At 54.7% G+C, this 60948-nt stretch overlaps 9 protein-coding genes across 15 annotated transcripts in view; 5 read left to right on the forward strand and 4 right to left on the reverse strand.

Moving 5' to 3' along the window:
• CPLX2 (complexin 2) overlaps positions 1-235 on the forward strand; it is a 16275-nt gene extending 16040 nt beyond the window's left edge. For both annotated transcript variants that reach the window (XM_076350255.1, XM_076350256.1), the window contains one exon: positions 1-235. This exon is cut by the window's left edge and continues 1230 nt beyond it. The gene's annotated coding sequence lies outside the window, so the exon portion shown is untranslated.
• A 1636-nt stretch (positions 236-1871) lies between these two features.
• Positions 1872-5074, reverse strand: THOC3 (THO complex subunit 3). Its single transcript, XM_076349927.1, has 6 exons — positions 4862-5074; positions 4322-4478; positions 3247-3451; positions 2746-2907; positions 2555-2655; positions 1872-2214 (listed from the first exon to the last, which is right to left on the reverse strand). The coding sequence occupies exons 1-6, from the start codon at positions 5042-5044 to the stop codon at positions 2051-2053; spliced, it is 972 nt and encodes a 323-aa protein (XP_076206042.1). The 5' UTR covers positions 5045-5074; the 3' UTR covers positions 1872-2050.
• A 1367-nt stretch (positions 5075-6441) lies between these two features.
• Positions 6442-13658, forward strand: SIMC1 (SUMO interacting motifs containing 1). 5 transcript variants are annotated; one of them, XM_076349928.1, is made up of 10 exons: positions 6442-6515; positions 7072-7845; positions 8049-8269; positions 9044-9113; positions 9554-9699; positions 10153-10332; positions 10797-10925; positions 11907-12063; positions 12145-12229; positions 13198-13658. In XM_076349928.1, the coding sequence occupies exons 1-10, from the start codon at positions 6504-6506 to the stop codon at positions 13416-13418; spliced, it is 1995 nt and encodes a 664-aa protein (XP_076206043.1). In that variant the 5' UTR covers positions 6442-6503; the 3' UTR covers positions 13419-13658. The 5 variants fall into 5 exon arrangements, with proteins under 5 accessions (XP_076206043.1, XP_076206044.1, XP_076206045.1 ...); XM_076349929.1 differs by having other exon boundaries at positions 8052-8269; XM_076349930.1 differs by having other exon boundaries at positions 7093-7845.
• A 1834-nt stretch (positions 13659-15492) lies between these two features.
• KIAA1191 (KIAA1191 ortholog) lies at positions 15493-23225 on the reverse strand. Its single transcript, XM_076349987.1, has 7 exons — positions 23161-23225; positions 22885-23075; positions 21406-21532; positions 19566-19690; positions 18243-18349; positions 17790-17926; positions 15493-17322 (listed from the first exon to the last, which is right to left on the reverse strand). The coding sequence occupies exons 1-7, from the start codon at positions 23186-23188 to the stop codon at positions 17114-17116; spliced, it is 924 nt and encodes a 307-aa protein (XP_076206102.1). The 5' UTR covers positions 23189-23225; the 3' UTR covers positions 15493-17113.
• Positions 23226-25372: 2147 nt separating this feature from the next.
• On the forward strand, positions 25373-28252 carry ARL10 (ARF like GTPase 10). Its single transcript, XM_076349868.1, has 4 exons — positions 25373-25569; positions 26153-26315; positions 26547-26722; positions 27165-28252. Exons 1-4 carry the CDS (start codon positions 25390-25392, stop codon positions 27339-27341), a joined length of 696 nt encoding a protein of 231 aa, XP_076205983.1. The 5' UTR covers positions 25373-25389; the 3' UTR covers positions 27342-28252.
• Positions 28253-28535: 283 nt separating this feature from the next.
• On the reverse strand, positions 28536-31985 carry NOP16 (NOP16 nucleolar protein). The gene is made up of 5 exons (XM_076349869.1): positions 31853-31985; positions 31527-31641; positions 30757-30826; positions 29892-29998; positions 28536-28977 (listed from the first exon to the last, which is right to left on the reverse strand). The coding sequence occupies exons 1-5, from the start codon at positions 31957-31959 to the stop codon at positions 28834-28836; spliced, it is 543 nt and encodes a 180-aa protein (XP_076205984.1). The 5' UTR covers positions 31960-31985; the 3' UTR covers positions 28536-28833.
• Positions 31986-32188: 203 nt separating this feature from the next.
• HIGD2A (HIG1 hypoxia inducible domain family member 2A) lies at positions 32189-33011 on the forward strand. The gene is made up of 2 exons (XM_076349643.1): positions 32189-32361; positions 32652-33011. The coding sequence occupies exons 1-2, from the start codon at positions 32247-32249 to the stop codon at positions 32816-32818; spliced, it is 282 nt and encodes a 93-aa protein (XP_076205758.1). The 5' UTR covers positions 32189-32246; the 3' UTR covers positions 32819-33011.
• A 1721-nt stretch (positions 33012-34732) lies between these two features.
• On the reverse strand, positions 34733-42411 carry CLTB (clathrin light chain B). 2 transcript variants are annotated; one of them, XM_076350481.1, is made up of 6 exons: positions 42157-42411; positions 40352-40398; positions 38318-38435; positions 37923-38034; positions 37430-37483; positions 34733-36935 (listed from the first exon to the last, which is right to left on the reverse strand). In XM_076350481.1, the coding sequence occupies exons 1-6, from the start codon at positions 42338-42340 to the stop codon at positions 36764-36766; spliced, it is 687 nt and encodes a 228-aa protein (XP_076206596.1). In that variant the 5' UTR covers positions 42341-42411; the 3' UTR covers positions 34733-36763. The 2 variants fall into 2 exon arrangements, with proteins under 2 accessions (XP_076206596.1, XP_076206597.1); XM_076350482.1 differs by lacking the exon at positions 37430-37483.
• A 164-nt stretch (positions 42412-42575) lies between these two features.
• On the forward strand, positions 42576-60439 carry FAF2 (Fas associated factor family member 2). Its single transcript, XM_076350480.1, has 11 exons — positions 42576-43344; positions 50612-50680; positions 51120-51254; positions 51966-52042; positions 53201-53339; positions 54678-54763; positions 54844-54935; positions 56397-56574; positions 57523-57694; positions 59021-59164; positions 59654-60439. The coding sequence occupies exons 1-11, from the start codon at positions 43282-43284 to the stop codon at positions 59834-59836; spliced, it is 1338 nt and encodes a 445-aa protein (XP_076206595.1). The 5' UTR covers positions 42576-43281; the 3' UTR covers positions 59837-60439.
• The last annotated feature ends 509 nt before the right edge of the window (positions 60440-60948 follow it).

Here is a 60948-nt window from a genome sequence, read left to right on the forward strand (position 1 = left end):
CGTCCCAGGAGCCGCTGCTTGCACCCCAATGGGGGGATGCGGGGGCACGCCCTGACCCCATCCCTTGCCGTACTGTGCTCCTCCCTCCCCGTGCCTCCTCCGCCACAGCCCCCAGCTGCTCACCAGGGCCCTCCCCGGGAGGTGGCGGGCAGCTTGGGGCCCTGCAGACATGCTGTGACCATCCTGCTCGAACTAGTCTTTGACAAACTAATAAAATAAAGGGATTTGTACATTGCTCCAGCCTCTTCTCAGCCATTGCTTCCCTGGGGCCCTGCGCCAGCTCCCTCACCCCTCCATCCCCCTCAGGGCTGAGAAATGGCAGCTCATCACACTAGGGGAAGGCACAGGGCCCACCCTGGGCAGCACCCAAGCCAGGCCACAGGCGAAGGGAGAGGCCACAGGCAGCTCCCTGAGCCCTGCTCAGCCCAGCTGCCTCCCCACACCCCTGTGTCCACCCTGCAGGCACCCTCTCCGGAGTTGGGGACAAGGTAAAAGGGATGGGTGCTGCTGGTCCCCCATCCCACAGACGTGGCAGGGGGGCTTCTGCCCCTTCCCCCTGACTCTGGGACTCCCCTCACAGAATGACTGGGGATACCCTTGGGGTACAAGGGTCATTTCTGGTGGGTCACAGCCTTCTGCCCCCCAAGAGCAGGGGCACGAGGCTACAGGCAGGCCCTGGGGCAATGGGGCACCTCGTGCCCCCCAGCAAAGCAGGGCCCCTGGCAGTGCCCCTGGCAGTGCCCAGGCTTGGCACAGCCCTGGAGGGCTCCATCTGGAGCCAGCCTCAGCTCCGACTGATTTGCCATCATTTACCAGAAAAGAGCTCAGCTGTTACCCAGGCAGCATCAGCAGAGCAGTCACCTGGAAAAGCTCCTGTCAGAAGAAAATATTAGGGTAGGAAATGATAGAGTTCTTGCAGGCAAGGTCTCCATCGCAGGCAGGCTTTGCCCACACCTCCTCTGTGGTGACCGTCTCCCCTGTGACCCAGCATGCCGGGGCCGGGGGGGGAAGAAAGCCCCACGGCTCTCCCTGGGGAGCAGGGATGCGGAAGCCTTGACAGGGGCACGGGGAAGGGCTCTGCTCGGGGCCAGTGGCCATGGCGTGGCAGAGACGGCGTCTTCTGCTGGAGCCATGGCCCTGTTCCATCCATGCGGGGTGCCGCCAGGCAGGAGCAGGGTTACGGGACTGGGACAGGTCCCTGCAGCCGTCCCCATCCTGTGCAGTCACTGGTGTCACTTGTCCCCAGCGTGGGGGCGCAGCACCCCCTGGTGGGGAGACAGCGCAGGACAGGAGACAGGGACAGTGGGGACAAGGGGGACAGCCCCTCGACACAGACCCCTCAGCCAGGACCTTGCCATGGCCGAGGGGAAGGAGGCAGGGGAAAGGAGAGGAGCTCGCAGAAGAGCAGCTCAGAATCCTCATTCTTCCCCCCTTCTGCCCCACAGCAGCCACAGGCACCTTTGTTATGGAAGAGGATTTATCAAAATTAGAAAAAACAACACCCATACAAAAAAAAAAAAAAAAAAGCCCCAGCTGGGGAAGCATCCCCCAGCTCACATCCCCCCACCCTCCCCTCGCTGCCCCAGTGCGGGGAAGGGACATAGGGTGTCTGGGAGGGGAAGGGGCAGGCTGTGCTCCCAGGGCTGCCCTCGCCACCAGGCCGTGGGGCAGAAGGGGATGGTCATGTAGCTTATCACCGCTGGGGAGCCTGGAACTCCTCTCCCGGGAGTTACCTCAGCAGTCACCTTCAGTGACTGACATTCTTTGGCCACTTGCCTTTGGAACAAGCCCCCCATGCCCCAGAGAGGAGGCGGTGGCAGCCCTGAGACGGCGAGGAGGGCTCTGCTAGCATCACCTCCCGTCCTCCCCAGTACACAAGCTGCTGCTTTTATAAATGCTCCTGAGAGCAGTACACACAGACCTGAGCCAAAGGTCACAGCACTGCCAAGCAGGCAAGGAGGGGAGCCATCTCCTTACCCCCTCCTACACTAACTAAGCAGTCTCCCATCCCCGAGAGCAGGGAAGCGTTGCCTCCCCCAGTGTGGTTTCATTAGGAGTCATTGGGGAGCCCGAAGAGCTTGACGGTGCCTGCCTCCCGGCTGCTGTCGTATTTGCCATCTTTGTCGTCACAGGCAAAGGCCAGCAGCGGCCTCTTCGGGTGCCAGGCCACTGTGAAGGTGGGGGACTCGCACTGCACCTCCCAGAGCTTCTCTCCTGCATGGAAAAGGGGCCACGTCAGCCTGGAGAGCCTCCGGCTCCCCGCTGCACACTGCCCTATAGCGCACACTGGAACCGAGCACTTGCTTCTTCTCTCCCGCGCAGGGAAGAAGAGGAACAACACTGCTTCAGTGCCTTTTAATCACCTGGTGACAAGGCACAGACATGACACGCATGTCTACCACAGAATAACGAGGCAGAGGCTCCCCCTCACAGCGCTCTGCTCTGCACAGCCAAGCTCTTCATTAGCAGACCGATTCTCCCAGTGCCCTCCCAGCTCCGCCAGCACTTCTCCATCCGATTCCCTCCTTGACGTTCCCCAAAAGGAAACCGTTACCTGTCTCCACCTCTGCAATGTCTATGAAGTGATCTTCTGATGCTGATGCCAGCATCTTCCCATCATGGCTAAAGCTCAGTGTTCGCACCGGCCAGTCAAGCCTGCAGCAACAGAGCGAAGCAGACAGTGAGCCATCTCCCACACAGTCACCGGAGAGGGGAGGCAAACGACTTTGGGACAGCACTACCTACCTTGAGAAGCACCTCACACACACAAGTTCATCCACATCCCAGAGGCTGACTAATGCGTCAGCACTGCCCGTGGCAAAGTACTTCCCCATGGGATCAAACTTGATGCAGATGCAGTTTGAAGGATGGGCGTTGATGGACTGAATGGGTTTCAGCTCCGGGTAGCTGCGGAGATGAAGGGAGAGGGCAGGAAGCAGTGAAAGGAGTCTAGGGCTCGTCTGCAAGCAGGGCAGGCTTGGGACTGGGACTGTGAGCAAACCAAGCTGGTGCAGGGCCACACTCTTGGAAACCTTGAGCGCTGAGTGAATGAGGCAAAGCACCAGGGTCACTCTCAGGGAGCCCAGCCCAGAACTGGGACCACCTCAGTTCCAGGCAAGTTCGTTCCCACCAGAGGGCTGGGAACTGTGGGACTCGGGCTCCCCAAAAGCAGCAAAGGGGCTTGCAGGCTGATGTCTGCCACAGCCAGCCCAGCTACCCTGCCCACCCACTGCCACGGGTGCCTACCTGAGGATGTTGATGCAGCCGTTCCCGTTAGTGAGGAAGAACATGTTGTTATCGTTGTTCCAGGAGATCTCATTCACCTCAAACTTGAACTGTTCCTCAGCTTTGGAGCGATGAGTCTTGGCATCAATGAAAGTGACTACGTCATCCTTGTTCCCCACTGCAATGGTCTGTCCGTCAGGGCTCCAACAGATGTTGATGTTCTCCCCTGGAGGGACAGAAAGGCAGCAGGTCCCATTTCCACCCGACAATCCACAGCAGCCACGAGTTAAGCAGACAGGCAGCTTTTATTCCTGATCCAAGACCACAATCTGCTCTGCTAACTCCAAACCACTCCCAAATGGGAAAGACTGCCAGGTCTGCTGTCTAACACAGAAACCCTATACAGTAGCTGTCCAGCAAATGGATACAGTTATTGAAAATTAAACTTAACAGAACCACAGCTTCAAGCCAACATGACTACATCACTGCCCTTCCCATTTCAGCCAAGATGGGACCACAGCGACCACAAAACAAGGTCAGCTCAAAGATCCTCTTAACCCAGTGATCTTTGAGATCCAGAAAAAGCAGAAGCCAACAATAAATACATATGAAGGACAGTAAGAACACGGCAGGTTTCTGTTTGCCATCCTACAACGCCATTTCTAGCCCCGACAATTCAAAATTGGAGATCTCCAAGGGCAGAGATGGTATCTGGGTTAACCAGCCCATGAATTCAAATAATTGCTTTCTGAATCCATGCAAACTTTTACTTCCACCATGGCTCTCTGCAAACATGCCTTTCCCCAGTCTCCAGCCTTGCAGCCCACAGACTCCAGACACGAGTACACAGGACATTTTAACAGCCAGCATCGTACTTCAGTAGTTTCTCCAGTCCTGACACCAGAGTAAATCAGCCCTCGTGTTCACTGCTGCTCCTTACAGATGAGTGCAACACAGAGATAAAAGCAGTCAGCAAAGATGCCCCAATCGCCAACACCTACAAGAGCGTCCAAAGCACTGTGCCACTGCAGATGGGTCCCACGCAGCAGAAGTTCTGCTGGGACCCAACAGCCCTCCCGGGAAGGCAGGGACCCACCTTTGGTATTGACAGTGGCGATGCACTTGGTGGTGCGGACGTCCCAGATGCGGATGGTTTTGTCCCCGGATGCCGTGACGAAGAGGTCAGGGTTGCTGGGGTGCCAGCAGAGCTGATCCACGCTGTCCCCATGGCCCCGGTAGTTGTTCTCCTTCACCTGGAGGGAGAGAACAGCCATTCACGGGAGGGATGAGCCCAGCTCTACCCGCCTCCTGCCCCGGATCCCAGCACGCTGCACCCTGCTCTGCTGCCAGTTACCGGATGGGGCGGGAGCCCAGCCCAGCACCCCACCGCCATTTCAGTCATGCTCCCCACCCACGGCCGGCCGGGATGGAGGAGCCCTCCCCACCCCCCCAGCCAGGAACCAGCTGCAGTCCCGGCTCCCCGGCCCCGGCCTGTTGGGGACCTTGGCAACGCTCCTCTTCCCAGCCCAAGGGCTCCCGGGGTGCCCCGGTACCGGCCCGAGCGGCCGCTCCAGGCGTCCCCCGGGGCCCGGTACCGAACGCCGCCCCCCGCCCGTCCGGTGCCGGAGCAGCTCACCAGCCGGTCCTTCTCGAGCAGGAAGACGCTGGCGGTCTTGTCGAAGGAGCCGGAGGCGAGGCGGCGGCCGCAGCAGCTCCAGGCCACCGAGTGCACCTTGGCGCCGTGCGCCGGGAACTCGCGGCTCCGCGTGTTGGCGCGGAACAGCTCCTGCATGGCCTGCACGTAGGGCGACAGCGCCATGGCGGCGGCGCCGCGCCGCGACCGGGGCCGCCGCCGCCACCACTGCCCCGCCCCGCCGCCGCGACTGACGCAGCTTCCGCCGCCCCCCTAGGCCCGGCCCGGCCCGCGGCCCGCGCGCTGCCGCCGCCGGCCCGTGGGGGGCGGAGCCGCCGCCCGCCGCGAAGATGGCCGACAGCGTCGTCCTCTTAAGCGACTCGGACTCTGAGGGCAGCCGCTCGTCGCCGCTCCGGCTCCGGCGTCGCTGCCGCCGCCCGCCGCCGCCGCGGCGCGCGCTGTCGCCCCCCGCGGTGAGTCGGCGGCCCTCGGGGCGGGGCGGCGGGGCCTCCCGCCGGGGGCGGTGCCGCCTGCCCCTCACAAAGATGGCGGCGCTTCCGCCGCGGCCGAAGGCGCGGGCGGGGACGGGAGCCGCGCGGGGACACGAAGCCTCGAGGGCCGTGGAGGGGCGTAGCGCGTGTCCCGCGCCGGGCGGGGGCGCCGGGCCCGGAGCCCCGGCCGTGTGTTCCCGGGGAGCCCGGTCCTCTCGGTCGCGTCCCTCACAGGACAGTCCTGGCCTCAGCCACATCCCCCAAGGGCCCCCTAACCTTCCCCAGGAGGCCTCGGGTCCCCTCGGCCACCTCCCGCCAGCAGAGGCCCGGTCCCCAAGCGTGTCCCCCCGGGGATCCCAGCCCCCTTGGCCGCATCCCCCCAGGAAGACCCTGGCCCCCAGCCGTGGAATGTCTTGGTCCCCTCGGCTGCACATCGAGGAGGGTCCCAGCCCGCCGGGGCTCAGCCCCCGGGCACCCTGCTGGGTACAGCCCCCCAGCAGGGTCCAGCCCCGGGCCATGGTGGGGCAGCTGCCGTCCCACTCACCTGGGCCACCCCGCGGACGGGGGGATGATGAGCTGGTGCAGCGGCGGTTCAGGGCACAAGGCCGTCGGCAAGGCACAGCCCTGGGCAGGGGGGAACAGTCTGTCCACCCCCGCACCGGGTGCAGTTGGCTTCGGTTCCGATGCACCTTTCAAATGCCGGCAGTTCCGCGGCGTCCGGTGCGGCAGGGCTGGCTGGAGTCGGGGCAGCCTCCGGCCCTCCTCGGCTCCACCAGCTTCCCGGAGCATGCGAGGCCTGCTGGGTTTTGCCACCTCCCCAGGCTACATGCGGCCCCTCCTTGGGAAAAGCAGCAGGTTCTGAGTCAGGGGAAAAAAATGGATTTAAATTGTCCGCAAAATGTGTTCCTGCTTTGAGTCGCTGAGGGGTTTTTTTTTCCAAGAGCAAACAGGCTCTGACCCCTCCCGGGCACGTCGAGATCCTGAGAAGTGCCGTGTCCTGCCTGCCGGTGGTGCAGACACAGCTGCCTTCCCCTGCCTGCTCCTGCTGCCCCTCGGACAGGCGCGTCCTTGGAGCTCTGGGTGCTGCATCACCCGGCGAGTCCTGGATGGGAGTCCCCAAAGTCTCGGGGCTGCTGTAGCTCTGGCTTGGTGCCATGGATGTGAAGGTAGCTCTGTTCCCCACCGCTCGTGTCCATGTAGCGGGTGAGGTCATGCTGCAGGGGGGGTGCTGAGGTTCGGATCCTGTGCTGCTCCTGCCAGCACCAGGCAGGAGCCCCTGGGGACGGGGGACAGGAGCGCTCACTGCACTCCCGTTGCCCTCCCCAGGCACCCCAGCAGGGCTGGCACTTGCCATCCTGGGAGGGAGCTGAGCAGGCAGCCAGGCCCGCTCTGGGCCAAGGCAAGAGGTGTTTGGAGCAGAGGACACAGCCGTTTGCCGTAAGGAGCCCCAGGAGGAGCCGGGGGGTTTGTCTCTGCCAGGAGCAGGGAAGAAGAGCCCGGCTCGGGCTTGGGCTCAGCCATGCTGCTGGGGCGGGACGACACTAGAGCTCGGGGCTGCTACCCCACAGGCTGCCCCATCCCCTTGGCCGGGGGTCTTGCCCCTCGTCCTGGGCTGGTGCCAATGAGCCCCTTTTTCCCCTTGGGCTGGGGCAACAGTGCCACCATAGCAGAGGTCCCTGGCAGGAGAGAACCAAGGCACCCAGGTGCCACCGTCACTGACAGCGCTGGCCCCTGTCCCCACAGATCATCGATCTGACCTGCGAGGACACGAGCACAGACCCGGCGCCGTGGAGCAGCCTCACCATCATCGACCTGACAGAGGACACATGCAGCCCTCTCTGCAGCCCTCCCCATGCCACCGGCTGGGCTGACCAGGACCCCAGGCAGGCGTCTGCTGCCCCGGCAGCACACACATCCCATCCCCAGCTCTGCTCCACCACAACGCAAGAAACAGAGGCGACGGCGGGGCCGAGCCCTGCAGTACCCTGGCATGGCACTCCCGCAGAGCCCAGTGCCACCACGGACACAGCAGAAAGTGCGGAGAACTGGAGTTGCTTCTCTCCCACCTCCAGCCGCCACGGCTCCTCCTGCAGCCCAGAGCAGAACTGCAGCACCACCACTGTTAATAGTGACTTGGGCTCCCTGGCCAGCATGCAGCTGGACTCGGACCTGCTGTCCCTGTCCCCCTCCAGCCTGGACAGCAGCAGCAGCTGGAGAGCCGGTGGCCCAGAGGAAGAGACTCCCCACCTCTGCCAGCAAAGGGAGCTGCCACTGAGGCTGAGCCCTGCCCCAGCCATCCCCACAACCCCAGGGAAGGCCCAAGGGCCTTTGCTGGAAGCAGGTGACTTACCACCACATGAAGCAATCCAGCAAGTGGCCCCAGCCAGGACCAAGGCTGACAGCAAGGCCTGGCTGAACAAACTGCACTATTTCAGAAGGAGCGGAGTCCAGCACCTCTTCCTCCAAGGCATAGCACCCAACAGGGAAACACAGCAGGTAAACAGGGTTCAGAGCAGCCCCTGCAGTAGAGGATGGAGCAGGGGCAGCCCCTGCTTCGCTTCCCCTTTCGGGGGAGGCTTTGCCAGGCAGTTGGGATCTCTGGTTACTGCAGTTCCCTTCACGGTGGGCCCCACATCACAGCTGGGTTCCTTTGTGTTGGGGGGAGCCAGTTTTCACTCATTGCCTTGCCTTGCACGCAGCAGAAACCTGAGCTCATCCCCAGCGGGAAGCTGAGCATGGTGCGCACCACCATGGAGGAGAACTTTCTGGAGGGCACGTTGCATTTCCTGAGCGAGTTCGTCTCCCACCAGCACTGTCCCCCCAAAGAAATCATCTCCCACCTGATCAGACAGATCCTGTTGAACCCCCACCAAGGGGAGATCCTGAAGGACACCTACATGCTGCTGATGAAGATCCAAATGTAGGTGTTCCCTTTGCCATGGTGCCCTGGGGCTGGCTAGGTGCTCCCGGGGGCCTGGCCAGCATAAAGGTTATTCTCTGTAGTCCTCACCCACAGAACAGGGAGCAATTTCCCCCGTAATCCAGGATGATCCTCCTGTCCCTACCGCCTGTTATCAGCACAGGCACACCCTGGGCTGTCTGTGGGTCGGTCAGGACCATTGCTGGGCCAGACAGCAGCCACTAAACCCCCAAGTGAATGGAGGATGGGGGCGTGAGAGAGGCAGGGGATGCTGAGACAAGAGGGAAAGCAGTTCCAACTATATCATGGGCGTCCTTTAATCATTTAGTAGCAAGCCCACACAGTGCAGGGACAGCCTGTGACACCAGGGAGCCCTCTAGGACAGAGGAGTGTTTGCCTTGCTCCTGAAGAGCAGATCTCATTCTTCACTGCTGTGACATGGCAGAAACGCCTTCCCTGGGCTGCAGTGGGGGCCATGGGCTGGAGATGACTGGAGCAGTTCCCCCGCTGCCGTCAGGATTCTCACAGAGAGTCACAATGTTTTGTGAGGCCACGGGCCCAGGAGTGCCGATGCTTTCCACGGAGTACAGCCCCAGTTAGGTGCTTCCAAAAAATTAATGTGGTCAGGGGAGGAGAAAGGGAGAGGGTGAAGCTGGAGAGGAGAAAGCAGAGCAGGGCCCCGAGCAAGTGAGGCCGGGGGAGGGCCAGGGGCTGCTGTGCCTCCAGGCAGACGGTTGGGCAGTTCAGCACAAATGGACAGTGCTGTCCTTGCAGGCTCCATCCAGCCAACGCCGCCACAGTGGGATGGGACTGGATGCTGCTGAAATACGTCATGGAGGACCAGGTACTTGGCACTGCGTGTGTCACACTGGGCAGGGATAATCCAGCACGCGGTGCCTGAGGGTAAGCATTGCCCCAGGGCCTCATGGCCATGCTCTCCTGCAGAATGGGCCAGTCCAACATGCAGTTTTATTGCAGCAACTAAGGGCAGCAAATGCCAGTTGGGTCTCCCACTTTTATCCGCAGTGCTCCCTAAGCTGCTGCACAGCTGTAGGCAGGTTGTCTCATCTGAAGAAGACACAGCAACAGACAAAGCCTCTGTGGGCCACAGCCCTAATGCAATGGTAGTGCAGGTCCAGCGAAGCCCCCGGGGCATTGCCTGAGCCAGGCAGCCCCTCCTGGAGCTATGTCATGTACATCAGCCCATTCCTGAGACAGCCAAATTCCCTGGTGCTCCTCACCCTGTGGCTCCGCTAGGCTCATACCATCTCCATCTGCCCTCAGGAGAAGCCCCCTGGCCGTCTCCTCTTCCTGCAGTACGTGGTGCAGACCCTGGAGGACGACTTCCAGCAGAACCTGAGGTTGCGCCTGCTGCAGAAGTCGATCGCCAAGAAAGTGCTTTCGTGTGACATGTGCTTCAACAATGTCAAGTAAGGGACACCTCCTCCTCCCTTATTCTCTAACCAGATGCTGAGAGGCAGGGGCTCAGGGAACGCTTGTCAAGACTCCAGGTCAGTCTTTCAGACTTTCCAGGAAACAAGCTTAGGAGTCGGAGGGAAGTGTAGGACCCAAGTGTAAAGAACAGGAGCAGGTTTACAAAAGCAAACCACCAGAGATGATGTAAGGCATTTCCCACTGCAACCTAGCGGGCTTTTCCTAGGAATGAGGTCAGATTTGCATTGCTCCAGACAGGACTGAGAAGGAGGCAGTCCTGTTGACAAGCGTATAAATCTGCTGCTCAACAGAGCTACTCCCTAGCCTGTCCAAGTGGGTGGGATGTACTCTTCACCCTCGGGATCTTTCCTTGAGCTCCAAGTGGATCTAGAGGTCAGAATGCAGCAAAACCAGGCCTGTCCCCACTAACGTTCCTGTTTCTGTCCCAGGGAGGTGGTCGAATGGTTGGTCGCAGCAGTTACAGGACTGGGGTTCTCCCAGCCTCAGGAGCAGCCGCAAGAGATTACACCCTCTTCAGCAGAAGCAAGGGCCAAACACAGCTCATCTGCACCATGGCTGGTCAGCACTGACCAGGCAGAGGTGGCTCCACCAGCTTTCTTCGCCCAGAAGTAAGCCCCAGAAGTCCTGACTCCCTGCTGGCAGTATCATGGGGCCCAAGTCAGGGAGAAGCCAGAGTCTCTCCCTGTCAGGTCAGGGAAGCCAGGCTGTACCTGAAGTTCTCCTTTGGGGTAGACATATACTTGGTGAGCAAGAGACTTCCTCACCTGGTAGGAAACTGGCTCAGTGAGCGTCCTCCTCTTACATGTAGCATAAGGCTGGAGCTCTTGGCGCACAGCCCAGGCTGCCCCGTCCTGTTCCACCAAGTACAGCCACTGAGACCTCCCATCTGGGGATTAGCTCTGCTTCCGAGAGCATCAGATTCAAAAGCCATGAAGAGACATCAAATCTAGCCTGCTACGTTCCCTTATGTCCCTCCCTGCAAGGCATGAGGCTGAACTAGGTGCCATCCCCACTGCTTTACTTTGCAAGCCGAGGGGTAGCGTCTCTAGTGTTGACTGCCTCTCTAACCTAGGGTGATGCTCCTGCTCCAGCGGATGTTGTCCATCGCAGTGGAAGTGGACAAATCTCCCAACTGCAGCTCCTGTAAGATCGCAGATGTGATATTCCCATTTATACTGAATATTCCCCTGAGGAGCCAAAGGTGAGACAAATATGTGCAAGGCAGCATCTGCCTGTGTGAGCAATAGTCTTATTCCCAATTTACATCCAAGTCTGGATGCATAAAGTACCACAGGGTATAGAAAGACAGGCTCATTTATGACCCAGCCAGCAAACACATGGCTGTTGGACTGACAGATGCCACGGAGATAGAACATCACCACATGAATGCATCTCCCCAGCTCATGTGTTGCTGAGAAAAGTTGATTCTCCCACTTGTTAAAGTTGCAGGACCTTAAAACTGTAAAGAGGGTCTGAAAAGCAGCAGTCTGCATCAGCATGGTCAAGTACTGGCAAACACATCAGTGATTCCCAGGGACACCTGAGAAGCTCATCAGAAATATGATGCAGTTCTTGCAGCTTTGCCTTGACATGCCTTTGTTTGCTTCTCTAAGAAATGCAGTATTTGAAGCCAAAGCACAAGGGCCTGACTGGCTCTAGCGTAGACATGAGACAACTAGAGCCACAGACATTTGAAACGCACGTTTGCCAGCCCCAGCAGGCAGCCCTTTCGGACCCTTTTAGCAGAACTGTCTCTGAGCACACATCGGGTCTAATCAAGCCAAACTGACTCTAACCAAGCTATCGCTCCACCCAGGACAGATCTAGATCCAGCTGGCCACTGACCCCACTTCACACTTGCTTGGCTGTGCTCCCTGCACGTCAGCAGGAATGGGTAACTTCCGCACAGGCTGCTGGGCAGGGTGAAGTGAAGCAGATAAGCGTGCTTCACAGACCGTATCAACCTCGAGTTGCCACAGGTCAGACCTAAGGATGTAAACATGTCCATGGCTGAGCTGCATAACGAAGGTCTCTCTATCGCATCTGGTGGTTTTCCTTCCACTGCACTGCTGGGCAGCCCCTGCACCAGATCAGCACCAGCGGGACACCAGGAACATGCTACAGCAGTTGTCCCTGGCCAGGCTGTGCTGTCTCCCCCAGAGTAAATCCCTTTGTCTTCCAGGGAAGCTTTCTTAAACACTATGGAGAGCCAGCTCCTGCGCTGCAAACTGCTAGAGCTGTTGTTCCAGCATAGTTGTGACGTGCCCACGACCTTGCCCTTGTCTCTGGCCAAGATCCTGTATTTCCTGAGCCACTCCTCTGTGCTGCTGCAATACCAGGTATCCAGTCCAACCTCTGCTTTGCCTTGTTTTCTCCTAAGAAAACCTCTTCTAATAACCAAATACTGTCTCCTGTCATAGGATGAAACAGCAACATGGCAAAGATGGGATGAGATGCTGCAGTACTTGAGTTTGCTGCTGCTGAGTTACCAAAATGTAATACTGGGTAAGCAGCCTGTTCTGGCCTTAATAAACATGATCTCATCAAGAGGCTGCAGTAGAACAGCCAAAGTACCCTTCCTCCTCTCTTCTCATCACTCGAACTCATGGCCACTGAGTCTTAGAAAGATAATGTGCCTCCATCCATGCTAGTAACTATTCCCAGCAGTCAGAGCAAAGAAGTGATGTTGCATCAAGCAGAGCATTCAACCTGCTTTGCCAAGTTTAGCCCCTAAGAAATAGCCTACTTCCTAAAGGATCAATCCCAGCACTGAGAAGTACACAAGGGGGTGCTTTGTACCCACTGTTGTCTAATTTGTGCACAGAGTGGGTGGAAGAATAGGGTGGTTTAGGAGGAAAAGCAGAAGTCAAAGGGATGGTAAAGCCAGGACACACTCAGCACTTAGCATTGGGCAGGGAGCACCACCCACAGTAGCCATGGAAGGAGCAGTATTTCTGACCCCAGGAGAGCGGCAGTCACAAAACACTCCCTAAAACTCCCTAAAGTCATTTTACCAGAAAATTCCTAAAGACTCTTCCCAAATTCAGCTGCTTTAGCACAGGGTTAAGGCTCTCATAGAGGAATGCAGAGGAACCCACCATCACATATGCATAGAGTCTCATTCTCCCTGAAGCCCTAGACGATCACTGTTGTTAAACTCTTTGGAGACTCTCCTTTGCAGCTGGACAGCTGTCCAGTCTGCCGCTAGCACAGGAGTAAAGGATGCTACAAGCCCTGCCCCCTCCCCGTTTCTTGGGCTCTCTCTACATGCAGACTGAGCTCCAGGAGGGGACGGTACCTTCTTCCACCAGGCTAGTCTTGTGCAAAAGCATCAAGGATAACCATGAGAGGATCAGCACGGTTCCCAACCACTCCTCTCCGCAGCGTTGCCTGTGGCACGCTGCAATCTGTCCCTGAACAGGTCAGGCAGCCCACTGTGTGTTGCCTCTCCCCACCAGCATTTCCTCTTGCAGAGCACTTACGGAGCTCACTCAGTGACCGGATGGACTTGATCATTCAGAAAGCCAAGCCCAAGCCCCAGGACGGCGATGACATCAGCCATCTGGACATTCAACTGAAGATAGAGGACTTCATCAGCCGAATGCAGCAGGTCCTGGGGCAGCCTTTTCCCCTGCAGATCATGGAGAAATTGTGCATGCTTCGGGAGTTGTTCCTCATTGTCGCTGCTACCTGATGGAGACAACCACTGCGGCAGGGGGCACAAAGAGCTTCACGTTTCCTCTATAAAACCCCATCAAAACCCTCATCTCATGCTGCAGTCTCAAGTGCCGTACGTCATGTGGGTTTGTTTATACGTTTCTTTGGAAAAATGTCTGGTTTTACATGGTCTCAGAATTTCCTTTCAAACTTGCCTCATCCTACAGTTTTACAAGGCACTTTGTACACTTTAAAAAAATAAATTATTTTCATATTTGCTGAGACTCTTCCATCTTGGTGCCAGCCCTGCCCAAAGGAAGTGCAGAGCTGTCAGCTGTACCTTGGGGTAGCATTAAACTAATACAGCCATAAACTCTGACAATACTTTGCACAGCAAGCAAAATGCCAAAATACCTGTTTAATATTTAGGAAAAGGTGATAATATTTAAGAAAAAAAGCAGGTGTTGGCTGCAGTGACAGCATTCACAGTGCAGAGATCCCCAAGGCATGCTGGTCAGTCCTCAGGAGAGGAACATTTCTGTTCCAAATCAAATACATCGACATGACTTTGCCCAAGGTGATTAGCATGTCAAGAGGGAGGACTGGATAGCAGCATCAGCTGAAAATGCTGCGCCTCTTCCAGAGTGCACTGAAGTGTCTGCAGTGCAGGCAAGCATGCGTGTTACAACGAAGACAAATACTCAATTCAAATACACTCCCATCAACTCAAATCACAGCTGAGGTCAGAGAGCAATTAGGCATTTCTATAGAAGCTCTCCTCAGACAGTTCAGAAGCAACAGAGGTTGGGAGTGAAAGAAAGATTTCTGTAGCTGCCCACCACCCCTTTATCTGCCCCTGTGGTAGGTGACCCTTGGGGCAGGGTCCTAATGAGACCAGAGCCTAGGAGCATAGGGCAGCACAGTCACGGCCAGGAATGACTACTGTCCTGATGTCAGTGCCGCACACACTGAAGACCTGGTGCTTGCTGCACAGCAAGGCCTCATCCAGAAGCCTGGCTTCGGTTAGCCCAGAACCGTTTGGAAGGGTCTGACCTAGGGCTCACAGGTTTTCTTTAGGAAGCCTCTTCCCAACTGCCAGATGCAGAACAAACCACTCATCTGCGTGACATTGCCCCTCTAAGCCAGGGATAAGCCATCCAGGGAAAAGTGAAGAAGTCTGTTTTGGGAGTAGTAGCCAGAAGCATTCCCAGCAGCGCAAACTCCAAGTGCTCCCTGCCCTAGAAAGCTGCTCTTCCTGCACGGTGTGCTCATTCAGGTGTATTTTCCAGTTGGGTCCTTTTAACTGGATTAGACTTGTATCACCAGACTAGAAAAGAAGCCACATTCCAGCAAGAGGTCCATAGTTATGGATGTTAGTTTCTGATATGTTGGTCATATCCCCAAAAATTATGTTGGCATAAAATATGGAAAGTAGAATATCAGACCAAGAGGCCACACTTTAACCCCAGCCTTTCCAAACTAAACTGAGATTAGCCTGTGTAACCAAGACCTGCAGCAGCCGCCTGTACCAGAGTACCTGAGTGCTTCAGCACTTATTTCACCACTTCTAGTTCTGCTAACGCTCTAGGAGCACAGGAGACACCAGTGTTCAGCTCAGACATACCCAGCCCAGGAGAACTGTGTGCTCTATCAGCAGTACTTTGGCAGCTACAAATGCTACAACAGCACTCAAACCAGAACTTTTCAGAGGAAGGCAAAGCAGAGACCACCATACCACTGGGAGCTGGGCACCTCTAGGCAAATACCAGCCTGGCTCCCACCTGTGCCCACCTCCACACTACAGGTGCAAAAACAGCACACAAGCTGCAACAGAAGCAATCTCGGGAACATGAAGAATCACCATTTGAATAGCTTGGGAAAACACAAAGATTTCATGTTTAGTTTCATCTGCACAAGCCCTAACACAGGACTGAGCCTGGCTTTAAACCGAGTCTCCCTGTCAAAAGGGAGTTTTACAGAGCAAACATTTTACCCTGGTGCAAGGGCTGCCAGAGCCTTATTAGGCAGAACCTTGACCCCACACTCACTGGACAGCCCCACATTTCTTCCACAGATGCTTTGCCAGCGCTAACACACACCGAGGGTGGACCTCCATTCACAAGGTTTTTATTTTCTTATAACAAAAAAAATCATACACATTAGAGACATGAATACAGACAACAAATAAATTAATGTCAAATGAGAGACTGCTAAGGTGCAAATGAGTGGTGACAGTGAAAACTGCTTGGTTGGGTGGGAGACTTTCAACACAACACATCATTGGCAGTGCTGTTGAAGCTTGAAGAAGCAGAGCCACAAAACATGCTTCTTCAGAGGGGACAGCAGCTAGCCCAGTGAGCCAACCCTGCCTCGCCCTCTGGGAGAAATGTTTGATTTAAGAAGGCAGAAACCTCAGAGCTCGACGGTTACCAGCTGTTAAGTAACCTCTGTATAATGTCTTGGCAACAGACAAGCTTCCATATCAGATGCAAGGCTGCTGCTGCCACCTCGCCACTGCAGAAAGCCTGCTGCTGGCTGAGGGAGCTCTGCAACACAATCGTGAGATGGAGAGAGAGGAGACCTTTTTGCCACAGGACAGGTGAAGATTACAGAGCAATGCTGCCTATAATGCCTAAGGGATTAGATGGTAGCCAGGAGTTCCTTCCACTTTTCATGAAAGCAAGTGTTAGCTGTTCCAAATAATTGGTTCTGACTAGGCCAAAAATTACATTAGCTGTACTGTAGCAGGGAGGAATGTTTATCCTTGATCTGCCCTCAGTCCTCCCCCAGCCCTGCAAAATGCATTTAATGCTGATGAAAAAAACCTATTTGAGAAGTGCCCCTGGTGTCTAATACACTTCTACACAATTCATACAAGATGCTAGAAAAAAAAAATCAAACAGATCAAGCAGCACCCAGCATGCCAGAACATCTGTAAATCTGTTGTCTAGGAGAAGGCAGGACAGTGTTTTGCAGAGAGAGAGTAGGATTACTTGGTCCAAGCCACACCAGCTCTGGTCATTTCTACCTTTTTGGAGGAACATGAAGAGTTGGAAGAGAAGCAACTCTTCCTTGTTACTGCCAAGCCCCATTAGAGTCTGCTCCCTGCCTTTCTAAGAGCATCTCAGAATGGTCACTGCTCCACTTCTCCTTTAAAAATCCAAAACCAAAGAAGTACTAGGTGTTGAACTATAAGGTCACACTGGATAGTAAGGGAGTGCCACATTTAAAACTGACCCACCACATTCCCAGAGCAACTTCCTTCTGGCAGTTAATGGTCCAGTTTTTAGTCCTTGCTTGTTTTCATCATTTTCTGCTGGTGTTCTATATACGCCAGACAGAACCACGGTCCTCCTGAGGGTACTTCAGCACTGAGCAGTACAAGACAATCAGACTACGGGTAGACAAGCCAGCCTGCTTGCACACCACACGCAGTCCGGTCCCACAAAACATGGTTCAAGGTTTTACTGTGGTGTAGTGTACTGGGAAACACATCTAGTGCAGCCTAGCAGACCGAACTGGTGCAATACAGCAGACAGGATGGTTTACATTGGTTTAGTACTAGCACAGGAGTTTTTCCAAGACTGGCTTTAGGAGGACAGTCACAACTGTTTCCTTTTCTGAGATGAAGAGCTGGAAGGGAGACTTTCCTATTTCACTGCAGCACAATGGGACAGGGAAGCAGAGCCTAAGACACCCTGTAGCCTGCTAAAGACACCAGAAGCGTTCTTCCTAGAACCCGGTGGGAGTGAGCACATTCAGATCCCGAGGTTTGATATTATGGGAACGTGGAGATTGTTTCCTCCCTTCTGTGACTGGAATGTCCATTTTGGGTGGCTTGAAGGTGACTGGATCCTCTGGCATCCTAGTAGCCTGAGCACGCATCAGCTCCATTGGGGATGGCTTCTGGGCACCTTTATAGGACTGGATGGTAAATCCTCCTGATGAAAAAAAAAAAATCACAGCAAGTAAGAGCTAGGAAAACTAGCCAAGTCCTTTTTCCACTGCTGCCAGGAGTAAGCAGTGTCACTGATGCCTGACACTGCAGAAAGCCTATGCGAGACCCAGCAGCTTCATGTCATCTAAAGCCTATTCCACATCAGTGGCTGGCACTTCCAGTTCTGGTTCCACCAGACAGCAGAGAAAGCAGAGTAAAAAGCTGTCGCCTTCACACCCTGCCCTTCCACTGCAGCTCAGTACAAGTTATTTCTACTTTTAGATCTTTAACATAGGTTTTACCTAACTGCTTTTTATTTAGGCACAGAAATGATGTGAGTAGCACACATTCACAAGGTGGTCCTAGAAAGTAACAAGGCAAGCAGGATAAGGCTCCAGAAATAGCTAGCAAGTTTGTTGTGTGACAGGTCTCCCCTAGTTCTTGCAGGGCAGGGGATTTTAGAGGACATACCTGGATCATTGGTGGATTTCTGGATGGCTTTGGGTCCAAAAAAGCTCCATCTTTCAGATGGCAATTTGTCCCCAGCAGCTTCCATGGCAAAGTCTGGGCCAGTGATAGAAGTAGAGGATCCCTGACTAAACCAACCCCTAGGGAAAAATCATTGATATGTATAAAACATGAAAATAAATACTTCAAGCAGCCCCACTGTGCCAGGAACTTTACATGTAGTTACCAGGGGCAATTTAAACAATCTTAATAGGTTTGTTACCACCCAGGATAAAGATATGTATGCTCAAGTTCCACAAGCTTTCAACATTTGGATCTATCCAACAAAAATGCACAGCAGGCTCTGAATTTCACCCCTTAGACAGTCCCTCACTGGATAAGGTTATTTGTAGCAGCTCCCACCTCAGCAGCCTGTAGGAAACCAAAGGAGTTAGTGGTCTATCAGGAACAGAGTACCTGTTTTTATGCTTGGGAGAGGAGTGGGGAGTGCTGCTTGGAGTGGACTGAGCAGAAGAAGTCTGTTTGTCATCTTTTGTCATCTCTCCACTCTGCATTTTTAGCTTCTGTTAGGAGAGGCAAGAGAAACACAGAAGCAACAGAGCTTAAATACAAGACATTAGGAACCACCAGTTTTATTATAAACAATTGTCCAGTTTTGACATCACAGGTGATAAAGGATTTAAGTGTCACTTCACCTAAAGCTAAACGCAGTATTACAATACTTGCACACAGCTCGCTCTGCAATTCAGAGTCACTACCCAACAGTAATGCACTGCTTCAACACCAGCATTCATAGGGACATTGCAGATGTAGCAGAGCTAGCTTACACATCAGTTCAGCTACCCGGTAACAAGTCTAAATGCCACAGCAACCATTTGTCTGCAGCACTTGTCAGAGCAACAAAGTTTTCAGTCCCACAAGTTCTCTAATGAAGGTGAGACCAGACCTCATACAGAAAGTACAAGGTCTAGGAGTGCTAGACCCTGAGAAGTAATCCACATACAACAGGATGGAAACACTGCTCTAGAACACTGAGATGAACTGTATTTGAAGAGTACACCTGGTCATAAAGCAAACAGGAACTGGGTGTATGTGAACCAGGTTATTACAAGTCAGACAGTACAAACTGGACTTTGAAGAAGTCACTTGAAGGGCAGTTATAGTTCAACACCAGCTACACAGGCACCTTCTCAGAATGTTTCCTGTGGCTATCCAAGCCACACTAATGCAATTCACCAACACTGTTACTGAAACTTTGACCTTGTGGGAGTAATGCTTGGAGAGTTCACTATTAAACTCCAACTGCAAGATTACTGTGGGCAACTGAGCTCGTCAGAAACATGTTGATTCAAGACTTTTGTCTTTATTTCCAGTAAGAGGCAAGCCCAAGTTCATCTGCTAACTTCCACATCAGAAATGCACGGTTTACAAGTTCTCTTGGAACAAACAGTTACAACAGTCAACTGCAGGGCACCATCCAAAGGTACAGCAAGAAACTAGACTCTGTGTAGGGATGTCCCCACTTGGAAAGATGACTGTGATAGTCTGACATGACCGTGGAATGACAGATTTCAGGAAAAACTTTGTTTCAAAATTATAAAGGCTAACACTAATTTTAAAATATAAGTGGGTAACCTTTTTTACACAATGAGCTAAAAGCCTTCAGAGGAAGCAGTTTAAGGAGAGTCCTAGCAACGTGCTCCAAAAGTTATGTCACCAGATAGGTCTTAAGCTAGTGCACAACTTACACGGAGAAAGCCAATGCAAAACAAGCCTTACGTGGACTGCCTCAGCCACTCGGTGATACTTGGTCTCCTCAGTAGTGAGGCCTTTGTGGGGAGTGTAGCCAGCATCTCTCAGCCCTGCCTGCTGCTCAAAGCGCTGAATGCTCTCCTGAGTCTGCTCTGGAACGGACAAGAGCACATATTCACACAGAAATGCCACCACAAGCAGTTCTAGCAAACAAAGGCAACTTAAGCAACCGAATGCAAGACCCTTTTTTCATCATTCATACCTACATGTTGTGATGAGTTGACAGAGGCAGCAAGATGAAGCTAATGAGATATTCTGACTTTAAAACTATCCTGAGTCATAGGGCTAAGTCAAATGAGCAGTGATTTGTCCCAAATCACCAGATGTATTACAAATGCAAAACTGTAATTAAACCCATCTCACCCAAGAAGTTGCATCACTCCTAATTACAACTTCCTAAATCTAGGAGACCCCAATAAGCTGGACATTTTAAGTGGCCCTCTAGATTCAAGGGAGGTTTTTTTGCCAACAAAAAATGAAGTCTTCTGAAAGACTGCCCAGACTAGCTAATCTGACAATCACAGCCAGCGATTGTCTCATGTCAAAGAGCCAGTCTTTACCACTGGTGGTAAAGGCGGTAAGGCTCCCAGTGATTCTAGATTAGGTAAATAAGCTATTTCAGCCAAATACAGAGCCAGCATATAATACACTGATATCAGCTTCAGTTCTGAAAAATATAAGCACTTCCCCCCCACTACCAGCATAAAATGTTCACTCCCTAGTGGAACCAAGAAAAAAGTCAAAAGGAATTAGAGCACAAAAAGATTACTGGAAAACCCCAATGTCTTCTTAAACAGATAAGAATTCCCACATTAATGTTAAAGTTATTTGCAGGGACAGTGCAAATGATAGATGAGAAATCTAGAGGACCTTTGTTTATTTCCAACTTGTGACTGAATGTTCTTCCTGGGAGGTGTAGGTTGGGGCTCCTGACTTCTTACTGCACAAGAACGTTTTTAGGCCATCATTGTTTTTCCTAGATTAGCATTTTATCATTAGACTAGAACAGGAGCTGCTTTCCAGAAGAAAGTTCATATTCCTGGATTTTATTTTGTGATGTGTTGGTTATTTTTGAGCCAAGACTGAAATAAGTGCAGATGTATAGCTATTTCAAAATGCTGGTCTGAAAATCTAGAAGTCTTTGGAAGCACTGCTTGGAGGAAAAGGTGAAGCTCTGATCCCAGCTGCTAAAAGAAGAGGCAGCAGGGAGAGATTAACACATGATTAATTCCTCTTGTCACAAACAGGCATGTCTTCTCTGCAAGCATAACTGACCCAATTTGATTTTAAAGCATTATGATTTATGAGGTTCGTTTTTTTTAAAGTAAGCATTACTGTTAGTAAGACAGCTGCTGCTGCTATTAACTAACATAAATGCCAGCAAGTGCTCCATTAGCACAGTACATCAGCTCTCCACACCACTTTGGTTAATTTTAGAGCTTTACCTGCCATTCAGAAATAGCAAGTTAATAAGCAAACAGAGTAGCAGCAGCAGCCGCCTCTGCACTCCAGCAACAAGGTGGCATGGACTGCAGCGTCCTATCAGCAGATAACATACCCTGCACTCCTCCCTCATCACCCACCTCCAGCACCTGGAAACAGAGGCAGTAAGTGTGGCCTATTCCCTAGTTCCTTGCTTCCTTCTAGAAGCATCCTCCAAAAAAACTCATACAGCTCAAGAGCAGAGTCAGTCTGAACCCACAAGCTGTCCAGGAACTCTGGTAGTTACCTTGAGGCATTACCAAGCCGGAGCACACTCATGTGCCCGCACCCCATTAGCCACCACATTAGAGGTGAGAGTTCTTACTTGTAATGAGAGAGTTCATGATGATGTGAGTGGCCTTGGCCTTCACCACAGGTACCTTGTTCACACTTTCAGTGGATGATGAAGGAGTTATAACGGGTGCATTCATGTTAGCATCCCCTTCCTCAACCTGTGGGGAAGAAGCAGGGTACAGTTTGAGAAAGTATCTCAGCACCTTGCCAGGACATATCTCTAGCTACTCAATGAGACACAAAGTCAAGCTGCTCTAGCAGCTAGCCTTCATGCCACAGAAGAAACCCGTACACTGTTCTCACTACAGCCCAGGAATGTTTAGAGCTTGAACCTTATAATTCTTAGCAACAAGCAAGCAACTTGCATCCAACATCTGAAAACCTACCAAGCTCAGAGCCAACAAGTTGTTAGTCTAAGTACAAGAAGGTCAACAGGAAGGAAACCAGAACATATCTACTTCCATTCTCGTAACTGCAAATTGGACTTCAAGGTCAACTGGGCAAGAGCACCCCTCCACAGACAGCTCAGATACAGAATGGCAGTCACACAGATTAGAGGCTGGTATTTAGATCTTGTTTTCCTCCTCATTCCTTATATCAGTTTCTTGCTCAGTGTATCTAGCAGTCATAGTTCTACCACTGATCACGCGACGCTAGCAACAAAGAACCAGACAATGAATGCTAGAAAACAAGAAATCTTGTGAAACACAGACTTCCTCCTCCTAACACAGGAGTTACTGTTCCCTGACTGGACAGTTTGCTTTTTGTGCCAAACCACAACTTTAGGTTTTCTTCCACGAGAAAGATTTTAAAACAAAACAAGGTGAAAAGTAGAGGTTAAGCTCAAAGGGATGCAGTTATTTACTTCCATTCAACAACATTTAACTTCACTTCAAACTTAGAAAACAGCCTCTAAATTTAGAAGAGCTGGTCCTGCACTCAAAGCATCCCCACAGTCGTTTCACAGAACAGTTTGGGTTGAAAGGGACCTTCAGAGACCATCTAGTCCAGCCCCCCTGCTGCAGGCAGGGACACCTTTCACTAGATCAGGTTGCTCAAAGCCTCACCCCCCCCCCCGACTTTAAACGCTTCCAGGGATGGGGCATCCACAGCTTCTCTAGCAACCTGTTCCAGCGCCTCACCACCCTCATAGTAAAGAATTTACATCCAACCTAAATCTACCCTTTTGCTCTGGTTTAATTACACCTGGTTACAGCTTGCAGCTTTTTTACCCATAAACGCCTCCCACAAGCGAGGAGACTCCCCGAACACGCCTATCTCGACCACACTTCAGTGTTCCCACAACAGGGCCAGGCAGCAAAGCCGGTCTCTTGTCCCCAGCACCGCCCGAGGGCTCCCAGGGCCCGGCGGGTCTCTGCCGCGGAGGGCAGGGGGCAGCTCGCCCGGTGCGGTGCGTCGGCCAGGCAGGAGGGCCGCCGGGGCCGGGCTGCAGCGGCACACAGGAGGCACGCCCGGGCCGCGGCCACCGCGGCGACCGGCCGGCCCCTACCTTCGAGAGCTCCTGGTACTTGCGCTCGGGGATGACCGGCTGTTTCCAGAGGACGTTGGCGCACAGGTCGGCGGGCGGCGGCGTCATGGGCGCCGTGTCCTCCAGGGCGTCGTCGTAGCTGAAGGCCCGCCGCGGCACGCCGACGGGCAGCGACATCTTGCCCGGGCGGGCCCCGCCGCCCTGCTCCAGCGCTGCGAAGAGAGAGGGCAGCGCTCAGCGCCGCCGCCCGCCCCACCGCGGCCTAGCCGGGCCGGCGGGGAGCGCGGGGGGCCTTACCGGGAGCGTCCGGCTGCCGCGAGCTCATGGCGGCGGCGCCGCGGCTCGGTTGAGGCCAGCGAGGCCCGGCGGGGGGCGGGGGGGCGGCGGGCCGGGCGGCGCCATTGCGGAGCCCGCGGGGAGCAAGCCGCCGCCGCCCCCGCGGCAGCGCTCTTATAAGCGCGCAGATCTCGCGAGATCTGGCGGCGGCGCGCGGGGCACGCTGGGAGGTGTAGTTCTGGCCGCGCGGGGGCGGGGGCAAGCGGGGGGCGGGGCCGCGCGGAGGGGGCGGGGCCGGGCCCCGCGGGGGCGCGGGGGCCTGGGGCGGCGGGGCGTGGGGCGGGGGTGGGCATCGCTGCCCGCCACACCCCGTCCCTGCCCGACCCCACCGGCGTGGGGCGTTCCTGCCAGGGCAGCGCTGCCCGACCCTGCCCGCCCCGCCACACCCGCCGCCTGCTCCTGCCCGCTCCCGTCCCCTGCCCGACCGTGCACCAGCTCTGCCAGCAAAACGTGTCGGCCCGCTGGAGCCCACCGGCAGCGCGGCTGAGGGTCTCTTGCCGCCCTGCTGCAACCGCCCTGAGGGCCGCGGGGGCCGGGCACGGTGGCTCCAGGGAAGGCCCCGCAGGCACTGCGCGGGACCTGGCCCGGGGCAGGGATGCGTTGCGCCACCGGGGGAGGATTGAGGACAAACGAGTCCCATGGGCAGCGGGTGCAACCCCTGGGTCCGTGGGCGCCTGCTGTGCTGGGTGCCGGGCTGCCAGGCAGGTGTGGGGCCTGGGAGCGGCTCACATGTTGGCGCACTGGCTGAGGAGGCCCTGCTGCCTCCCTCCCTCCCTCCCTCCCTCCCTCTCCCCATTGTCCCTTCTTCTCCCCACCATAGAATCATAGAATCATTAAGGTTGGAAAAGACCTCTAAGATCATCGAGTCCAACCGTCAACCCAACACCACCATGCCCACTAAACCATGTCCCTAAGTGCCGCATCTACACGTCTTTTAAATACCTCCAGGGATGGGGACTCCACCACTTCCCTGGGCAGCCTGTTCCAATGTTGAACCACTCTTTCAGTAAAGACATTTTTCCTCATGTCCAATCTAAACCTCCCCTGGCGCAACTTGAGGCCATCTCCTCTCGTCCTATCGCTTGTTACTTGGGAGAAGAGACCGACCCCACCTCGCTACAACCTCCTTTCAGGGAGTTGTAGAGAGCGATGAGGTCTCCCCTCAGCCTCCTTTTCTCCAGGCTAAACAACCCCAGTTCCCTCAGACGCTCCTCATAAGACTTGTTCTCCAGACCCCTCACCAACCTCGTTGCCCTTCTCTGGACACGCTCCAGCACCTCGATGTCCTTCTTGTAGTGAGGGGCCCAAAACTGAACACAGTATTCGAGGTGCGGCCTCACCAGTGCCGAGTACAGGGGCACGATCACTTCCCTACTCCTGCTGGCCACACTATTTCTGATACAGGCCAGGATGCCATTGGCCTTCTTGGCCGCCTGGGCACACTGCCGGCTCATGTTCAGCTGGCTGTCGACCAGCACCCCCAGGTCCTTTTCCACCAGGCAGCTTTCCAGCCACTCTTCCCCAAGCCTGTAGCGCTGCATGGGGTTGTTGTGGCCAAAGTGCAGGACCCGGCACTTGGCCATGTTGAACCTCATACAATTGGCCTCGGCCCATCGATCCAGCCTGTCCAGGTCCCTCTGCAGAGCCTTCCTACCCTCGAGCAGATCAACACTCCCGCCCAACTTGGTGTCGTCTGCCAACTTACTGAGGGTGCACTCGATCCCCTCATCCAGATCATCGATAAAGATATTGAACAAGACCGGCCCCAGTACTGAGCCCTGGGGAACACCGTGACCGTGACCGGCCGCCAACTGGATGTAACTCCATTCACCACAACTCTCTGGGCCCGGCCGTCCAGCCAGTTTTTGACCCAGCGCAGAGTCCACCTGTCTAAGCCGTGAGCCGCCAGCTTCTCTAGGAGAATGCTGTGGGAGACAGTGTCAAAGGCCTTGCTGAAGCCCAGGTAGACCACATCCACAGCCTTTCCCTCATCCACCGTCCCTCCCTCCCTCCCCATCATCCCTCCATCTCCCCTTCCCTCCCCACCGCGGTCGGAGCGGCCCCTTTAAGCGCGGCGGTGACGTCACGGGCGGGCACAGCTGGCGGGGGTGGCACAGCTGCGCCGCGGCCGCGCGCTGCCGCTGCCGGTGCCGCTGCCGGTGCCGGTGCCGGTGCCGGTGCCGCTGCCGCATGGCTCCGCCCGGCGCCCTCCGGGACCTGACGCTGGCCCTGGGGGCCGCCGTGGCCGCCCTCGGCTCCCTCCTCTTCATCGCCTGGAAGATCTACTTCCGCGGCACCGGCACCGACTGGGGCGGCTGGTGGGAGCGGGAGCTGCGGGAGCTGCGGGACCGAGCCCCCGCCGGCGACGCGGTAAGGGGGGGACGGACCCCCGCCGGGACCCCCGGCCCACCGCGGGGCGGGAAGGGCGCAGGGTCGGCGTCTCCCCGGGATCCCCTGTACCAGGATCCCCTATACCGGGAGCCCCTTACCGGGATCTCTCCGATCCCAGCGGGCAGGGACGCGGCAGGGGGTCGGGATCCCTCCGCGTTCCTCACAGCCCCGAGACCGTCAAGCTGGGGAAGGGGCAGGGGGTCGGGATCGCCCCTGTGATCACCAGGCTGGGGAAGGCTCTGGATCTCCGGCGGGATCCCTCTGAGCACGCGGGGCTGGGGAAGGGGGCGCAGGGTCAGGATCCCCCGGAGCCGGTCAGAATGGATTCCCCAGGATATTCCGCAGGATGACGGCGCTCGGGGACCCTTCTGCGGCCCATCCTGCCGGGAAAGGGGTCCCCCGTCTGAAGCACCTCTGGAACCCACCGGGCTGGAGGCAGGGGCTGGGGGGGCTGGCAGGACCCCTTCCTCCGGGCTGGTCCCTCAACCAGCTGCCCGAGCACGGGGCTGCGGGTCCCGGGACCGGCCCCCACCCAGCCCCACACCCTCCTGCGTCCCCGCAGCTGGACTGGCGGCAGGTGCTGGTGCTGGGGCTGGACGGGGCGGGGAAGAGCAGCGTCCTGCACTACATCTGCAGCCAGACGGCCAGGGAGCGCATCGCACCCACCCGCGGCTTCAACTCTGCCCAGCTCTGCATTGAGGGGCTGGAGGTGGACCTGCTGGAGGGTAAGGCCGGCCTGGCCCCGCCGCGTCCCCCGGGGCTGAGCCTGCACGGTCCGGAGGGTCCCGCCACCTGCCGGCACTGGGCTGGGGGTGCAGAGCATCCCGGGCGGCGGGAGCATCCCGGGTGGTGGGAGCATCCTGAGCGGCGGGAGGTCTGGTTCCCCGGGGTGCTACAGGGAGGCGGCAGCCCCGCTCGCCCCCGCACGGGGGTCTGATCCTGCCCGTCTCCCGCAGTGGGGGGCAGCCAGAACCTGCGAGCGTACTGGCCCCACTACCTGAGCCAGGCCCATGTGCTGGTGTTCGTGGTGGACTCGGTGGACAGGTCGCGCCTGCTGACGGCGCGACAGGAGCTGCACGCGCTGCTGGCTGCGGAGCCCCGGCTGCCCCTGGTTGTGCTGGCCAACAAGCAGGTGGGTGTCCATCCGTCTGTCCCTGCAGCTGCCCCCGGGGCTGTTTGCAGCGAAACTGTCCCTCCCCAGCACCCTGAGGGGAAATCCTGATACCCAAAATCCAACAGCTCTTGCAAAATCCGATTTCTTGGGGCCTGTCTCCAGTCTTTGTCAGGAGGTGTGGCTGCCATTACCGGTGCCCTGGCTAACGAGTTTTAGAGCACCCAGGCAGCAGCCTGCAAAATCCCCCAGGGGAAATACACTCCCCAGGCAGGTGGTCAGACGCATGCCTGGTGCTGCTTCCCATTAGCTTGTGCCAAAGCAACTCCAAAGCAAGAGCGAGGCAGCCCTGCCTGTGCACGATCCAGGCCAGGACCGCACAGGCAGGACGGGGCTCCTGCCAGCCAGCAGCGCTGCTCCTGGCACTGCTCCCCTCCTGAGCGGCCGCCTCTCTCCCTCACAGGATAAGAGCAACGCCCTGAGTGCGGCAGAGCTGCGGGAGGAGCTGGCCCTGCACACGCTCAGCGGGCAGCGGGAGCTCTTCCTCCTGCCTACCAGTGCGACCTGGGCCAGCCTGAGCACTGCCACCAGCGTCCTCCACGTGAAGAGCCTGCTGGTCACCCTGCTCTCCCAGCCCTGAGCCAGCACGGGGGGCGGACAGGCTCCCACCCCCGGCACAGCTCCTCTTCACGGTCTGCGGTGCAAGGATGGAGGCGGCCAGGCAGGAGCCCTGGAGCTCAGACTCGCTGGTAGCAGGCTGCCAGTCCTGGTGTTTGCTGTGCCCCACGAGGTTTGGGGTTGAGCTGCAGCATGGCTGGCCTCAGGGAACATGAGCAGCGGGCTCTGCTCTCTGCCAGGGGGAGAGGGCAGCCGCCTCCCCCAGTTCAGGGATGAAGCCTCCCTTGGGATGGTGTCACGAGCATGGCTCTTACCTCCTGGTGAGTGGGAACGTGCAGCACAGGGCAGGGCCCCGCACCTTCACGGCAGCCCTGCAGGATATTAAATGAATGGGGCTGAACAAGCGAGGTAGCCCTCTCACCCACCGGCACGGACAGGTCATCCCAGGAGATGGGCTCTCCTTCCTGAAAAACACAAGGAGCTACTGGCACACACCAGTGGGAATAACCAGCTCAGGCTGTCCCTCACCAGGGCTAAGCACAGCTCTCAATTCCCCCAACTGTTACTTAAAGCTCTGTTTAGGAGAGATGAAGGCAGGTATCAGGAAGCCCTGCACTGCCCTTTCACCCTGAACAGGGTTAAAGACAGGCTGTTTGGTAGGAGCTGCACTCAGCAGGCATTTGCACCCCTGCCTGGTCTCCCTCCCTCTCAGCTGCCCCAGGAAGAAGTAGCCAGGCTCAGGGCCCGCAGGAAGCCCTGCCTGCAGGCAGAAGGGCTGCTGGGTCAGGCCATGGGGCGCTGGGTCCTGGAAAACCTATCGTGGAAGCTGGGGAGCACATCAGGGAAAGGGAGTACGCGCCGGCCAGTCTCTGCTGCGAAACCTTTTGTACAGTCGCTCCTTCCCTTTGTCAATAAAAGAGGCCGATCACTCTGCGCTGCACTCCAGCTCCTTGGCAGGGAAGGGGCCCCCAGCCCAGTCTTCTGAGCTGGAGGCAGGAAGGTCGCCTGGGGGGGGAAGAAAGCAGCACGTGGCCCCGCTCCAGCCTCTGCTTACAGGGAAATCAGCAAAGGCCCAAGTGCTGCCTGCACCCCGTGGGCCCCCAGCCCCGTTGCTGCAGGGGGTGACATACACCCGATGCCCATGTCCCGCGGGTTGGCACCAGGAGCTCTCTGAAGCGGGACTGCGCCAAGCGAAAGCCCATGAGCAAGACATTCACACCAACTTGAAAGAGTAATTTATTTTAACAAGGCAAAAGAAGTGCTGACTGCCACACAGAAAGGGAGCAGCACAGCACATTCAGTCCCAACGCCACAAGCCACAGCCAAGAGTTTTTCATGCCTGGTTATAACTGTCTCTGTCTAATGAAGGTCCTTCCTCCATCGCCAGAGGCTTTGCGTAGCTCAACGTGCTGGCGCTGAGGCTGTGACTGTCACCTGTCTGTCAGTCCCCGCTCCGCTCAGAAAATGGTCACGTCAAACCTGCACTTGCAGGCAAACCTGAGAAAAAAGGGCAGTCACTGCACGTCCATCTTTTCCTGCTTGAGAGATGCAATGAAATCCTTGTACTCCTCAGGATAGAAATTCTTGTACACATTGATCTTTCTCTTAATCTGCTTGGGAGTATCCTGGTAGTAGTTCTTCTCATCTCGAGCCATTTCCTGTGACAAAGGAGAGGGTAAGTCAGAGGAGTGGCCCCAAGGCCAAACACCAGACCAGCCCAGCCATGCTCCAAAGGCCCACCCAGGCCAGCTGGGATCACTGCCTGACTCGGACAGGGATCTGGCCAAGGTTCAATGCGCTGCTTCCCCTTAACAATCAGCTGACTGCAAAACAGGATCCAGGACAGAGAGGATTAGCAATTCCCATCCTGCAGAAGATGGGAGCCGGCAGTGTGCCCAGGCGGCCAAGAAGGCCAATGGCATCCTGGCCTGTATCAGAAATAGTGTGGCCAGCAGGACTAGGGAAGTGATCGTGCCCCTGTACTCGGCACTGGTGAGGCCGCACCTCGAATACGGTGTTCAGTTTTGGGTCCCTCACTACAAGAAGGACGTCGAGGTGCTGGAGCGTGTCCAGAGAAGGGCAACGAGGCTGGTGAGGGGTCTGGAGAACAAGTCTTACGAGGAGCGTCTGAGGGAACTGGGGTTGTTTAGCCTGGAGAAAAGGAGGCTGAGGGGAGACCTCATCACTCTCTACAACTCCCTGAAAGGAGGTTGTAGCGAGGTGGGTGTCGGTCTCTTCTCCCAAGTAACTAGTGACAGGACGAGAGGAAACGGCCTCAAGTTGCGCCAGGGGAGGTTTAGATTGGACATGGGGAAAAATTTCTTTACTGAAAGAGTGGTTAAACATTGGAAGAGGCTGCCCAGGGAAGTGGTTGAGTCCCCATCCCTGGAGGTATTTAAAAGACGTGTAGATGAGGCGCTTAGGGACATGGTTTAGTGGGCATGGTGGTGTTGGGTTGACGGTTGGACTCGATGATCTTAGAGGTCTTTTCCAACCTCAATGATTCTATGATTCTATGATCCAGGAGTAAATGGCTACGGGTGCTCCTCGCTCTGGGACAGCCAGTACTTGCCTTGTAGTTCTCCCCATGGTTCTGTATCATGTACCGCACGTAGTCAATGAGGTCTCGTGAGAGCGTGTTTGACTTCTTCTCGGGGAGACTGGCCTCATATTCCATCTCTAGGCAGAGGACAGAGACACCATGAAGCAGGGGAGGGAAGCAAGCAGCACCTCAGAGGTCCCCAGCCTCTTCCCAAGATTGAGCCCTGCCAGTACTGCAGAAAGGAGGTGGCTCCGGCAGCACAGCTCCGCTGCTCGCACACACGGGGCTGCTTCCCAGCACGATCATGCAGGAAAACGAACAAGACAACAGCCCTCCGCATAGACTGCAGGCATCCAGGCCTGCGCTGCAGCGCCTCTCCAGCTTATTCCACGAGGAGTGGAGCCCTTCTGCCCAGGCTGCAGAGCGTGACTGTTCAGAGCTGCCCAGCCCACCACGAACACACGCGGGGTACTGCAGCCACAGTTTCTTGTCACCCTGGTGCTACAGACCAGCACATTTCAGAGTGACAAGAGCCCTCTTCGGGCTGCAGGTAGAAATATTGCAAAAAAGGCAGCACAGGAGGGAAAAGGCAATTCATGAGGCAGAGGACACACGGGAACGGAAGATCTGCTGACCAGGCTCCCAGCTCAGCTGCAGCCTGGCTGGGAACCCCCAGCTGACTGCTGCCAGGGAGGTACTCCTCTACGAGCCCACAAGCCTGGGCAAGAAGTAACACCCTTTCCTGCCCCTGGCACAGCACAGAGATGAGAGACAAAATAACCCACAGGGCCTTGGGAGAACGCCAAATGCAATGGCAGCAGCGCGGTTCGGCAGGAAACCCGCCAAGGCTGGAGGTGGTGAAGCACTCCCTGGGGAGGACAGAAGCAGCACTGACCGTTCACCACGTAGGGCTTCCGCACTATTTTCTTTCCTTGCTTCCGTCCATCGCTTTCCACTTCCATCCCCTGTGTTAAATGAGAGAGAAGGCAACTCAGGAAAAGTCCATTTGGAAGAGAGCTGTGTCCCCATACGTTGCTCCCAAAACTCCAAACTGCTTATACAATGGCTGCAAGGACCAGGAAATCTCAGCTGGCTTAAGCAGAGCCTTATTTGCGCCATTAAGCTAGCTCGTGGGCAAGCCTGTTGCCCAAACAATACTGTGTGAACGGAGACAAGTGACAAACAAGGTCACTCCTGTTTTTTTCATGAGTGTGACATTTCGTGGGGCCACCTTTTGCCTGGAAGCATTGCCCACCGATGCAGGCAGGCCAGGCTGGCACTGCTGTACACAAAGAGGCTTTCTTTGTTATCAGGAGCAACTCGGCTGCAGTGTTTCCAACCCCACCTCTCTCTGGCAAGTCCCAGGAGATTGACTGATGTTATTTATACTTGTTCTAAAGTCCATTATTTCTCTGTGACACTGTAGCTCGTTCCCACGCCGGGATCTTGGCGAGAGAAGCGTATCGATAAAGATCAGAAACCTGTCCACCTACAGAGACTGATCCAGAGCCACCTGACCCACGCCCCAAGGCGGGCTGCTCTCCACGCTGCTTTTTCCCAGCCCGGCTGCGTGTCCTGGGGGAGGCCCGACCTTCCACCCCCCTCAAAGGAGCAGCCCCAGCCGAGCCCCCGCGCCCTCCCCCGGCGGCGCACGGCCGCACTCACCAGCAGCTTCTTCTTGGGGACGGGGACGGCCTTGTTGGGATCGTCGGCCAGGCCCATCTCGGCCAGGTTCTGCGCCACCGACTTGGTCGGGTCCCAGGCATGGCGGATATGCGAGCTGCGCGGAGACAGGCACCGGCATCGCGGGCTGCGCTCACCCTCCCCGCGTGGGTGCGTGTCCCCCTCCCCGCAGACAAGCGCCCATCGAGACGTGCAGCAGGTCCCCCCGGGGCACCCACTCCCACACGGCGGCGGGCTGACGGCCGCCCTGCCCACAGCCCAGGCACGGGCCCGCGGCCCCCCGTGTGCCCGCCCCCCGCGGCCCTCACCAGGCGATGCGCGGGGCGGCGCGGCGGCGGGCGCTGCGGTAGAGCCGCTTGCGGTTGAGGTTGTAGGAGTACTTCTGCCGCCGGCTCTTCCCCTTCGCCTTCGGCATGGCGGCCCCACGCTGCTGCCGCCGACGAGCGCCGGGCCGGGCCGCGCGGGGCGGGGCCGGGCCGCGGGGCACCACGGGAAGTGTAGTCTCGCGCGCGTAGTACCGCCTGCGGGGTGTCCCCGCCGCGGACTACAACCCCCGGCATGCCCCGCGGCGGGGGGGCGGGGCGGGGCGCGCGGCCTGCCGGGAGCGGTTCCCCCCCATTGGCCGCCGGGAGCGCGCGCCGCTTCCTGGCTACGGCAGCCGGGGAGGGTCGCGGGTGGTCACCTTCCCTGTGGGCCGCAGCCATGGCGGCCGGGCCTCCCCCGCCGCTGGAGCCCAGCCCGCTGCCGGTGTTCAGCGAGGAGGGCTTCGGGGACAAGTTCCTGCGCAAGACCCGCGAGAACCCCCTGGTGCCCCTCGGTGAGGGGGAACGGCCGGGGGGTGGCGGTGGGGGGGCTGCGGTCAGGGAGAAGGGCCGGGGCGATGGGGGCTGGTGACGGGGAGGGCAGCGAGCGGTGGACCGGCCCTTCTTGTGCCCAAACCCAAGGGGCTGCCCGCCGGGGAGGCACCTCGTGTTTGAGGGCGTTGTCTGGCAAGCCAGCCACGCTCCGGTGCGGGGGGATGTGGGGGGGGAGGCGGGAGGAGGCGGGAGCTGGACCTCGCAGCCCCTGCCCGGCTCCGCTGACCCGTCCCTCCGTCCTTCTCTGCAGGCTGCCTCTGCACCGTCGGCGTCCTGACCTACGGACTGATCAGCTTCCAGAGAGGCAACACCCGTCGGTCTCAGCTGATGATGCGGGCGCGTATCCTGGCCCAGGGCTTCACCTTCGCGGCCCTCCTGGGAGGCATGGTGGTCACAGCCATGAAATCTAGAAAGTGAAATCAGGCAAGAGAGAAGCTGCGGCCGCGGGCCTGCGCCCGCCAGCCTGTGCCCCAGCTGGCAGGGTGGATTCTGGCTGCGGATGGAGTTTTCTGAGAGACAGTTGTGATGTCTCGGTGGAGCCAGTTGTCAGAGAGGCTCTGTGTTCCAGACCACTGGAAATGCGGCTAATACACCTCTGTGATTAACCTAACGTTTGGGCCGTGGCATTTTTTGATTCCCTTAGAGCTTATCCTCCTGCAACACTGGAGGCTGCGCCTCACTAAGGCTCTCCACCCCCGTCAGACCTCTTGTCCCTGCTCGGTGCTGTCACGGTCTGTTAAAATTGTGTCCTGTGGGTCGTGGTCTGCACTGAGGTGTGGCTTTAGTCAGGCGGTGCACCAACATTTGAGAAATGAGCTGCCCGGGTAGGAAGGAACAGCTCTGTTTATGGCTTGATCCTGGCAGGACAGAGTTCACGAGCAGCGGGTGAGTTGCCTGGGGACAGTATGTAATCTGTTTGGTTGCAACTGGTGAGTAATAAAGTGAATTGCAGTGAGATTCTGACTGATACTGGATTGCAGAGCATTGAGAAGCCAGAAGAGTAAACAGTGTAGGAAGGAAGGGGAGCAGGCACGGCTGCCTCGAAGCTGTGGTGATGCAAGCAGGACACAAGAGAGGTAACTCCCTGTGAAAACAACTTGGGAACTTGCATTTCCGAAACAGGGCCTGGCCGCGTTCTCTGGGACGTGCTGCTGCTTTGGCTGCTCTTGCCGGGGAGTCGGTTCCTGTGCAGCTCGCTGCTTCACGTGAGCTGGAACTGGCTGCTGAGCAAGTGCCCTGTTCCCAGAGGGAGCTGCACTGCCTGTGTCGTGACAACCATCGTCACGGGCGGCTCCAAGTCCTGCCATTGGTGTTGGAACACTTGGATCACACCAGGGGTGTTCAGTGAGCAGCGAGGCTAACAAGACTTTGCTCTCCCGTGTCAGGGCCGCAGAGCGGGGAGGAAATGGGGCCGTAGGCTCTGTTTGCTGTGTGGCTGCGGCGGCTTGTCCCTACCTGTAGGCAGAGCGTATCTCTGCAGGGGAAAGGGGCACAGACACTACTAACCGCACTGCAATGTTGAGCTGCCTGGGGCGTTTCCAGGCTTTGCTCTCTGGGTGTCTGCACATTGGTGCCTGCGCCCCAGCCCTCCCTGACCTGCAGTGGCTTTGCAGCCGGCTGCCTGGCAGCTTGCTGATCCTGCTTCGCCCTTACAAGCAGCTCTGGAGGAGAGGGTGGGGCGTAAACTCGCTCTGCCCATGAACGAGCGCTTGGTTTGTCCCATCTGGGGAACCATGCTGGTGGGCCTCGACAAGGACAGGGTGAAGGCTCTCGCCCACCAGAGCTGAATTCTGAAATGCGAGGGTGGGGGACAAGCCGTTGCCGGTGCCGAGCGGTGTGAGCTCCACCTCAGCACGAGGGAGCCCGGTGCTCTGCCTGCTGTGGCACCGTGGCGCTGCCTGCCTTCCCTGGTTGGCTGCCTGCTCAGCACGTCTTTCCCAGAAGAAGCTGCTTTTGGCTGCCTCGCTGGCACTTCCAGCCCAGCCAGCTTGGGGCAGGGGCGTGAGGCAGCTGGTGGGCAGATCTGCGAGTGCAATCCCTTGGCAGCCCTGGCAGCCTGGAGATGGGCACAGTGGGCTGGGGAGCAGCTCAGCCCATCTGGACAAGCAGGAGCTTGCAGCTCCCTGGGGGCAGAGCAGAGCCCCCCTGGTCCTGCTGCCAGCGCTTCTGCCCCGGCCTAGCGCAAACCCTCTGGCCCTTCCCCTCGTTCCTCTTTTTTCCTGTAGGACGTGGCTCCTCCAGCCCCGTCCTTTCCGCAGGAGGCTTCGTGGCTGTGGGTTCTCCTAAACACACGCGTGTGTGTTGCTGAAGCAGAAAGATGACAGCGCCCTGTAGGATTGGAGTTGTCGGTTTATTGAAACAGGTGATTTGAACAGTCACAGATACCAAAGCCGAGGGGATGTAGAACAGCTGTGGGCATGGCTCCCCGGGAGCTGGCTGCCCCTGCCTGACATGGGGTGCACAGCAGCCGGGGCACCCAGGGGCCTGGCTGCCTGCAGGGGCTGGAGGGACAGAGCGCAGGGGGGCTCTCCACCCCTGGGAAGCAGCCAGAGGCGCTTCCCGCTGCTCTGCAGTGAAAGGCGGAGGCAGGCAGCCAAGTCTCGAGGTATCATGCATCCGTGTCCATCCCGCACTGCAGCAGAGCTGCCTACGCATGCTGGAGCGCAGGGGGACAGAGTAAGAGCGATCAGCCCTATGGACAAGGTGGCACAATCCCAGCACACAACACCGAGTGACTCCCTGTGCACCCATTTCCCTTCCCTTCCCTTCCCAGCCCGCTGCTGAGCCTGTGCCCCAGAGCCAGGGGTGCCCGGTCACCCCACGAGGGCTGCAGCAGCAGGGCAGGTGACCTTCCTGACTTGAGTCATAGCTGCAGGGCGGGAGAGCTCTGCATACTTGCTTTTTGGCTGAGCAGGGCTCTGCAGTGAGGCTCAAGCAAATGTTTTGTGGGCTCTGCTACGTGTCCCCCCAGCCCACCGCTGTGAGCCCTTCCCAAGCCCCCGGCAGGCCAGATCTGGGGCACAAGCTCCAGACTGCCCCGCAGCAGGGTGCACGCAGGCCTGCCCCTCTCCTGCTACGCAGTTTTGCAGGTTTCCAGGGCTGGGCCTCCGAGCCGGAGGGGCTGGTGCCGGCCCCACCAAGCAGAGGAGAGAAAGCCGGTGTTCAGGCTGGAAAGTCTGCGGGGGCGGGGAGTGGGCCTGAGGAATCTCGCCACGCTGCTTTAGGTGTGCAAATCCAGCAGGGGGCTAGAGAGAAGCCACAAAGCAGCTGCAGACAGATGTGCAGCTTGTTCTCCAGGGACAGCACAAGCCCCAGCACCAGAACTCTGCCCAATCCTGCTCTGGGCCCCTGGGTTAGGGAGCTGGGGGCTCAACCTGCCCCACAGCAGCTGGACCTTCCTTTGTGCTTCCCTGCAACCACACAGCCTCCATCTCCCATCCTAGTAGCAGGGGAAGCAGCAGAGCAGAACTAAGGGCCCCCAAAGCCTGGCACCCCACATTCCCAACTGCTGGTGGTCTTGGGGAAGGGACAGGAAACATCCTCCACGCTCACCCCATGGCCCCTTCCCAGTGCCCTGCGCCACCATACTGCCTGGCACCAGTAGCCCCCAGGATGGACAGGACACTGCAACTGCTGCTCGGAGCCCCACCAGCTTTTTGGGGTGCACAGCCAGGCTGGGGAGAGGTCTGCTGGGCTTGGGGCAACTGCTGGCAGTCCCGGCCCAGCCTGGGTGCCTGCACTCACATTCCTCAGTCCCTGCTAGCCCAGGAGCATCACGCTGTGGCTGTGCTCCCTGCAGGACCTTGCAGTGCGGAGCTGAGTCAGGACTGTTTCTCCACCCTCCCAGCCAGCTCTGCTCTAAACCCTGCTGGAAAGGCAGAGGGGAGCCAGGGGTCCCACTAGGATTGCTGCCTTGGGGCTAGGACCCAGGCCCAGACACGGGGCTGCCATGCCTGCACTCGCCCAGCGCCAGGACAGCCGCAGGCAGGTTTATTCCCAGCACAGGGGTGAGGTGGGGAACACGGGGTGGGGTGTTCCCCCTCTCACTCAGCCAGGCCCCTGGGCACAACCTCCCGCAGAGCCCAGGCCGGGGGCTCCGCCGCTAACTCAACTCTGCCACCCAGTGTCGCTTCTCGGGGAAATGCCACAGTAATAAATAAGTGTAAAAAGAGACCGATGCACCTTTTAAGCAAAGGAAAACCATGGGGAGAGTTACAACCAGTGACTCGAGCACAGCCGAGGCGTACACCAGGGAGCAGGGGGCAGGCAGGGTGAGGCCCCTCGTGGGCTGGCCCCACAAAGCCGCCCTGCTCAGTGAGCCTGGCCTTGCTCTGCTGCACTCCTGGCTGTGCCAGGCAGCAGCTAGCGGGACAGGGGCGTCTGTTTGAGGGAGATGAGCACCGAGCGCATCCGCGAGACATCCTTGCTCTGCTTGCTGCTCTTGGGGTTGAAATCACAGAGCTGGGCCACCTTCTCCCACTCGGACCCCGGGGTTTCCTCCTTGGACTCCTTCAGGAATGCTTCCTCCGAGGCCCTGCGGAGATGTTGAGGGTTGTGACTGGCAGATCCCTTTCCAAGGAGACCCTCCCCTCTGTCTGGGAACCCCTCATGTCCTGGCTTCTTGTCCCCTTGCTCCAGCCGATGAGCTCAGGATCCTCCGGGATCCAGAGACACACAATGCTCAAGGCTGCTGTTGGCTGCACTCCCCCAAGATATCGTTCATCCAGGGGCACGGGGGTGTCTGCCTGCTCCCAAGACTTCTCCACCCCCCAGAGCTGTCCCCCAAAAAGCACAAGACCCCACAGCTTTGCCTCTTCAACCAGCCCCCACAAGGGCATTTCCAGGAGCTCCACTTGCCTCCTAAGACTCCACCATTTGGAGACACTCAGCTGCAGCATCCTCCCTCCAGGACCTCACCAGGGCCCAGTACCTCCCAGCTTCCCCCCCTTCCCTTGGCTGGGCAGCCAGTGCTGGGGCCAGGACCCCCAGACCCTGTGGGGCAGGATACAGTCTATAAGAGGCACATACACATAGCCAATCACATCGGCGTCCGGCTGCTGGTAAAAGGCTTTGTCAGCGATCCTAGCCCCCGAGGCACAGAGAGAGAGAGAACGCAGAGCAGACAGGCAGGCAGAGGGTTAGAAAGAGAGAAACAGAGAGGGGGTTAGCGTCCTCCTGCAAGAGTGTGACCATCACAGCATACACGGCACCAGGAAAACCTGCCGGTGACAGCAGGGCTGCGCAGACAGTGCCCCAAACCTGCCCCGATGCGAGGCCCACACGGGGGGCAGGAGGCACTGAGATCCCACTGTGATCCCAGTGTGGTCCCAGCCAGGGTGGCTCTGCACAGCCACCAGAGCCGCTCAAAGCCCCGGGGCCTCTCCCCTTGCCTGGCAAAGCTCCGTCCCCGCAGGGCTGGGCCCCGCTGTGGGGCAGAGGCCCCCAGACATCCCAGGAAGGCAGATCTGGCTGCACAGCAGCTCCCGTTGCAGCCCTTGCAGCCACGCTGAGCCTAACATACCTGTTGTTTGCCCGGTTCTTCTCCATCTGCTCATTCTGACGCAGGTTCCACTCCTCCAGGTCCTTCTTGGCCTTCTCACGCCATTCCTGCTCAGTCACCTTTGATGCCGCATCTAAGGCCAGGGCGAGACAGACCCCATCAGCCAGCTGGGCAGCCCCTTGGCAGGCAGGACAGCTGCAGCCCCCCAGGCCTGTCCCTGATCCCAACTAGTACTGTCTGAAAGGCGTCACTGCCCCAAGGACAGCAGATCCTTGGCAGGGGCACCCACAGGGCGTGGGGCACGAGACACCTCTCTGGGATGCAGCAGGGTCACCGCCAGGTGAGGGACCCCGAGGGCCCTGACTGCCATGTCACAAGGTGCCACGAGCGTGGCCACACACAGCCTTGGGTCTCACCCAGCTCCTCGAGGCGCTTCTTCTGCTCCTCCCTCCACTTGCGGATGCTCTCAGGTTCCTGGGTCAGCCGGTCAGCCTTGGCTATGGCTGCGTAGGCATCTGTGGGGCCGTTGGACTCCTGCAGGACACAAGCACCTCACCATCAGCACCAGCTCCTCCCACAGCCCAGCCCAGCCACCTTGAAGGGCTGGCAGCAGGGCAGGACTCCACGCTCCCAGCACTCGGACAAGCCAAGACAGGAGGTAGGGAAGGTGACAGCCTGGGACATCTGGGACAGTGTCCCCAAAGCGCTGCTCAAGCTGCTGTCCCAGCTCCCAGGCCCTGCCACCCAGAAAGACTTCCCAGCGTTCCCCTCCTTGACTTGCTGCTCACTGCCAACACAGCTCTCGCATCCCCTGGGCAGCCCCACAGCAGAGGACAGCCACCAGCTTTGTGACATGCTCCTGTCGTGGTTTAACCCCAGTTGGCAACTAAGCACCACACAGCCGCTCGCTCACTCCCCCCCGGTGGGATGGGGGAGAGAATCGGAAGGGTAAAAGTGAGAAAATTCATGGGTTGAGATAAGAGTAGTTTAGTAATTGAAATAATAGCATAATAATAATAATAATAATAATAATTGTAATGGAAAATAAAACAACGAGAGAGAAGAGAAAAAAAAAACCAGGGAAAGGAAAAAGATTGATGCAACCGCTCACTACCCGCTGACCGACAGCCAATCAGTCCCCAGGCAGCAATCGCTGCCCCCCGGCCAACTCCCCCCGGCTTATATACTGAGCATGACGTCACATGGCATGGAATATCCCTTTGGCCAGTTTGGGTCAGCTGTCCTGGCTGTGCCCCCTCCCAGCTTCTTGTGCACCTCCTCACTGGCAGAGTATGGGAAGCTGAAGTGTCCTTGACTTAGTATAAACACTGCTTAACAACAACTAAAACATCAGTGTGTTATCACATTATTCTCATGCTAAATCCAAAACACAGCACTGTGCCAGTTACTAGGAAGAAAATTAATTCCATCCCAGCCGAAACCAGGACAGCTCCCCACCAACACCTGGCTTCCCTGGCCCTGACTTGGGCCGAGGCAGCTCCAGGACTGAGTGTCATTACAGGCTTGGCCACAACAGACAGGGACAGCCCAGGTGAGAGGCAGAGCCCAAGGGAGGTACAGCTCTCTGCCTCCGAGCCGAGCTGCCTGTGTGGCTCCTGCCAGGCCCAGCACCATGCTGGCTCAGCACCTCTCCTAACACCTTCCGCTGGCCAGGATGCCCAGCCTGACACCGAGCTCAGCAATGGGATTACGGCTCTCCTCCAAGATTCCCAATCTAATTAAGTCTGTCCCATCTCTAATGTGATTATCATCCCATAAACTAGGCACGGGCAATGCACATGCCACACTGCTAGGCACCGAGTGGGGCGAAGGGCTTGTCAGATGCTGGCACAGCTTCTCCTGTAGCCAGCAGAGCTGGGCTTCGGGCTCCCAAAGAGAGCTGACACCCAGGCGGGTGGCCCCCATGAAACACCCTTGGCCATGGGGCAAGTGAGTTTAATGGGAGGTGCTGCCAGGACTTGGGGGCAAGTGAGTTTAATGGGAGGTGCTGCCAGGACTTGGCAGCAAGGCCACAGCAAAGCAAGTGTCCCATGGCAGCCCTGTCCTGCCTCTGGACTCTAAGAGATGCTCCTGACTGCCCCGGAGGCCTCCAGGAGCTACCCAGGCTGGAGAGAGGGGGCTTCTGTGGGGAATGGAGGATTTGTCATCTGCTCTTAGGGCCCAGGCACTCCTTCAGGACACAGGCCACCTGCAAACAGATTTGGGGCAGGTCATGGCAGGTGGGACCAATCTTCTCTTCAAAGAGGGGTGAGAATGGAGCAGCCAGGACTCCCCCACGAGACCCAGACCTTCCCAGGAGCACCATAGCTGTTCTGGGGCTGGATAGCAAAGTCCAGTCAATCCTGGGGGCAGAGCAGCAGAGTGCTGGCCCCATACCCACCCAATCCCCCTTAGCACCGCTGAGCCAGGGCAAGGGGCTGAGCTCTCACCTGAAAGACATCTCCATTGACAGTGGCTCCTCCATTCTGGAAACCAGCTAGAGAAAAAGGAAGAGAGAAAGACAAACACAACTATGGCAGCTGCAGGTGTTCCCAGAGGGGCTGGTGTTCATGAAACTGAAGCAAATCAGTTCCTGGGAGTTTGGCTGTGCCATTTCCAGCCCAGCACACCCATCCACAACAGCCCCACATATGTGGGCCAGGCCCCATGGTCTCCTGTCCTTGGTGGGATTCAGCCAGCACTTCTCTCTCTCCCAGACAAGCCTCTTGGGGCATTTATGTCTTTATGGCGTTTTCACTGGTGTTTTATCTTATCTGAAGATTACGGAAACTGTTCCAGGCACGGGGCTGGACACAGGCAGGTACTCTGACTGTAGAAAGACAACCTGACCAACCCCAACCCGCAAGCAGCTAGGCAGAGGCTGCCGATGGACACAGACAGCTGACCCAGAAATGTCAGCTGAGTGCCCAGCAGCACAGGGCTGCGATGGGAAGGCAACCCTGCCAGGGACAGAGCCCACAGAAACACTGCAGTGTGCTCCACCAGGAGAGGAGGGTAGGAGGGCATGCCAAGGTCCTCGAGAGCCCACCTGGGGGCACGTCCCTGGGACAAGCTGCAAGTTAGGGCTGGGAATGAGGCACCACTGAAACCCACAGCTGGGGTACAGCCCCATCTCCCCCCCAGCCCAAGCTGCACACCAGGGCCACAAGGCCAGCCCCGTGCAGGGCTCTCCGCTGCTAGGCAGAGAAGAGGCTTTGAAGGAGGCAGACTCTAGGCTCTGAGCTGCCACAGCTCTGATGACCACAGGGCTTCTACCGGTCAGCTAGCTGCAGGCACAGGCAGTTGCACAGCCACACTGCAGCTCAGGCAAGCGCCATCCCCACAGTGCTCGTCCCCACGGTGCGGCTCCGACTACACCCAGCTCCAGCCTGTCTGACTGCATTTATCACCACAGCTGTCAACACCTCGCTGGGCCCAGGTCTGCCTCCGCAGCCCTGTGTGCGGAGAGGTGAAACCACTGCTCCACAGCCAGCACAAGGAGGCCCTGTGGGCCTGGGTTAGGGGAAGGAGTCAGAGTACTGTGGCAGCAGCGTCCCTAAGTCCATGTGGAGAGCAGACCCCGGGCCCCTGCTACGTACCAAAGGCCCCACGGACTGGAGGCAAGAGATCAAGATTAGCACCTTCTACCTGCAGGGCCTGGGACCACAATGTCCCCAATGGAAATGCCTTCCATTTTGCACCCCAAAGGGCTCTCCTGCCTGTGGGGACAGTGACAGGGCTGTCATTGCTCCTCAGCTCTGCCTGGATGCCTCTCACTTTGCCCTAGCTGGGGGCACTGAGACACGGAGACAAGGGTCCATCCAACCCAAGGAGCCCAGCCTGAGCACACGGGGGAGGAATAGCCCCACAGCTGGCAAGTTCCAGCTCAGGGTTCCCCCCACATCCTGAGGCTTGAGAGGGAACCCCAACATCAAGCCCTTTGGGACCAAGCACAGGCCCTGGATAGTCCTTGTTGGGATGTAGGCCTGGTCCATTGGAGAACCCCATCACCTGCCCATTGGGGATGCAGCATGGACCCCATCACCCACTGGGGGTGCAGTGCATCCCACGGGGAACCCCAGTCCCACGGGGGGTGCAGCCTGGCGGGCACCCCTCCCTGTCCTCGGGGCAAGAGGGGGCACAGTCCTCCTTTACACCCACGGGGTGGCAGCCCCCCTCCGTGCCCACCGGGCGCGCAGCCAGGAGAACCCCGCGGGCCCCCGGCCGTGCCAGCCCGGCGCAGCGCGGCGCTCACCCGGTTCCGGCGGGGCCGCCTGCCCGGCCGGGGCGGCGGCCGATTCGCCGTCGGTCGGCCCGAAACCCTCGTCGTTCTCGATGCCCGCGATCTCGCTCTCCTGCTGGGCAAGGAAGGCGGCGGCCGGGTCCTCCTCGGCGCCGGCCCCCTCGGACGAGGAAAAGAAGCCGAAGTCGTCGGCCATGGCCGGCCCGCCCGCCCCGTTCCCGCTGTGCGGCTTGGCTGGGCTCGACTGGGCCCGGGCGGAGCTGTCACTGCGGCGGCGGCGGGCGGGGCGGCCGCGCTGACATCAGCGGCGGGGCGGCCCCGCCGGGCGCGTCCCGCTTCCCCGCCTCCCAGCACATCACCAGCCCGTCGGCCGGGGCCGAGCCGCAGCCTGCTCCCCGCATCGCCGCTGCCGGCCAGAGTCGGTACGGGCCGGGCGCGGCCCCACCGCGGGCATGGGGGGTCGGAGCCGCTCGCCTGCCTTCCCCGGGGCTCGCAGACCCGTGGTCCCGGGACACCGTCCCCACCCACGCGCGCACTCGTAGCTCTCCGGGGCGGGAGCGGGCGGCCCCTCACAGCCACCATCTTGGCTGGCGCCCGCCGCGGCCGCCATCTTGGGTGGAGCCGCCGCCGGTGGACGGGCGACCCGGCGGGACGGGAGGTGCCCGGGAAGGACCCACCCGGTGGCGGACAGGCCGCCCAGGTGACAGGCAGCCCAACCCGCTCCCAAGGGGCTCCGGCCCGCGTCCCCTCTCCCGCCGCGGCCCGCCCCGGGCTCCAGGCCCCCACTCGCGGGACCCGCTCCCACAGCCGGCAAAGGCAGGCATCCCCCCCCCCCGCCCGGCCAGCTCCGGAAACGTCCGAGCGGCTTTCGGCACACTTCGGAACTCTTCGTGCGCCCATCGGGAACACCCGAGAGCGACGAGCCCGGTTGACGAGATTCGGGCGTTTCCGGATAGGTCCGAGAGCACTTCGGCTTTCTCCGGAACGCGGTCGAGCATTTCCGGTTGCGGCCGATAAACGGCCATTGCCTTCGTAGCGGTGCCTCGTGCGCGCGCGCCCTGGAGCCGGGGCGGAAGTGCGGGTGGGAGACGTCAGTTCCGGAGAGTGACGGAGCGGCGGGTCAGAGGCGGCAGCAAAATGGCGGCGCCTGAGGAGCGGGAGCTGACGGCGGAGCAGACCGAGAAGCTGCTGCAGTTCCAGGTGCAGCGTCGGGGAGGCCCGTGCCAGCCGGCGGGAGTGGAGGCGGAGGCGGCGGGCGGGCACGGAACGGGCCGGGCGGGGTGTCCCCCCCCTCGCCGGCGCTGGGGTCCTGCCGGCCTGCGCCGGGCCGTGGGGTATGGGGCTCACTGGGAGCCGGGGCAGGCCTCGCCTGGAGCGGGCCCGGCAGTGCGGGGGTGTCAGGCCGGGCCTGAGTGGGGGGCGAGAGGAGAGAGTCCCGTGGTCTCGGTCCCGGCGGGGGCAAGGGCAAGGGTGCTCCCCGCGGGGGCGAGTGAAGCTCCTGTGTGGGGCTTGGGCTCCCCGGCCTTCGGACTCTCCCGGGCTGGGGCCTCGCTGAGGGGACGGCCGGTGCTATGCGTGCTCGGAGCGCTTCATTAAGAATGGTGTTCTGTCATCGCTAACTGGGGAGGCAGGAAGTGACTGCTGAATAAACCCCATTATCTCCGTACGGGAAAAACTCTATGGTAAGTCCCGGCCATTTTAATTAGGTAGTCTGAAAAATTCCCTTTCTTGTCGTTAGTGATGAATGGGAGAACCTTTCCTGGTGTCTTGGGAGGGTTAGCTAGTGGGTTTCTATGGAATGTGGTTTCTCAGAAAATTGTTTCTAACCCTCACTGTTTGGTAATGCCTACTAGGGGGAGGCCACTGGGGATTGTAATGATCTAATCTTGCTGTCTGCTGCATAACATGGGCTGGGTTGCTTAACCTTTGGTTTGCCAGGGCCTTGGGGCTGTGCAGCAGTTGAATAATAATAAAAAAACCCTAATCTGCAGGTGTGGCTTGTTGGGGAGAAAACAGTGCTGTGGAGCTGAAATACTTGGGGCTGCTCAGTGAGAAGTAATTAAACATGCTGGCCAATGAAAATTATCTTCAGGTGTCTTGGGCTTCTTTCTGAATTGTAGGGTATCATGTGGTGTTCCTTGGATTGCAGAGTTTTTTTACAAATATGTATTTTCTTTCAAGAGTAGTTTGTCTGATTTTGTTGCTTCATATTCACTTTTTAAGACTGTGCTTTGCATTTTTTGGTGTGATGTCACTGTAGAGTTATAGGGCTTAAAGGGACTTCAGAGGCATCCAGCCTGGTCTTTCACAGCTGAGATAGGTGCAGATGTTCCTCATTGTTCCAGACAGATATTTTGCCCCTCTGAGCCAGGGGGATTCAACAACCTGCTGAAGTAATTAATGTACTGCAGTGTTTCTCTGTGACTATAGTTATGAGGAAACTTATTTGCAGATATCCCCTCTAAATCTTTGCTGCAAATTAAGCTGGTTGGGCAACCTTAACTTACAGACAAAGGAGGCAAAGCAATGTTAACAATTGCTTTCCCAGTGCTACCGTTTCCCTGGTAAGTGTATGAGGTTTAAGCCATTGCCTTATGCTGCACATATATATGTGCAAAAACTGTCCTCCAGCTCCTATTCTGTTGCTGTAAGATATTGTAGTACTTATTAATCTACTGAATCTGGACAGATAGGACCAGCTGCACTCACCAGTGTCCCTGTTACTATTTTCAAAACCCTGTGGGCAGCTGTGAAACTAAAGAATCCTGTTTCCTAATGCTACCTGGTATTGCCATGGACAGCAGGCTGGGGGCTGGAGGGGAGGAGAAAGGAGTCAGAAGGAGGGATTCAGGTTTTAGTTCAGCTTCCTGTTGAGCCCTGGTGTGACCTGTTGAGCCCTGGTGTGAAGTGGAGGAAAATGCTCCTTAGACTATAAAGGGGAGAACTTTTTCAGTTAGAAGACAGCTACTGTCCAGAGCCTGGTGTGAAAGCTGTAGTCCAGAAAGCTTCAATATCAGGATCCTCTCATTCTCTTGTCCTGTGGGGATTAGCTTTTCACCAGGGCTGGGCTAGTGACAGACTTCACTGGTGAGTCCTTCTCCTTTGGTATTTCACACCTGGCTGAAAGGGGCTCAGGTGTGCAGTCCTGCTTCTTTCTTTGAAATGAGATAGAGTAAATCAGTCCACCTGGAAAAGATTTTTTTTTTCTTGTTTCCTTTAACTGGACTCTGTTAAATAGCATTTGCTGTTTGGAGAGGATAGCTAAGTCTCACTAAAATCATTTGTACATTGCTATTGCTGCAAAACACTGCTACAGTTAGCTTGTAAACCTTTCAGGGATTCCTGCTGTCTTTGCAGGGAACACTTAGGTGTTTTCAAACATAACTTTACACTTCTGTTGTGATGCACTATCATAAGCAATTTGTACAATATTCTGTGGTGGCAGAGCATTGTACTTCCGCAGAAGGCGGCATGCCACTGCAATGTGAATAGAGCAGAAGAGCGAACTAGGAAAGAAGGGAGTGGGGATAACAAAGATGAGGTAAGCAATAGCAGAAGGCCCTCAGTAGTGTTATAGTTAAATGGAGAGCAAGAGCCAGACTGCCATTCATCCAGCAAACAGCTGTTCTGGGTGAAGATGCTGTTGCCCTACACTGTTTATCCTACTTCTGCTGGAAACTGCTCCTTCCAAGGTAGAGAGGTGAATGCCTGCTGTCCTGTTTGTGGCCCAAGCCATCAGGGTTACAGTTTAAATACATACTTTGCCATTAATTCCACTAATGTTTGCTTGATGTGTTTTGGTAGTACTCATATAAAGAGCTCTGCTGGCAGAATGGTGAAAGTAGCAGCTCTCTTCCTACTGAAAGGGCTGGAATAGGATAGTTGTCTGCCACTCTGCTATGGCAGGTTAATGGAGTAAAAAAAAAAAAGTGCCAATATGGAGAGATAATTGGGATAAACTTGAAATAAAAGCAACAAAGCACTCTTGCATGCTTTCAGCCTCCCATTTACTGCTGAAGCATTGGCTAATGTAAAGGAATAAAAGCATCTAAATTTTTCATCTGTCAAGACTTGGCTGTCTTGACAGCTGTAGAGAGAAACTTGATGTGAACAGCTTAAGAAAGCTGTGGAGATACAGTTCCATTTGGGAGATGGAAAAAACAGCAAAGCAGCTTTTGTAGGATCTTGTTATTGATCTGTGCCCATTACACTTGGGCTGATGTCTAATGTTATAATATGCTAATGTAAAGTAATGGAGTGTTATTCACAAAGGAAAAAGTTAGCACTCACAATACCATCTCTAACTTCAACTGGGAAAAACAAAATGCTCAGGACTGACAACATCTCTAATTTAAAGAGGAAGGAGGAAACAAAAACTCCAGGCATCTTTCCTACTCAGTGTATTGTGTATCGATCAAAACCCACATAAAGGCATTTGCTGTAATATGCAAAGAGAAACTCTTGGTAAAGGCTTTTTTGCTGCTTGAAGTCAGATGTTCTTTACCCTTGGAAACATAATTCTCTGGAATTTGGCAGTGGGTTGGGAATTAAGAGCAGTGCCAGTTACAGTCCTGTGGATTTGCATCTCTTATGCTGTGTTTCAACATATGAGCATATCTGCAGAGGGAACAATTTCGTAAGTCCAGTTTACAACCTTTGTCCACTCAGGGGTATTCCTTCTGCCTTTGAAGTGTGGAATTGTGCTTTCCACTACTTCAGTACTGAGAAGATTTTAGCATTCTGAGCACTCTCAAAGGTGAGAGATGCAAATAACTATATCCAGCAGCAGCTTCAGTATGTTTTAGGATAGCACTCTGCTTTGAGTGGTGTTTGAGAAGGCAGTGTTGAACTTTACTGGCATTTGTGGTACTTAATATTTTGTTTTCTAAATATTATCCACTGTCTTGAGCTTGGATGTACATTTATTTGAAGGTTTGAGGGCGCTAGTTTAATGGGATTAATTTTAAGTACGGGGAACCTTATCTTTTTATTACTTACTATGTCTGTGTAAGGTACATGCTCTTTGAGGCATCTAATGAGAGACTACAGTGAGTAGGAAACTAGCAGTTAGTGACTGATTTGAAGATACTGTTTGTTCTCTTAGCCTTAATGATACTAAGAACGTGCTCCTCTGTCTGGCATGTGAATAATGCAGTTTGCAGCTAGCCATGAGATTCACCAGAAATGCTGTAACTGGTGCAGTGGAAATGATGTGTTGTTTCAAGCTTCTAACCTGTTTCTGTGACTAAGATGAAGCAGTGGCCATAGAAGGTACTGAGATAACAGTATAAATAGTTGTTGGGAGTGATAATGAACAGTATCGGTGTTTACCAGCAAGCGTTGTCTAAACTGGCAGTTGAACTGTCTTCCTGCAGTTCCTTACATCGCATGCAAGTCATTCTGAAACCATACATGTCTTCCAGAACATCCTGGAACTGTAGTGTGTCTGTCTTATGGAGCATGTCAAAGTAATGTTCAAAAAGGTGTTCGGTTTTAAAAGCTGCCTTTACACAGGCAATTTTTTTCCTGCAATGTTTAATTGTGCAGCTTCATTGATCAGGAGTAGTGGGAGCACTAGGCACGGTGCTGCTGGGGTGGTTTTGTCACTTCTGTTTTGTGTTCAGAGCAACTGTATTAAGATGCTAAGAAAAAAAATGTAGATTTGCCTCCACAGAGACGTGCTGTTGTAGAAGACTGAGATCTGACCAACAGCAGTGTGCCTGTCGGTGTAACGATGGTCAGGAAGGGGTGAAGTTAGCTGGCCTCTGTGGAGCTCAGTAGGTCTTGCAAATGCTGCAGTGATTCAGTGCTCACTAAATGTTTGTTCTGCATGGTTGTTACTTGCGTGCTGCTTTCTGACCTAAAACTTCTAAAGTGTTTTGCATAATTTACAAAGGAGGGAATGTTCAGTCATGAAGCCCTGTTATTAGTGCTGAGTGATAATCCAGACATTTAGAGACAAAGGCATGAATGAGTTTCTGAATCTTGTAAATTTTGCAAACACCGGCAGAATTTCCAGGGTGTTAAGGAATGGTGATCAGAAGACTTTCAAGGCTTTGAAATACACAGATTGTGACTCCATTGTAAAATCAAATAATTGAGTAAATTGCAGGTGTTTTTTAAGATGTCCTTCTAAAAGGACAATGAAGTGCCTTCTGTAGGAGTTTGGGGTAAAAAAAAAAATCAGAATACAAACCCAAAATTTTACTCAGTGAAACACATCTTTAAAGAAAGATAGTTAAACTAAAACACTAAATCGTGAATCTGAGTGATAAACAAAGGTATTCTGGCAGCAACAGCTGAATTCACTGAGCTTCGTTTCTTCTATAAAATTCACTTCTGTAGTGCTCCCTTGCAAGGCTTGCTGCAGACTGACTTTTTAATAAATATTTATACACCACTGGGCAGTGACTTGAAGTGCTTTTTTCTGAGCGACTGCAATCACATAGTTAATGTCAGCAATGCTTTGAACAGTTTGGTTCTGTACAGCAGAATGAAACAATGATTTTTGCGCAGTAGACTGGGGGGAAGGTGGAGATCTATGGAGACTTCATGAGAAAGAAGCCAACAAATGCTCAGAAGTTTGAACTGAGCCCAGAGATTGAATAGGGCATTTGTGCACAGTGTGACTCGGGTGGAAATAGCATGTGGAACGTATGGATGGGGGCAGGGAAGGGAATAGATGCACCATCCTTCTCCAGTAAAAAAACAGTTCAGTGCGTTCTTAAATGGTCAGCTTGTCAAGACTGCCTCAGGGGCTTTTAAATGAAGCAAGAAATGGGGGAGATGATGAGCAGAATTAAATAGGATTGCTAACAATGAATTGGATCACAAGGTATAATAGAAACTACGCACAAGGATTTATATCAAGTCACTGCTCTGTGTTTGCTGTCATCATAGGCTGCCTCCTGCAGAAAAGCTATGCTTTGCTGTGTGACAGACACAGGGAGCAAAAGTTCCCTGCTCTTTGCCAAACTCCTGCATGGCTGAGATCTTCTCAGGTAAGATCAGGCAGGCAGAGGACAGGCAAGGCTCTTGTGTAGTTCAGCTCATACAACCTCTGTAGGTCAGCACGCTCCACCTGTCACAGTGTGTAGCAGTCCAGTGGGAAAGCAGCCTGTTTTGCTTCTCATCTCAGTCCCTGAGCCACTGAGGGAGGTGCACCTGCTGTAGTGTTACACCAGCTGGCTGGGAGTGGGGGGGGGGGGGGGGGGGAGAAATCCACCAGGTGAGAACATGAAGCATTAAGAATCTGTGGAGTTCTCTTGTCAAGAATGACCTTGCTGGAGAAATTGTCATATTTCAACAATCTCTTTATATCACCAGCACATTTTTATGTTGAATTTGTTATGCTGCTTGTGACAATTATTGTCATTGCTTCTGCCATCTTGTATCCAAACTAAATAATTGTTTCTGAAGGTATAACTGTTTTCTTGGTTTTCTGTAGCCCAGTTACACAAAAAACCAACCAAACAACTTTTTACTCCTCTTAATTTTAAAATGACAGTAGTTTCCTTCAAAATTGCCAGTGTTAATGGTGTTACCTGTAATGATCTTTCACTGACCGATTCAAAGGATTGTTAAAAAGATAGTGGCAGCATGTTTGTGGCTTTATGCTTTCCTATGAAAGTGTGTGCTTCAGCTCTGTGGTGATGGGTGGGGTATACAACCCTGAAATGTCTGTTCAAACACCTTACAGTGAGTGGTGTGGGGAGCGATGTGTTTCTGTGGCACAGTGACAGGGATGTTCACTTCAGCAAAGATTTGCCTCCATTCAAGAGGTGCTGACGTGGCTTCCTGTAATAACAAATATTGTTGTTTGATCTCTTGTGCAGAAGTTCTGATTGGCACAGGGTTAAAATACGCCTTCCCAAACATTGATGTGAGAGCCCGGTGGCTTTGATGTCTGCTGATGTGTTTGGACTATGTTTTCTGTTTTGGGTCCTGTCTGTGTTGGACTGGATTTTTTTTTTTTACTATCGAATCCCCCGTGATGCTGGAAAACACTACCTTTGTTAGTGCCTGGCTCGTTTTAGTCTCTATGCTTGCAGTGAGTGAAGTAAGAGTCATCTTGGGTTTTCAGAAATGCTTTGTCTGTCTTTTAAGTTGATGCTTTGAGGTGATGTTCGAGGGCATCTGCCTGGCATATCCTTCCAGAGTAAAATTTGTGGGCAATATTATGTTAGACTCTTGACTGGGCTGAGCGCAGCTGTAGTAACAGACCTTGGGCACTGCTGAGAATTGGCTAATGCTGAAAGAGTGCAAAGGCCTGTTTGAGGCCTCCTGTGTGTTTATGGATTTGGGTTGGCTCAGGTTGCTCTGCTCTTAAACTGAGAGCAGAGCACTTTAAAAAAAGAGTATTGTGGTAATGTGTCGTGGTAACTCCTGTCTGTGCTCACGTGTTGCAAAGAACAGTAAAAATACAGCGCTTCCCTGGCACTTATCTGCTTTTATTTTCCTTCTTTAGGACTTGACGGGCATAGAGTCCATGGACCAATGTCGTCACACACTGGAGCAGCACAACTGGAACATAGAGGTACCACTGCAAATAAGATTTGTAGCGGTTTCCAGGTACCTGGATTAAACAGAGTTCTCTGTGGGGAGAGGAGGGGCCCCTACCTGTAAGATTTAGCTTGTCAACCCCTGAATTTACACTAGTAGCTCTTTATAACAGTATCTTGATACATCTGGAGAGCTGGTTTCAGAAGTACACTGCAGAGTTGTTATGGCTGTGAACAATCACTTGACTGGCACGTTGTGTAACTTCCCGTAGTGTGTGTGTGCAGGCTGCCATGGAGAAGCCTTTCCATACAGAGAAGAGTGTTGGCGGTTACTGTTTGTAATGAGTTGTGCTTATCCAGTGCTCTGGGGCTGTGGACAAATAATACCTACTGTTAGTGTCCAAAGTATAAAAAAGAGATTTTCTGCGATCCTTAAATGTCTGAAACCTCCCTTTGCTCTTTCTTGTGTCTAAGGCAGCTGTACAGGACCGACTGAATGAGCAAGAGGGTGTCCCAAGTGTCTTTAATCCTCCTCCGTCGCGGCCGTTGCAGGTCAATACAGCTGACCACAGGATCTACAGCTACGTTGTCTCAAGGCCACAGCCAAGGGCAAGTTATCTTACAGTGGATTTTGTCCTGTTTCTTGGGTGACTCTTTGAACAACAGAACTTGCAAGCAGGGAAAGGAATTGTTTTCTTTGTATGCTGTTATCTCCTTTCTAAATATTTTATCTTCTGAAAACAAAATGTAGAACTATTCCTTCAGCCTCTATTACTACTGTGGATATTTTCTCCACAGTGTGATTCACAGTATGAGACAACCTTCTTTGTGTCACAGAATGTCTTGCTGTGGCGTAGTAAAGCTTTTTGATCAGTTCAGTTGGAACAAAGGACTGTCCCCTCCTTATGGCAGAGTGATAATATTTTTTCTTTTTACAGCCCCCCTAAAGTGTACAGATAAACTTGAATACAGTATCAATTACTTGCATTAATGTTTCACAAACAAATTTGTATGAGCACCTGTAAGACTCAGTGCTGTTAATCCCTTTGTACTGTTAAGAAAATTAGCACAGAGCAAAAGCATTGCTGCTTGAATAGTCAGTGACACCGGTTTTCAGACATGTCACATTGAATTTTGAATGAACCATGTTAGTCACGTAAATTTAATTTGACATGTCCGAAGCCATGAAATATTGCTGAGCTTTTTTTCAGTGGTTAGAGCACTGAGACTCCCCTGTGTGCTTGATGCTGGTGGACACTTTGCTTTAGCAGGCCTGTTCCTGGGGTGGAGACTGTTCTAATTCTTTGTTTGTGATTGCAGGGCCTGTTAGGATGGGGTTACTACTTCATAATGCTTCCATTCCGATTTACCTATTACACATTACTTGATATCTTTAGGTAAGTACTTTTTTTGTGCTGACTCATGTATTGACTGCATCAAGGCACACTCTAGCTTAGATTTGGCTGTACCTCTGTCACTTGGATCTTAAATGGAAAATCTGCCATTAGACTTAATTTGCTCAACTGGTTTTATCTGTAGCCTTGTAAAGTTCCTACACTGTTTAGTAAGAAATAAATCTTACTGCAGAGAAAATTAGCATCTTGCAGCTCTGTAAATGAAATATTTAATTGGAGTTCTAACTCCATGTGGCTTTACAGTTTGAGTGCCACGCAAAGGGGATGCAAAACAGTGTCAAACTGTCCGGTCTTCTTGGACAAACAGCTTGATCAGAACCACGTCCCGCTGGGCTGCAGGTTAACCTGCCCTAATCCCTGTGTGTTACTTGGCAAAACCCAAACTGTAAACACCTTTGCTTTTTCCCCTTTGGTGTCTGTTGCCTCTTCTCCCTTTACTGCCCCGAAGGGCTAGTTCATCTTGCCTCCTTACAGCATCGGTAGAGAAAAGGGAATGTTAAAAGGTGGTAAACATCCAGCAGTCCTGCCATCTGTGTTTTGGTGGTTTCCCCTGTTGTATTACTCCCCCCCCCCCTTAAAGACTTTTCCAAAGTTCAGTGTAACTTCTACGCATCAATAGAACGAAACATTGATATCTGCTTTGCAGTTAAGCTTTTTCAGCCTCAGAGGAATGACTGTTTCTTCTGTCTTCATTGGACTCCTAGTGTAATGTTCTCTTTCTGCAGCTCTTTGCACTCTGAAATTGTTAGACTTGGAATAGCAGAAATGCAGTTTTCAAACAAAAAACAAAGTGGACAAAACTGTGTGGCTTTTAACAGCCTGTCTTTGACTAAATTCCTCAAACCTCATACTGTTGGTGTGGCTTATGCCTGACGCTTCAGAGGAAGTCGAAACTGTTAATCACACAGAATTCAGATACTTGCTGATGCCTGGCATGAGATAATATTTGACTTGGGGTTTCTGTAGCAATGGTATCAGTTTGGAGCAGGTGGCAGTTTAGGTTGTGATTATAAATGTTCAAGGGTCTCAGCTGTGACTTTTTTCCTCCTTATGAATACCAGTGACTGTCTGTGGAAAAGAAAATCTGTCCTTCAGAAAGTCAGTAAGCTGAATTTCCAGTGTCCTTTGCTTCCTTCCTAGGTTTGCTCTGCGTTTTATACGCGCTGATCCTCGTAGTCGGGTCACTGACCCAGTGGGTGACATTATTTCGTTTATTCATATGTTTGAGGAAAAATATGGGAGAATACATCCTGTCTTCTACCAGGGAACTTACAGCCAGGTCAGTGTCACATGTTGGTGCATAGATCCTGGGGAGATGGAGAGTGGTGATTTTGCCAGATGGTATCAGGGCCTACATGGCAAAATCACTTTTCATCTAAAAGCCCAGCATTTGTCCCAAAACTCTCTAACGGGGTAATGGAGAGCAGAGAACAAATGTATTGGAAAACCAGTGTCTGCCAGGCTTGATGGCGTGCCAAGCCTGCAGAGTTGGAAAGCAAAGCTGCTCTGACTGTTCCTCGACCGTCTGTATGGCTCTGTAGCCAACAGCTATTATTTGTAATCCTGCCTTTGTTTTTATAAACTGATGTGGTATGCCAGAGTCTGTCCTTCTGTTCACCAAATTGGGATTGGCTGGCTGGGCTTGTATTATAATGCAACTCCAGAACTTGGTGCAGGACCTCAAAATTGAGAGAGGGAGCCCCTGAAGAAATTATGGGAGGTGAGAGTTCCATACATTAGATCTGGGCTGATGGTGCCCTCTGTAAAAGAGGGATGTCCCAATGGGTACTGCCTCTTCTGCAGCTTCTTTTAGCCTAGCCGAGCGAAGGGCCTCCTGCAGTGCGTCCCGGCAGACAGTTGGATCAGCACTGCTTCCTGAGTGGCAGAGAAGAATTTGGAGTCTGCATCTGCTCTGCGCTGCACAGCGATGCAGCTCGCCACCTCTGCAGATCTTCTAGGCCCCTCTGTCTTGCCTGGAATCCAAACTTAAATAACCACGGAATGGTTAGGCTACCAAAACTCAGTGCCAGTAAAACAGGGAGCCTATTGTGCACTTATCCTGCAGTCTTGTTAAGAAATGCTCTTGGGTGGGTGGAATCCAGAGACTGTAGATGTAAAAAGTTTTTTTGTTGTTTTTTTGTTTGTTTTTTGTTTTGTTGGGGCTTGCGGCATTATTGAGTTATCTCTTTTTAGTAGTGTTTTCACTTGATGTGGTCTGAAGATTGTGTCCTGTACCAGGCTAGAGTGGAAAGCTCAGCCTTGGCTGCTGTGAGTCTGAGGGATGAAGGAGGGCTCTTCACTGCCAGCTGAGTCTGGTGGGCGGTGGGGGGTGTCAGTCTGCGCAGCTTCCTACCTGGCTTCGCCGAGTTCACTGTTCTCCAAAGCCACATCCTGAAAGGAGTGTGAAAGAACACACTAGTAAGTAGCCCCCTTAAATGAGGGTTTAGTCAGAAGGTCTGACAGGTTCATCCTCCACTGCTGCTTCATTAAAACCACGCTAGTGGCAGAGTAATGGCCTGGGTAAATGTTGCTGAGCTGTGTCACACAAGTCTTGTGGGTGCTGCTTTCCCCTTGCCTAGAGACCCTGTAACTTTACCTCCTCTGCTCTTATGCCAAGGCACTGAATGATGCCAAGCGGGAGCTGCGCTTCCTGTTGGTTTATCTTCATGGAGATGACCACCAAGACACAGATGAATTCTGCCGGTAGGTAGGAGAGTTTTCCGAATAGTTATCTTTGCACTTTAAATGCGGCTTCATTCACATGATCTCTTCTCATCCCCTAGCAATACACTGTGCGTACCTGAGGTGATCACCCTCATAAACACTAGAATGCTCTTCTGGGCTTGCTCAACCAATAAACCAGAGGGATACAGAGGTGAGTGTGTCCCTTCTGGGCTTTACCTATCCCCTCCTGTCTCTGGAACAAGCCAAATGCTCTTTGACAAATTTACATGTGTGAAACACGCTGTTGGCTTTTGTGCAAGCAGACAAGACATTTCAGGATTGCATGGGGAAATACGTGTTGGTTTCCGTGTGATACCTCAGAGGGCCTGTTTGGATGCCAAGGAAATACCTTCTGCTCTTTACCTCCACTGTTCCATATGTTTCTGGGCAGTCCTAGTTGTGTGTTCTTTGCTGCGGGCATTCAAGCTGCTTTCAGTGCCTTGTTAATGGGAGTTAGTGGGTGTGTGCTGAGGATTAAACTGAGTGCAGAAATTAGTATCTAACTAGCTGTGCCCTTAACACTGGCTGGTATTGTGCCTGAGGCCAGGAGTGACTTGTTAGGTGCATTCTTTCCCTTTCTGAGACAGTCATGTTTACTCCACACCCAGTCTCTCTGTCTCCTCAAAAGTCCACAGTGAGGTCCTTTTAAGTACTGTCTTTCCAGAGCTGTTGATACCTGGCCTGCCAGCATTTTGGTAGGGTTTTCTGCAAATGGAGGCTTTTCCCAAGGTTCTGTTCGTGCCTCCTGAGTCGCTTCTGACCCTTCCTGTTTTCACGGCAGGAGAGGCCAGGAGTTCTGGTATGAAATTTGGGTCATTCTTGGCTTCATAGTTCACTACCAGCTATCGACACCTTGAAAGAATGGATTTCTAAGGAGACATTCTTTTACTTATTGCTGTTTCATTGCTGCAATGCTTTGGAGTCACAGCCTAGAACGCAGAGCTGGAAGGGATCGTGGCCTTTCATTTAATCCATGGGGTGCTCTGATTTAGTTTCAAGGGCTCCACTGGTAATAACGGCTCCAAGTTGTGTGATGTGCCATGCATGTTTAAAGGAGGAGGTGGTCAGCAGCCATAGGTGAACAGTAACTTAAAAGCCCCTGATCCGCTCCATTCCCTGCCTCAAGACAGAGCCTGCCTCTGGCACAAACAACCTAATTTTGTTTGGAAATGTCCAGGATGGACACTGCCAAAACCAGGACAGTCCCCATGACAGTATTTTCCAGAGTCTGGCCATCCTTAATCACCTTAGCAAGTGTTTCCCTGTGCTTGACCTGTGTTTTTCTTCCTGCAGTTTAAACCCAGGGCTTTTTGTCCTATTCTGAATGGACATTCAGAGCAATTTACTTCCTTCCTGCTTGAATTAAAGAACCTTTTTGGTTACTTGAAAGCTTGTTTTTTCCCCTCAGTCTCTATGCTCCAAGCTACTTCCTCCCTTTGCTAATTTATAGGGTTTAGTTTGACAAAATGGAGCCTGAGGCCTTTTCTGCCTAGGAAGAGATAGTGGCTGTGGAAGCTGCTTTCCTAGGCCCTTGGTGATGGACAGTGTGCTGTACCCCTTGCTGACCCTTCTGGATGGGGCAGTTATGGTGATGTTTGTGCCTGTTTCCCAGTCTCCCAGGCTCTGCGAGAGAACACATACCCATTCCTGGCTGTGATTATGCTGAAGGATCGTAGAATGACCGTAGTGGGGCGCCTAGAAGGCCTCATCCAGGCTGATGACCTCATTAATCAACTGATGTTCATCATGGATGCCAACCAGACATACCTGGTGTCCGAACGCCTGGAAAGGTATGACGGGACCTGAGCCTCCAGTAATGCAGCCCTTGTGGAGGCAGACTCTGCTCTGCTCCCTTCCTCCCTCCAGACACCGTATGTAGGCAGGTAGCTCAGCATTTCCCGTTCTGTAACACAGCCCATGGGCTCTCCTCTTCCCAGTGGGATCATTGGTCCATAAATTCAGGCCACCCTATAGCCAGGGAGCTGGATGTGTTGTCCATGCAGGCCCGCTACTGAAGGGTGGGTGTGAGTGCTCTACTGTTTTCCGCAGCTGGAGCACATCCTTAGTGTGCTGGAGCTTTGTAGGTAAAGCTTGGACAATAGCCAGTAGGAGCCAAGGGGGAGCAAAGGTGTTGCAGGCAGGAGGAGAGCTGGGGTCCGCAGTCAGTCGGTGAGCGAGTGCTGCTGCCTGGGCTGGCTGTCCTGAATTCTGACTGCGTTTCTGGTAGTACCTCGCAAGCACAAGCTCCAGTCCCTGGTAACTCTGTAGGGATTTGCAGGCTGCGCCTGAAGCAGGATGCCACCTTCTGATCTTCTGTCTGCCCCTCCTCTGCCTCATGGTCTCTGGGGGGGACCCAGTAACATGTTTTGATACCTCTGGCTTCTGAAATGTGCAAGGAATTACCTGAAGGAGATAAAACTGTAAAGAGTCTGAAGTATGAGGCAGAAATCCTGGGCACTGCTTATGTGCTGTCTGTCCACTCTGTCAAGCTGTAGTGGGTGAGAAGTCTTTTGTGTTGAGTTCATTTCCATTCAACCTAGGGAAACAGTTTGTGTGCTAGGGACTGTAGAGACTCGGTTTGTCTTTTAGGAGCTCGTGGTACTCTAAATGAGGCATTACCTGATGTGTGTGCTCCTATGAGTTTGAGGCTGTACCTGCACCCTCGGGTCTGCCATCAGCCTGCTGTGCCTTCACTTTAGGGCCTGCTAGCCCTGACTGCTTCCTGCTCACATTTGCAGGGAAGAGAGGAACCAAACCCAAGTTCTGAGGCAGCAGCAGGACGAGGCATATCTGGCATCCTTACGTGCGGACCAGGAAAAGGAGCGCAAGAAGAAGGAGGAACGGGAGAGGAAGAAGAAGAAGGAGGAGGAAGTGCAGCAGCAAAAACTAGCAGAGGAGAGGCGGCGACAGGTGAGAGCAAACTGACTGCTGGAGAGGATGCTGTGTCCTGTCAGATGCTCATGTTGTGTAGGAGCAGTGCCTGCAGTAGGGCTTTCTTGTCCTGCTGCTTGCTGCTTCTCTCTAAACTGGAGAGGTATGGATTTGATGGGTGGACTGTCCGGTGGGTGAGAAATTGGTTAGATGGTCGCATCCAGAGGGTAGTGGTCAAAAGCTCAATGTCCAGATGGAGGTTGGTGACGAGTGGCGTCCCGCAGGGGTCCATATTGGGACCAGTACTGTTTAATGTCTTCATCAGTGACATAGACAGTGGGATCGAGTGCACCCTCAGCAAGTTTGCAGATCACACCAAGCTGAGTGGTGTGGTCGACATGCCAGAGGGACGGGATGCCATCCAGAGGGACCTGGACAAGCTTGACAAGTGGGTCTGTGTGAACCTCATGAGGTTTAACAAGGCCAAGTGCAAGGTCCTGCACTGGGGTTTGGGCAACCCCCAGTATCAATACAGGCTGGGGGATGAAGGGATTGAGAGCAGCCCTGCTGAGAAGGACTTGGGGGTACTGGGGGATGAAAAGCTGGACATGAGCCAGCAATGTGCGCTCGCAGCCCAGGCGGCCAATCGTATCCTGGGCTGCATCCAAAGCAGCGTGGCCAGCAGGTCAAGGGAGGGGATTCTGCCCCTCTGCTCTGGTGAGACCCCACCTGGAGTACTGTGTCCAGCTCTGGAGCCCTCAGCATAAGAAAGACACGGACCTGTTGGAGCAGGTCCAGAAGAGGGCCACGAAAATGATCAGGGGGATGGAACACCTCTCCTATGAAGAAAGGCTGAGAGAGTTGGGGTTGTTCAGCCTAGAGAAGAGAAGGCTTCAGGGAGACCTTATTGCAGCCTGTCAGTACTTAAAGGGGGCTTATAAGAAAGATGGCAGCAGACTTTTTAGCAGGGCCTGTTGCGACAGGGCAAGGGGGAATGGCTTTAACCTAAAGGGGGGTAGATTCAGACTGGATATAAGGAAGAGATTTTTTACGCTGAGGGTGGTGAAGCACTGGCCCAGGTTGCCCAGAGAGGTGGATGCCCCATCCCTGGAAACATTCCAGGTCAGGTTGGACGGGGCTCTGAGCAACCTGCTCTAGTTGAAGATGTCCCTGCTCATTGCAGGGGGGTTGGACTAGATGACCTTTAGAGGTCCCTTCCAACCCAAACCATTCTATGATTCTGTGATTGTCTTGCTCGGGGCTGGAGCATCCTCAGAGCCTCCTGGAGCAGCTGTGCTGCAAGGGACAAGGGTAAAGGTCGGTTCAGTGCATGCCCATTGCTCCTGCTCCCTCCTTACTTTACAGACGCTGCAGGAGGAGAAGGAGCGGAAGTCCGAATGCCTCCCACCCGAACCACATCCTGATGACCCAGAGAGTGTTAAGATCATTTTCAAGCTGCCTAACGATTCCAGAGTGGAGCGGCGATTCCACTTCACACAGTCATTGACGGTGAGCTTGGGGCAGAGCTGGTGGGCTTCCCAGAGTAAAAGAGGGTCAAGAGATTCTCCAGGTGGCTCAGCAAAGATTTGGTTCCATTGGACTTTGCCAAATGGTGACCTTTGGTGAGAGCCTTCAACAGGCAGAGTTGTTCCTGGGTAAGGAAAGTGTCTTGGGGCCTGGTCCCACCAGTGTAGAAGAGAGAGATTAGAGAGAAAAAAAAAATGGAAGAAACTTTTTCTTCTCCTGAAAAGCTGAGGCTCTTGTTGCTCCCTATTAAATAAGAGTGTAGGAAGAGCCAGAAACAGTGTCTGGACTCCCCAGGTGCTCTGTGACAAGTCCAGTTTCATGCATGCTAAGAAAATGGCTGTCTCATGCCTACAATGCAGTGATGGTGCAAATTTGGTAACTTCCCCCCCCTCTGCCCTGAGATGCCATGGATGCAGTCTGGCTGTGTCACTGCTCCCCCAGCTGGCTGTTATTTCTGTGCTTCTTTCCCAGGTGATCCATGACTTCTTGTTCTCCTTGAAAGAAAGTCCTGAAAAGTTCCAGATTGAGGCCAACTTCCCTCGCCGTGTCCTGCCCTGCCTCCCTACAGAGGAGTGGCCCAACCCACCCACGCTGCAGGAGGCTGGACTCAGCCACACGGAAGTCCTCTTTGTGCAGGACCTCACGGACGATTGACACTTTTCCAGAAGACACAAAATGGAAAGAGAAATTCATATTATTATTATAATATACAATATTTTTTTTAAGACTGCGTACAAACGAGGGATCAGAGACCACATCGCCTGTGCCAGCTGTGCTGTGTGTGTGCACTGGCGAGAGGAAGTGTGTGCACGTCCTCACACACCCGTGTACACAGCCATCCCCTACACTTGGAGGGCAGAGAGGGAGGGGAGCTGGTGTTGCCCCTCCACCCTCCCTGGGGAGGAACAGGAATGGCAGCTCTCGGTAATTATTGCTTTTATTGACGACAACAATAAAACCCCAACAACCTGACATCTTGTGAAGATTTGATACTCTGCTGCTCTTGACAGCCAGAAGACTGGGCACCTGAATGTGCTGGGAGTGGGGTGGGAGGGAAGGGCTGGACAGAATCTTTTCAGCTTCCCTCTGTGTATAAATATCTTTCTTTTAATATTTCTCTTGCTTTGTAATGACCAAAGGAGAATGGGGTTGACTATAGTATTAACTTTTTGATAAAGAGCTGGTTCAATTCTTACCTGTGTGGGGTCTTGCCCAGGGTTCTTAGCCTGCGTAGTGTAATAAACTCTGCCTCTAGCATGTCTCTGCCAATGCTTTCTGCCTGTGCCCCCTGCCACAACTGAGCACCGGGGAGGGGGTTCCAGCTGCTGTGGCTCTACAGTAAGTTACTCCTCACAGCATTGTGTGTACACTTAACTTCTGGCCTTGAATTGGTAGTTTTGTGCCAGCGGAGCTGTGAGCGTGCACACCATGGGGGAAGGCAGTGCTGGGGTTGCTGCTGTGCTGCCTGCCTGTGGTGTGAACTCGGGGGTGTGGTGGGGTAGGAGGGAGATGGCCCTTCCTTTGCTCAAAGGCCTGGGTCAGCCCTCCCAGATCAAGTTGGAGGTGGAAAAAAAGATGCGTAAGGTGCAGTGGGGAGAAGGGTGGGTGTAAGCCTCTGTTCCCCCCCAGAGGCTTGGTTGTGGCTGCAGAGTGGTGCTATAAGCTCCCGCCCAAAGGGAGAGCGGTAGGAGCCTCTTCCTTCCCTACCTGCTAGTCACCTGTTTTGGACCGGTAACCATGCTCACTTGCCTGCATAAAGCACAGAA

This window comes from Aptenodytes patagonicus, chromosome 12 (assembly GCF_965638725.1).
Source record: "Aptenodytes patagonicus chromosome 12, bAptPat1.pri.cur, whole genome shotgun sequence".
Classification (NCBI taxonomy): domain Eukaryota; kingdom Metazoa; phylum Chordata; class Aves; order Sphenisciformes; family Spheniscidae; genus Aptenodytes; species Aptenodytes patagonicus.

Excerpts from the sequence above, each read along its gene's own strand:
- THOC3 (XM_076349927.1), bottom strand. The coding sequence starts at position 5,044 with ATGGCGCTGTCGCCCTACGTGCAGGCCATGCAGGAGCTGTTCCGCGCC. Across the intron at positions 4,479-4,861 it reads TGCTCGAGAAGGACCGGCTG|GTGAAGGAGAACAACTACCG; the intron begins GTGAGCTGCTCC and ends CTCTCCCTCCAG. Across the intron at positions 3,452-4,321 it reads CGCCACTGTCAATACCAAAG|GGGAGAACATCAACATCTGT; the intron begins GTGGGTCCCTGC and ends CTGTCCCTCCAG.
- SIMC1 (XM_076349928.1), top strand. Across the intron at positions 7,846-8,048 it reads CCAACAGGGAAACACAGCAG|CAGAAACCTGAGCTCATCCC; the intron begins GTAAACAGGGTT and ends CCTTGCACGCAG. Across the intron at positions 9,114-9,553 it reads AATACGTCATGGAGGACCAG|GAGAAGCCCCCTGGCCGTCT; the intron begins GTACTTGGCACT and ends ATCTGCCCTCAG.
- KIAA1191 (XM_076349987.1), bottom strand. The coding sequence starts at position 23,188 with ATGAGCTCGCGGCAGCCGGACGCTCCCG. Across the intron at positions 18,350-19,565 it reads GAGTGGCTGAGGCAGTCCAC|AAGCTAAAAATGCAGAGTGG; the intron begins GTAAGGCTTGTT and ends CTCTCCTAACAG. Across the intron at positions 17,927-18,242 it reads TCTCCCAAGCATAAAAACAG|GGGTTGGTTTAGTCAGGGAT; the intron begins GTACTCTGTTCC and ends ATTTTTCCCTAG.
- ARL10 (XM_076349868.1), top strand. The coding sequence starts at position 25,390 with ATGGCTCCGCCCGGCGCCCTCCGGGACCTGACGCTGGCCCTGGGGGCC. Across the intron at positions 26,316-26,546 it reads GGAGGTGGACCTGCTGGAGG|TGGGGGGCAGCCAGAACCTG; the intron begins GTAAGGCCGGCC and ends CGTCTCCCGCAG. Across the intron at positions 26,723-27,164 it reads TTGTGCTGGCCAACAAGCAG|GATAAGAGCAACGCCCTGAG; the intron begins GTGGGTGTCCAT and ends TCTCCCTCACAG.
- NOP16 (XM_076349869.1), bottom strand. The coding sequence starts at position 31,959 with ATGCCGAAGGCGAAGGGGAAGAGCCGGCGGCAGAAGTACTCCTACAAC. Across the intron at positions 31,642-31,852 it reads GCCGCCCCGCGCATCGCCTG|CTCGCATATCCGCCATGCCT; the intron begins GTGAGGGCCGCG and ends GTCTCCGCGCAG. Across the intron at positions 29,999-30,756 it reads GAAGCCCTACGTGGTGAACG|AGATGGAATATGAGGCCAGT; the intron begins GTCAGTGCTGCT and ends TCCTCTGCCTAG.
- HIGD2A (XM_076349643.1), top strand. The coding sequence starts at position 32,247 with ATGGCGGCCGGGCCTCCCCCGCCGCTGGAGCCCAGCCCGCTGCCGGTG. Across the intron at positions 32,362-32,651 it reads GAACCCCCTGGTGCCCCTCG|GCTGCCTCTGCACCGTCGGC; the intron begins GTGAGGGGGAAC and ends CCTTCTCTGCAG.
- CLTB (XM_076350481.1), bottom strand. The coding sequence starts at position 42,340 with ATGGCCGACGACTTCGGCTTCTTTTCCTCGTCCGAGGGGGCCGGCGCC. Across the intron at positions 38,035-38,317 it reads GAAGCGCCTCGAGGAGCTGG|ATGCGGCATCAAAGGTGACT; the intron begins GTGAGACCCAAG and ends CCCTGGCCTTAG. Across the intron at positions 37,484-37,922 it reads AAGAACCGGGCAAACAACAG|GATCGCTGACAAAGCCTTTT; the intron begins GTATGTTAGGCT and ends CTCGGGGGCTAG.
- FAF2 (XM_076350480.1), top strand. The coding sequence starts at position 43,282 with ATGGCGGCGCCTGAGGAGCGGGAGCTGACGGCGGAGCAGACCGAGAAG. Across the intron at positions 56,575-57,522 it reads GTGTCCGAACGCCTGGAAAG|GGAAGAGAGGAACCAAACCC; the intron begins GTATGACGGGAC and ends TCACATTTGCAG. Across the intron at positions 59,165-59,653 it reads ACTTCACACAGTCATTGACG|GTGATCCATGACTTCTTGTT; the intron begins GTGAGCTTGGGG and ends CTTCTTTCCCAG.